The 71,542-nt window shown below is 37.9% G+C and overlaps 5 protein-coding genes and 1 long non-coding RNA gene across 6 annotated transcripts; 4 read left to right on the forward strand and 2 right to left on the reverse strand.

Moving 5' to 3' along the window:
- Positions 1-752: 752 nt before the first annotated feature.
- LOC146459065 (ubiquitin-conjugating enzyme E2 H) lies at positions 753-9,561 on the forward strand. Its single transcript, XM_085090022.1, has 7 exons — positions 753-912; positions 1,073-1,149; positions 3,136-3,210; positions 3,770-3,809; positions 3,910-3,962; positions 4,757-4,885; positions 7,072-9,561. The coding sequence occupies exons 1-7, from the start codon at positions 860-862 to the stop codon at positions 7,188-7,190; spliced, it is 546 nt and encodes a 181-aa protein (XP_084946148.1). The 5' UTR covers positions 753-859; the 3' UTR covers positions 7,191-9,561.
- Positions 9,562-11,959: 2,398 nt separating this feature from the next.
- LOC146459066 (ankyrin repeat and BTB/POZ domain-containing protein 1-like) lies at positions 11,960-24,852 on the reverse strand. The gene is made up of 12 exons (XM_085090008.1): positions 24,734-24,852; positions 22,598-22,660; positions 22,418-22,473; positions 21,523-21,667; positions 20,276-20,435; positions 18,530-18,692; positions 17,697-17,818; positions 17,115-17,163; positions 16,390-16,469; positions 15,581-15,757; positions 14,736-14,936; positions 11,960-14,016 (listed from the first exon to the last, which is right to left on the reverse strand). The coding sequence occupies exons 1-12, from the start codon at positions 24,787-24,789 to the stop codon at positions 13,789-13,791; spliced, it is 1,500 nt and encodes a 499-aa protein (XP_084946134.1). The 5' UTR covers positions 24,790-24,852; the 3' UTR covers positions 11,960-13,788.
- An 86-nt stretch (positions 24,853-24,938) lies between these two features.
- Positions 24,939-25,452, forward strand: LOC146459067 (uncharacterized). Its single transcript, XM_085090024.1, has one exon. The coding sequence runs from the start codon at positions 25,002-25,004 to the stop codon at positions 25,434-25,436; it is 435 nt and encodes a 144-aa protein (XP_084946150.1). The 5' UTR covers positions 24,939-25,001; the 3' UTR covers positions 25,437-25,452.
- A 41-nt stretch (positions 25,453-25,493) lies between these two features.
- Positions 25,494-51,971, forward strand: LOC146459068 (F-box only protein 7-like). Its single transcript, XM_085090007.1, has 11 exons — positions 25,494-25,690; positions 26,535-26,772; positions 31,243-31,500; positions 32,529-32,691; positions 33,932-34,024; positions 35,780-35,869; positions 37,012-37,064; positions 40,639-40,759; positions 41,839-41,876; positions 49,503-49,647; positions 51,009-51,971. The coding sequence occupies exons 1-11, from the start codon at positions 25,581-25,583 to the stop codon at positions 51,221-51,223; spliced, it is 1,524 nt and encodes a 507-aa protein (XP_084946133.1). The 5' UTR covers positions 25,494-25,580; the 3' UTR covers positions 51,224-51,971.
- A 982-nt stretch (positions 51,972-52,953) lies between these two features.
- LOC146459069 (uncharacterized) lies at positions 52,954-54,697 on the forward strand. Its single transcript, XR_014858074.1, has 2 exons — positions 52,954-53,944; positions 53,985-54,697. It is a non-coding gene; the product is annotated as an uncharacterized LOC146459069 (long non-coding RNA).
- A 4,257-nt stretch (positions 54,698-58,954) lies between these two features.
- On the reverse strand, positions 58,955-70,501 carry LOC146459070 (solute carrier family 35 member E3-like). Its single transcript, XM_085090014.1, has 6 exons — positions 69,815-70,501; positions 68,193-68,303; positions 65,745-65,804; positions 64,459-64,557; positions 62,071-62,153; positions 58,955-61,405 (listed from the first exon to the last, which is right to left on the reverse strand). The coding sequence occupies exons 1-6, from the start codon at positions 70,190-70,192 to the stop codon at positions 61,219-61,221; spliced, it is 918 nt and encodes a 305-aa protein (XP_084946140.1). The 5' UTR covers positions 70,193-70,501; the 3' UTR covers positions 58,955-61,218.
- Between the last annotated feature and the right edge of the window lie 1,041 nt (positions 70,502-71,542).

The raw sequence follows: 71,542 nt of genomic DNA on the forward strand, positions 1-71,542 counted from the left end.
TTCTCCTCCGTTATTTTAAGACCCTGAGTGTTGGTCCGGCAGGAGGGTTTGAACCCACGACCTCCCGCACGGGAGCCCGGTGCTCTACCAACTGCACGTACCCTCCCTACTTGTTTTTAAAGCCCTGGTCAAACGGCGCATGATAGTCAATGATAGTTGATGATAGTCGATGATACTTAAAGCGCGCGCGCTCGTTCGACCACCAACTATCATGCGCTAACATCAACTATGTATCATCAACTATCATTCCCTTTGAGCGTGTCCAAATTCTTTATGATAATTGATGATAGTTTTTCCCGTATGACCACGCGCATGATAGTCGATGACAGTTTTTCGGTCAGCTGTTTTCTCCACCAGCGCCCTCTAGATTCATTTTCCGTTAGTTCTTCCAACAACTGAAGGAAAGCGAAGCAGGCTGCCACCCTCTTTCGCCGCGAAAAATTTATCCGTGCGAAGTTTTGTAACTTAACGCGACGCCACTATATCCTGTTTCTTTGAGCCGTTTGACCACCCGCTTGACCGTTGATAACAGTTGATGATAGTTTTGACTATCATCAATTATCATCGAATATCATGTGCCGTTTGACCACGGCTCATGATACAGTTATTTTATTATTTTTTTTTTCTAATTTTGATGTAAAACAGCGCTCGTCTCAGTTTCCACTCTTCTCACGGGACCCCAGGGACTTTCAGAGACTTTGGACCCACTGGTGGGGGCGGAGCGTAGCTATTCACGTGATCAAAATAATAATGTTACGTCAACAAACCAACCAGAAAGTTAAGACTTTGCTGTGTCGTCCATTGTTGCTGCAACGAAGGGAGAAAGAGGGAAGAGATTTGCTTCTGTAGGATCGGCAGGATGTCGTCTCCATCCCCAGGAAAGAGACGAATGGATACCGATGTGATAAAACTGTATCCTTGTTGTTGTTTTTTTGTGTAAATTACTCTTGATGTGTTGTGTTTTCGTCCGCCAAGTAGCAGGCCAAAATGGCGCTCGCCACTGGTTCGATCGTCGCGGACATCGTCTTGTTTTGCCGTGTTCAAGTGTAGTTTCTTAACTTATTGTTGTTAGAATCGAAAGCAAGCATGAAGTGACAATACTTGGTGGATTAAACGAGTTTATCGTCAAGTTCTTTGGGCCAAGTGGAAGTAAGTGCGAACATGTTTTCATGTGTTGTTACTGCTCCAAGTTCGTCTTGTTCCCCACATTGCGTTTCAGGCCTTCATCATTTGCGATGCATGAGCGGCTATTGGGGTTAAAAATCTCTTGAAATAATTAGTGACACAAGATCATTCTGTTAAAATATTGTCGTCCCAAAGCTAACAGAATGTTTTTTTACCTCCACGGGCAATGTTAATTTCGCCATTATAAATTATAAATCGATATCAGCGCTAGATATTTTTTGGAGGAAATTTAGAAAGTGCAATCGAAACCGGTCGGCTTGAATCATCGGCGAGAACTCAATCTGTCTATCGAGTGATATCACTGAGAAGTAATGGTTAAAACTAGTCCTAATATTACGCAGGAAGCATAGATTTTAACTCGGCTATAAGCTTATATGGCCAGGTTGTTTTGTTATTGTCAGAATATGCTGTGTTTGCGTGGAATTTATACTTTGATCGAATTTATTTGCATTCCGTTCACTTTGAGTTAACAGCTGATGCAAAGGCCTAGTAACAGGGTAAAATAATACCCTGGGTTGGTTTTCACCTCTTAATGCAAAATATTGTTTTAATTCTGCCATTTTAGATAATGTGGTTTGTTGCAATGGATGACTTGTGTCAGTTCACATGGGGTATATTTACATATACCTTTAATAGATGCAAAACTGATGCCCATATGTCTTGTCTTTACAATTTTGAATTTGATTATTTTCTCTACAAATAGAAATTTTATGACATCAATTAGGAATAGTGCTTTTAAACTACAGTAACAAAACTGTATAAATTATGGGAGTTTGTCATAAGAATATTAAATACCTACAGTATTCTTATGCACACCAAAAATGCTTGTTCTCACCATTGTGGTATTTTATTTTTGTTTCAGTCCTTGCAGTTGAATGTAAACCTGCAGGACATATACATTCATCATATGGTTTTGTAAAAAACGAGATAATACGGTACACAGTCATGTAATAAATCTTTCGGCCAATTTGTGTTTAAAAATTACACCAATGAAAATGGCCTGAGGCAAAATCAATTTATTTGCCAACTTTTTTCTAGCAAATCATGCATAAAGTGTTCATGAAAAATAGATTAACTGCATAATGATTTTATAGGTGACATAAAGTTGTTATGAAAATTGAACTGCATACTGTTACACTAACATTACCCAGAGTTTTAGACAGAGTTATTTTCTATTGGAAAGAAACTTAGCCTAAAAAGACTGTGATAAGCAGATAAGAAAACTGCATTGACTGGTTATTCCAGGCACTTTCCATTTGACAAAAAATCCAGCTATATTTTCCAATATTTTTGGTGGTGTATGGAACAGAATTTTCGGTCTTACCACAATTAAAAAAAACAACAACAACAACAACAACTTCATGAGGCATTCCCCAATTTTCAAAACTTTCTTCCCAGAAATTCCATTCCACGTGACTTTCTTTGCAGAGTTCCTGGATTTTTCGATTGAATGGTTTTTGTATCCCTGCAACATAACATTTACTAGACAAGTATATCTGACAACATTTGCTGGAAATTGCCATTCTGTTCCGCCACTTTTGGAATTTGCAGTGCCACTGCGCTAATTATATCTTCTTGCAAACAAGAAGAACGACTCCTAATAGGAGCACTCGGATTTCCTTTTTCCAAGTATGCCAACAATAATAAAACCCTCTCATTCATTCACCAGGCTTAAAACATACCATCACTTTTATCCCATTGCGCATATGCCACACATTGACATTCAAATCCTAGCAGTATGCAGGATGTTTGTCCCATAAACCTAGTTTAATGGCCTTAGCTCCCACGAGTCTCCTGTAGCTCAGTGGTAGAGCATCCGAACTAGTAATCGGAAGGTCTTCGGTTCAACTCCTGATAGGAGAACTCAGATTTCCTTTTTTGGGTATGCCAGTGTGTCACTTTGAATAATAAAAACACTCATGACAATAAATTTTACGTTGTCTTCTTCAGGCCTTTATGAAGGTGGTGTTTGGAAGGTGAGAGTAGATTTACCTGAAAAATACCCATTCAAGTCCCCTTCTATAGGTAAGTGTTTCCTATCTTAACCCTTTAAGCCTATAATGTATATTCTCCTCACTGTTGCGTTCAGCTCCATGACCTATGTGTTTGATGTTCGCAGTAATCAGGGTTCTTGTTAAGATTTGTAAAAAGAGGTAATACAGTCAACTTTTGCCTTGCGGACACCTCGCTATTTCAGACGCACTGATAATATGGACAGCAGCTTAATCCCTGGTAAAAATAAATTACAGATGTTTGACTGAAATCAATTCCAGCTATTACAGATTCTCGCTATTAAGGACACTAACCTGCAGTTCCGTGGGTGTCCGCAATAAAGGGAGTTGACTGCAAATTTGCAACAGCAGGTGAGCGCCATTTTGTTAATGTCTCCCAGGGAATGACGGGAGTGAGATGCTGCAGGAAGAATGGAAACCAAACATAGCTTGTTTGTTTTGTTTTTGACAAAAGAACCAACCAAGTGCGATTCTTTACAGGCAATGGATTTCAACATGATTTTATTTTGTGATGTATTGTGACTAGTCTGATGGTCCACCTTAATTGAAAATTTTATTGCTTTTGTTGAAAGGTTTCATAAACAAGATTTTCCACCCAAACATAGATGAGGCGTAAGTATTTTTCTTTTTTTTTTACATTTTATTTTTTTAATGAAAGAATATCCTTGTCAGTATTAATTATGAATTATAAACTATGTGAATTTGTTTACAGTTCTGGTACAGTTTGCCTTGATGTAATAAACCAAGCTTGGACTGCACTTTATGGTAAGCCTCCCAATACCACCCTGCTTGCTTAAACTATTTGGTGTTCCTGTGGCACCCTTGCCTGGCTGTGAAGTAATGATTTGATGACTTCAAACAAATCAGATAAAACAGCAATAAATACAATGCTTAATACCTATACCCTATTTATTCATCATAAATGAATAAGAATATATGTAACACATTTTGAACTGCGGATGAAAGATTAAATGGAAGAAAGATCCTCTAGAGCAGTTACTACACAACTTAAGCAGTTGCAAAAAGAAAGCCTGAAAAAAAATTCAGGCTTGAATGGGATTAGAACCCATGACTTCTGCTACACCAGTGCAGTGCTCTACCAACTGAGCTATCAAGCCAACTGGGAGCTGGTCATATTGTGAATTTGTAATATTCATTCTTCGCGGGTATATTACAAACACCATTATAGTAGTGCCTCAAGGGAGTGTATTGTACATGATAGCTCAAAAATTGATTTTTGTAGTTGTTGTTGTTTCATGATTGTGTTATATGGGTGTGGATCACAGCATTCAATCGCTACACTGCTGATCTTCATCACATTCATAAAAAACAAATAGCATTCATTTTGAGCTATCATTTCAAACCACAATGACTAACACCTTTCATTGACATATGTTGACTGTACATGTACATATTGTATACATAACTTGAAAGTTGTAATACATGTATGTTGCAACCTTTTCATGAGAAAAAGCTCTGAAACTTGTATCCTAAAGGGAAGTACAGACAATATGTAAAGACTGTAAACCAGAGGTTACAATTTGTTCTTCTTTCACTAGATTTGTCAAATATCTTTGAGTCATTTTTGCCTCAATTACTGTCATACCCAAACCCGGTGGATCCCCTCAATGGAGACGCAGCTGCTCTTTACCTTCACAAACCAGAACAATACAAGGCAAAAATTCAAGGTATTTGCTTGAGGTTAAGGTGAACTAATCTTATTTGTGGGTCACATAGAGCTGGGATGGATTAAGCTAATCACGGATTAACGTGAACTTTGATGCGAGTTTAATTAATAATTAATAAAGATTCTCCCAAAAGATTTTTGTCCGTCATTTTTGCCTTAGACTTTTCTTAACCTTTAGCTTGAAATTAGCCTTTTAAACCATTTTAAACGAGGGAGATGAAAACCTCGATTTACGGTTAATCATGGATTAGCGTTAATTGGCTTTTGAACAACCGGGCCCAGAGTGATACAATAAATATTTTGATCACTTGTAATTTTGTGTTTGATTTCTGAAAATATAGGGTTGTCCCAACTGGCTGATGTTGGTTATAATCACATAAACCTACTGACCAATAGTGAATATAAGCACTTTATTCACTTAACAATCATTCACAGGAAACACTTGAGAATCCGCAGGTAGCTTTTATGCTATTCAGGGTGGGCTCAAGGAAGAAAATGATACTGAAATAAAAGAACAAAAAATAGGTAACACTACAAGCAATCAATGGTTAATCAGTTTGACTGTTGTGGTCTTGATGTGTAATGTGTGCACAGGATAATGGCATGGCACCTACAGAACCAAAAGAGAAAAGTGTTGTACTTAAATTTAGACTTCAAGGTTATGATTCAACCTGTGACGTTTTAATTTAGTGATTTTCAGTCTCCAGAATTTCAAAAAGCAATTTATTTAATTTGAGTTTTTTCTTAGTTAAGTACTTTTAGGGAAAGTGGAAGGCTATTCCAGATTTGAACACCAGATCTTGAGGAAGATCGTTGCAGTTCACTTATCTTACTTTGCAGCTGATTATTTCTCATATTTATGAGGGACCATGTATTTTTCGCAAATGTATATGAGTCAAAGTGGCTTTAATTTCATCCAAATTCCAACTTACATGTTTTCACACAAAAGTACTGAAGAGCATGTTGAGGCACAGCAGTCAAGTGGTTGTAGTGCTAATCATAAGATAAGCAAAATGGTGATTTGTGTCCTATTTTTCTACATGGTTTGTGAGCATCACTGTTATGACTTTACAAAAGGAACTTTACAGCAGTGTCTCTGTCCATCTGTCTCGATCGAGCTTTATATTAAATACTTGTCAACTTTTTTAAAGGCTGATTTGTGTGCTACAATCTGTAGATCTGTTTTGTTGGTCAAACAGCACCAGAGTGCTAATGGTGTGTATTTTGAAACCCAATTTTTAACTCGTGAATGTGCACATGCGCAATGAATGAGTTATCACAATGTGGGGAAAATGTCACCTGCTCGTTCCATTGGTCACTTCTTTGGATGTAAACGTTCAGCAAATATGGTGTACTCTCATGGCTCGCTTTAGCTTTTCTCCTCCTTTAATTGAGACATCTGCATTCATGAGTTGGCTCACAGGAGTCTTTGATTGACTGAGTTGTGAAATGTAAGTCAGCCTAATTCGGGACATCTCTTATCTGTTGGATAGTGATTTATCCACTGGATAAAGGTATCCACTCTTTGAACAACTGGGGCTGGTCCTGATAAGCCATGTGGCTTGTTTACTTGGTCCAATAATAATAATAATAATAATAATAATAATAATAATAATAATAATAATAATAATAATAATAATAATAATAAGGTTCTTCTAGAGAGCGCAGCTACATATTCTCAGCGCGCTTTACAAATTTAAAGCTAAAAAGAAAAAAAGATATCACACAATTCTATACAATCAAATGTGGCACTGACTTTACCCTGGTCATTAATTTTATAAAGATTGTTCATCTATGAAATTCAATGCAATTAACAAATCGACGGCAGTTTTCTTTGGTCTATACTCTTATAGACCATAAAATGACGTCAAAAAATGTTCAAAACTTAAGTGCGGCTCGTGGTTTCGCTGCCAAGTTTTGGACATTTCATGGCGTCATTTTATGGTCTATAAGAGTATATAGACCATAGAAAACTGCCGTCAATTTGTTTTTTACAATAACATGGAAAAAGTACGAGCAGAATTGGCTATTTTTTATGTTGAGAAAGCGCGCGTGTTACATCTGACGTCATTTTTATTGTCTGTACTCTTATAGACAATAACTACGAGCCAATCAGCGTGCGGGAATTTGGACAGTTATTGTAAAATCCAATTTCTCATATGGTGTATATAACTTCATTCTCACCAGAATACATAAAAAAATATGCAACAGAGGAGGTACTTAAAGACCAGGAAGAAATGTCTTCATCTAGCGAGAGCTCCATTAGTGACTTTTCAGAAGACGAGGCACAGGACATGGAACTCTGACACAGCAAGAGACACTTTTGTATGTTAGGATAACAAATAATACATAATTATATGGTTATATGAATGATCCATTGGGCTAGGTTTTGGTATCTTCTACATTGTCTGCTTTTTTTATATCCTGTAATGCTGGAGTGGGAACCATAGAGGTCGCACAAGTAGCCTGCACAACTTTTATGCCATGTAGTGCATGGTATGTCTGGGAAGTATGTTTGCAATTTTTATCAATTATTGGTTTCTTTTTTACCTTTTACATCTTACAGCAGTTAAGTATTGGTAAAAGCATCGAATGACAAATTTTCTAATGAAATTATTCTGTTGGAAAACAGCACAAAAACTTTTGGGAAATTGCCTTCTGTTCAGTAGAGTGGAATTTCTTAATTTTTATGGATTTACAACTCAACTGGCTGTGATTGTCTAGTAAATGCTTCTGTAAGGAGTATCTTAATTTTTTTTGTTCCATTTACGTTTGTGTTCTGTAGTACTTAATGATGAAGATACCAGGGCTTAACTGATTAATAACATTGTATTAATATTAATATTGACATTGTATAATATTGAAAGCAGCTCAACCAATGTAAATTAATGCCTCAAAGAATGTATTCATAACTGGCTGCCTTGATATTGATTGATAACTACTAGAAAAGAACCATTTGTTAAGGGGAATTCTAAATCCTCTAGCCTAATGAGTTGTTTACTAAACTTATTTGCGTTATTTTTATTTTATAAAACCTAAGTAAGCTGTCCAATTTGAGTGCAAACAAAAAAAAAAAAGAAAAGAAAAACAAAGCCTAAGTGAGGATAGGTTTACTTCTCCGTTTTTAAAACTTTTAAATTAACTGCAGGTTTTAAAAAAACATGCAAACTATTAAGTTCAAGATTCAAACAACGGTAATGTTTCTCATGGCTGTGAATCATTGTAGTGGACATCTTAGAAGAAGCATAGTAGTCTAGCTTTCTTGAACTGGTTGATAAAGTCGTGTATGTATTCACAAATTTTGACCATCTTGGTAAAAAAAAATTAATGTCAGTCTGTCGGTTTTTGTTGTAATAGTGGTTGACAGCAGGAAAAAAGATAATCATCAGTTGGATTTTGAAGTTCAGAGTTTGCATGCTAATGAAACATGCAGTAATTTACCAAACCACAACCCTTTAAACTTATTTAATATATTTATTTTGCTGTACAGTTAATATATTCTATTAGACCCCTTCTGTAAGTGGTAGTCACACACCCCTTGTAAGTAATACTCATCGGCAGACACCTCTTCTCGTAAAAGGGCAGAAATTGTTGTCCCCAGGGGTACTGGATACATCTGTTGTCTGTTGTCTGGGTTTTGTGGTTCTTGCATAAAATTTGACCATGCTGTTATCTAGAGTTAGTTGTCATTGAGGCTGCCAGTTATGAATCCCATCTATTTTAAGAATGTTAGTGGAGAACTTGTCCACGACTTCTCCATGAATGTTCAGGGATATATTGTAAAAATTTGTACAAAGAGTTTGGGGAGTTTATTATTTGTTGTTTTGGAGGCGATTAGATCATTAAATTAATTGCTCATTCAATTAAATTATATGGCCAAATAATGCACAGTTGGTAAAATAGCAATGATTGGACATGTAGTGGAGTAATTTTTAATTGCATGCTAGTATGAATGATGCAAAGGCTAAATTTCTGTATTTTGATCGCTCTTTATCTTTCTAAAGTGTATAATATCTATTGTTATTGACTCAATATTTTATTAATAACTGGATTGTTAAAAACTAAGTGGTTGGCATGGTAATTGTGGTGAAGGTCAATTTTACTTGCAATATCTTTTAAGGGCAAAATTTTCTCTTCAGTTTTGCGACTTTATAGACTATCCCTAGGGAATACAACACGGGTTCATTTAACCATCCAGACATTGGGGCTATTATTGGGGCTATTGGTATTATTCAGTAAAAATAATACACCAGACTTGTTTACAACTGGTTGCTATTTATTAGATAGTGACACAAAGGAAGCTTGGGCCCCATTCACACCAACAAAACATGTTTAATTAAACCAGGTTTAACAAGTGAAAATTGGTAAAAGAAAGCTGAACCATTGGCTATGACACGGGATTCAAGTAAACTGTAACTAAGTATGCTTTCATTTGTGTTAAATCTGTAGTCGATAAAAATCCGAAATCAGCTTTTATGAAGGAAAGTGTGTCTAACTAAACAGCTTTTAAGCGTGTTTAAGTCTTGGTGTGAATGGGGCATTGGACATGAGAGTGAATTGAGGTCTGCATGGTATCATGGGAAGGGATACCACTTGTTCCTCTTACCACTGTCATCCCATCTTCTTTCACGAGTCTGGGAATACACGGTATGAATAAAACGCACCCTTGACAGTTTTTTTAAAACAGCGTGAAAAAAAAAAAAACTGAAACTAGTGCAAAAAGAAGAAAAGAAACTCGAAGCCCCCCTTAAACATGCGTAAAGTATTGTTGACAACATTATTGTGTTCCTTAATAATGTACCTTGAAAGAAGGGAAAATTTTGCTAGTGACTGCGGGTCTTGTTGTGGCATGTCATTTTTTTTAGTTTAAAGCACAAGTAGAACCATCAAACTGGATTAATCACTTATTGTAGTCCACCTTAAACCTTTTAACTCCTAATATCAAAGAACAAATTCACCTATCTTGTCCCCATACTTTTATTATAAAAGTACTGAGGAGAAGTTATTAAAATATCAAGAAAATTCACCTTGGATGATCGTACCCTTAATTCTCATGACCTCAGGGGTTGAATTAGAATTAATATTACAAGGAGAAACTTGATGCCGATCACTGTTAGGGGTTAAAGGGTTAAGAACCCTTTTTTGTTGCATGTGAAGTGCACGAAAGATCCATTGCATAAACTCTTCCGTGTCAGATTACGAGACGCCATCGCGTGACCATAACATTACGTGACTAACCTTTTGTCACTCTGTAACCTTCAGCAACATCTAGTAGAATTTGAGTTAATTATGGTACAAATGGTGCGTTTGTTTTAGAATGGATTGACTTAATCTGGCATCGAACAACAAAGCCCGTTTTGTGTAAATGGTTTAAATGAACGCGCTTGAACGCTGACAAAAGCTTTAATAAAATGAAAAGTACCAATCTCTTGCTCTTTATTCTAAACCCACGTTCATAAGCCTCTCAATTCCTTCATTGTCCACATGGTTTGTAAACGCACAAGGGCTTGTTTCCCTTGGGACCCTGGTGGAGAGTTGTTGGGCGCTCTCCGTTCAGCCAAAATCTCCAGTTCATTGGGATATACGGAATTTTTTCGGAAAAATGACACTACCTTCGGAGGTACTGTACTTTTATCGGGCGAACCGAATAGAACTGGAATTACCGTTCCATTTGAACATTTCCATGTTCACTTTATTGGCTTGGTGCGTCAGTACGAGCGTTTTTACATCAAACAATCTCAAGATTGCAAGTTGACCCGATTTTTTACGCTGAAAATTTCAGGGGTAACTGATCGGGCTGCTCGACGAACAAGCTGCTCTGTAGGCTGGAATAGAGCTGGCTGGGAGCTGAATACATTAGACGGTTAACTGGCTGGGGTATTCATTTCTTAAAAGTCTTGCTCGCTGGCAGTTTTTCCCAGGAACGTTAAATGACGGTAACCAAGATTGACGTAGGGACACTCAGTGTTTAGTGCAAGACACGATTAAGTTTCTTTTAAGGGTCGTTGGGTACTTACGAAATTTGGCTTAATTGAAAGCACCCCTGCACCGGCTGCCAAGAGTGGAAGGAACACGCATTCTCGAGAGTTTGCCTAGTAAGTTCCTAGGTCCCTCCCTGTCTTTCATCTTGGTCAATCCGTTTCGGGTCATGTTGTCCGGCCGTTCCCCTCGCCGTACATCAAAGAAAAGAATTGATCGTTAGGGCCTGGGGAAAAGCAGTACAGGGACTAGGCAAAGACATGAGCCCATCAACCCATCAAGCAATAAAGTGTTAATGGCTGATGGCCAGCCCACGGAAATTTTCAAGGGATTATTCTGAAGAACATCAAATTTCCAAGAGGCAACTATTTTATTATAGCAATAAGCTTTTATGACCCGAAATTAATGTCCGGTGGAATAAATACAGTCAACTCTCTCTAAGGCGGACACCCTCGGCACCAGATTTACTGTCCGCCTTAGAGATGTGTCCACCTTTAGAGAGAGTTCATGTAAACTGATACCCGAACATCAAAACTGAAACCAGTGCTTTATTACTTTAATCACAGTGTACAATGTAGTCATGACGGGCCGGCTAAGTCTCTTTTATATATTCCTTACGGAATCCAACACAGTTCATACACACTTTAAACATTGAACAATGAGTTGTTGTATAAATGACGGGAAAAGTTACTTTAATATTGTATTAAGATATATTATAAGGTCTGGTACATTTTATTAAAACCACTTATCAGATTGCGCTAATTTTTCGGAATTTTTGACCTGTTATAAAATTTGAAAAACATCCGGTGTCCGCTTTGAGAAGTTTTTTGAACCAACATGTTGGAAAAAAGTGTCCGCTGTCCGCCTTAGAGAGAGTTCAGTTACAGAGAAACAAGTGGAATTCGGCGGGACTAAAAATTTTCTGTCCGCCCTAAAGAGGTGTCCGCGTTAGAGAGGTGTCCCCTTAGAGAGAGTTGACTGTATACGCAAACTTCAAACATTCGCGTTAGTTTAAAGTCGGGTTAAAACAAAAGTGATACTTTTCGCTACCACCTTGGAACATCGAAATGAATGATTGAAATGATTCAAGACAACATAAGTTTCTCAAAACAGATTTATTAAATGATTGACACCATTTCACGAAAATGTGAAAATTAGAAGGTATTAAATACACTGCTAGACTACAATGCCAGTCACAATTTTTCAATCCTTACAAATATTTATACAACCAATACTTTACATCTTTTAAGTTACCGAACTGGCTTTCCATCCAGTGTTTCAGAACTTTTAGTGCGGTCCGGTGCATTTAAACTCGAGAGAAATACTTTAAGCTTTTTCCTCTGATATTTGGTATAGGAAAGAACTGCATGATTTCTTTTGTCTTTTGTCAAACCCAAACAACTCCATGATGCACATATACCTGGTAAGCATTATTTACAAAATAGGAGTTTTAACATAAAGAGAGTGGCGATATCTGTAGCATATCTCAGCCTTCAGAAAACTGATCCGAATTTTACTTGGTGTATCAAAATGTTATAAAAGAGAGTACTGTAAACTCGATTGGTTGATTTTTCATACCACTTTTTTCCCCATACTGCGCCAGCAAACCGCAATGAAACGCGCCGTATGGATTTAGGGCGCGTTTCTTTGGGAAAATCCGAATCCGGATTTTTGATCCAAGATCGCTCGGATCATAGTGCATCAAAGGAACCGACGAATCCTTACCCAGAGTGGATTCGTCGGTTCCTTTGATGTACCATGATCCAAGCGATCTTGGATCAAAAATCCGGATTCGGATTTTCGAAAAAGAAACGCACCTTTACTCTTAAAATTATGCTGGTTACACTGATCGGCGAGGTTACAGGGGTTATAGTTTCAAAAAATATATATATAGATTGTGGTGCTTCGTCGTTGGGTAGTAGACTCGCTCTGACGAAGGGCTAAATAAACGCTCGAGACGTCAGCTCTGGAATTTCTTTACATTGGCCAAATTACCTTATTAACTCTCTTGACAAAACCAAATATTTGTGACTGACGATTAAACTATTTTCCGTTTAATGTCAGTCGGTTATAGGCTTCTTTAAAATTTTTAGCCGTCAGTTGCTTAGGCTGGTTGAGGTCTTACAAGGCAACCGGAATGATACACATCAACAACTGATTATAATTTTCTTCTATAGAAACTAAATATCACGTTTTGAAATTGTTTAGCTATGGCTGCTTTCTTATAGCAAAGTCTAAGCAACAACCGTGGACGATAATTCTGCTGGTATACGTTGGATCAATTGTTGATCTGATCGGCTTAACAAATATAAATGATAAAAGAAGCAGAGACCGATACCACGTAGAATTACGTTTTAAAGGTTACTATATTTCGGCTGGCCAAACCAGCCGTCTTCAGGTACAATGAGAATTTGTCCCAATGCAAATTCTCATTGTACCCGAAGAAGGCTGGTTTGGCCAGCCGAAATATAGTAACCTAGCTTTAAAACGTAATTCTACGTTGTATCGGTCTCTGCTTCTTTGATCATTTCTTATAGCGACTACTAATGCACTGAATGAATCAATTTGATTAAATAATCGCTTATTTAAGTATCCGCTGAGATTAAAGTTCTTTGGCAACAAAGTTTACACCAATCTTGCCCCCGTTGGTCAAAAAGCGAATAACTCTATCCAGCGGATAAATTGGCGCCATCCAGCGCGTAAAATGTATTAGTTAGAGTACACTTTATACACTGTATGGCGATTTATCCATTGGATAAAGTTATCCGCTCTTTGAACAACCAAAACCTGGTGTTTTCTACAGTTCAGTTTTTGACAATTTCTTTAAACCCCTCAGTCTTTCACGAACCAAACCAAGCTGTATAACACTCGATATCAAGATGTCTAACACTTGATACCAAACTGTCCAATTCTCGATACCAAGCTCTAACATTCGATACCAAGATACACTAACAAGTCGTCGAGCATCTGTAGGCTTTTCTCAGAGTCCACAAACTCTTCATCGTCGTCATCTGATACGTTGTAAGGAAAAATACCTCGGAATAAATGACAACGGATATCATCCACAACTGGAATGGAGTCCGTTTCTTGGCGGCCGCGTACTGATGCTGCGTCTTCAAGGATCAGAGAATGAAACTCCTTGTTATCATTTACCTGTGATCACATAAAAAAAAATGCATCACTTTAAGATAAGAATCGGATCTGCAAAACATTTTATATTTCGCTACCACCTTTCCCTGCCTTCCCTACCCTCCCCCCTACCCCCCTACCCCTCTTGCACGGGTTGTAAAGACTAAACGTGGCTGTAAAATTTAGTGTAACATTTACTCCTGAAAAAGTTCCTGCATGAAAATTCACATGCTATTGTATCCCGCGCTGAAATTAGTTAAGGCCACGTGATCACAAACCAGCCAATGATAGTCGGAGTTTTAGCGAATCAGATTAGCTCTGACGAAGGGCTAACGCTGGAAACGTCAGCACTGGAATCTCTTTACGGTGGCTAAATTATCATATCGATTCTGTTGATAAAAGCAAACATTCGTTTCATGTACTGAGTCGAGAAAAACTGAGGTCACGTGGCATGAAATGACGAACAAAATTTAGCTCGGTGATATTTACAGAAGAGTAGTTTTCATACGGTTTTAAATAAAGCAAATTTATTTTTTCACAGCTAGATTTAAAGCTAGAAGATTGTGGCCGCCGTGTACTTCAAACAAATATTTTAAACAAACTGGATTTCAACAGGGGAATACCCCGAAACAAATCCGGCTAGTGGTCAGAGAGTGGACTGGAACCTGGGACCTCCTAGTTACCAGTCCGCGTTTCTAACCACTCGGCCGCCCGCCTCCCGTGCTCTGTCTTCTAGTCCTCACCTTTTCCAAATTTCTGCTGATGAATTCACAGCAGTCGACCTCAAGTTTTGGCAGGTTAAAAAGGCGCGCTGTCCTTAAAACTGTGAACACGTTTTCAATGTCGAGGAGAGAGGTTATAACGCGTGCGCAAAGCCGCTTCAAACCATTCAGTAGATAGACATCAGCAAAACAGAGCACGCTGTAAACATTTTCCTCCGTCAGCTGAGGAAAAAACAGCACAAAAAAGAATAACATAAGCCATGGTTGGGCGACTGTAAAAGATTTGGTTACAAAAAAATGTATAGACATACCATACGGAAAGAGGGAACAAGGCCCGATAAGCGATCCCAGCATCAAAGAGCGTTTTCGATTGAGTGTAACCAAACTTTTGATTTTGCGTTTTCTTTGGTTCTGCTTTATTAACACTATACTTTATTATCACTTGTTTGAAAAAATCTCGTGCCACTTTCTTAACTATTTAGAAGCGAAACCAAAGCCATTCGCCCGCACGCGTTTTCCCGCGCTTGACACCATCTACATGAAATTGCTGTGAGTTCTGATTGGTTTGTTGCGTTGCTTACGTTCGTTTTGATTGGTTAGAGCGATTACTTTGGTTTTAGTTTTACGACACTCAATAGGCCATTTCCGATTTTCTTTTAACCTCATTATGAAAGGGAGGCTTCGTGCATAGTTTTTAATTTGAAAATTAGTTTTCATTCACATGCAAACAAAACTAATTTTCATATAAAAAGCTTTGCACTTAGCCCCGCATTCGTAATGAGGTTTAAAACAACTCGGAAATGGCCTATTAAAAACCGCTTACCAATCACACTAAAAATACAATTATGACAACCGTAAAGCCTCACCAATGCGTCATCTTGGTAGATAAATGTAATAATAGCTGCGAACACATCTGGCGGTACATCATTGAGGTAGATCTCGATAATGGACTCGCTTAACATCTCTTTTCCCGGGGAAATTGACTCCGAACATTTGTATTCTAATAACGCACGAAAGTAATCACTCCGTCCACAGAAAAACAACTGCAAGATACAAAAGAGGTTGATTTAAGTCTGTCATAGATATAAAGTCTTTCTCAAACAACTGTGCCTTCTCAAGTCAGCATGTTTTATCAGTTTCCATAGGCAGGAGGAAAAATAAAAATCAAGAGATTATGATTCTCTCGAATTGAATAAAGGCGATAGTCTGCCAGCAATTCTTTTCTTTTGGGTGAGTTCTTACAGGCATGAGAGTTAATTAATTAAGGAGGTTTCCATATTATCAGCGTTTGTTCAAAATTTATTCAACCAAATGTGGGGCGAGATAGTTTGAACAGGTCGTTCAGCATTGTTGAAAGTATTGACAAATGTTGAAAGCTTGTTGAAGTACTTTAAATCGTTTAAATTTTGGATTCAAAATTTCTTCAACATTTAGTTTTTTCTCGCAAATGATGATTCGTGTTGAGGCTGTTTGAACGCCCTGTGCAACATACGCAGAACAAACCGCGCGCTGTCGGCGAAAACACGGCCCTGGCGACCTGGAGCGATGAAAAGCGATTGCATAAGCGTTTTAATTTTCAACTTATAAAAAGATCGGCTGCAACCATTTCTCTAATAGCTGTCAATTAGCAAAGAAGGTACTTAAGTTGGCAAAAGGAAGAAATGTATGATGTGACCTTGTGACCGTAGAATTTGTAGTTATCCACAATGAAGCATACATCAACAAAGGGAGGTGGCTCCTCAGTGCAAACTGCAGCTGAAAATAAAACACACTGAAATAAGTCAGTGTAAATCTTGCTGATCGCGAGTCGAATTAATCGCCTAATGTGTTGAGTGAATGCAAGAAGAAGAAGAAGAAGAACCTTTATACCGCTCAGGGTAGCCCCTTCAGATGCAACAAGCTGTCTGTTATCGATGGGAGCCCTGAGCATAACAATGCACTAAAACTATAATATACATATGCATTAAACTAATACTGATAACAATGTAGATAGAAAACTATGTACGAATAAAAGATTTAGAAACAAATAAATACGATCATTCTATCTCAAATGGAAATGGAGAATTGCGTTGATCGTGAGTGATACTAACTGTAAACAGCGCTAATATAAAGGCTATAAAATAGTTGCTTTTTTACTGCAGGAAGGAGACGCAAATCCTCGAAAGCGCGAACCCGCGAAGTACAAATCAACAAGAACGTGAACTCGCGAGACTCAAATCGCCGAAAGTGTGAACTCGCGAGGTGCGAGCCGCCGAGAAATCGCGAACTCGCGAGATGCGTTTGAATCGCCGAAGGTGTGGATTCTCGCGCAAGAGCCTTGAGAGGAGTGTGAAAATGGCAGCCTGTACGAAGAAAAAAATCTAAAATACAAAAACATGGAAAAAAAAGTAAACCACCAACCTTCAAAAAGGTCCAATGATATCTCAAATGGAAACTGTCTTGGGAATTGCTGAGAGCACAAAATATAGAAAAGATAAACTCGATGAGGGAGGGAAACGGACGCGTTTTTGAAAGTTTTCGTTTTCATCTTAGACTGATGGTAAAGAGGTTCCTTGTGCGCACTATCGTATTCAAATCAAGAGACTATGAGGTAAGAGAGCGAATCCACATACATGCCCCTCTTCCTATGAAATTTTTTTTCAATCTATTTTTGTTTGCGTTGCTATTTTAATGTCGACATCTTATTGGTCAGTAAGAGTGACGTCATTTAATTTTAAACTCAATGGCGGATTATAATTTCCCAAAATATCATGGCGTGAACTAAAAAAAGATTGAAAATAATCATGGGGCACAGGGATTCGCTCTCTTACCTCATAGTCTCTTAATCGAAATGTATCCAGATCGTTGCACGTGGACGGGGTTCAACAGATTCTCGTCTGAATTATTTAATTGCTATCAAGCTACGTCGAAAGAAAGTGGCCACAAAGTAAAAAGGAAAAATGAACAAAACCAACAGTAAAGCCTTCTGTGCACCGAGCATACCTGGGATGTGAAAGGACTGGGGAGAGCGACTTCGACCAAACGTCCAAACGCATCTTGTAAGCCGGTGGACTGGGACTCGGGCTCAATACTGACCACCGTTATTGATCTTCTTTTGGATGTTCCTGCAATGATTATGAGCCCGCGATAAATGGAGATATGACAGCAGCGCCCAACGAGAACAAAAATACTTTAAGATATGGGAGCGTATCCCTCAATGGGCTAGAAGGCAATGAGGACGGCTGATGCCTACTAATACCGAGGTATTTTTGCGCAGTTTGTGACGACGGAGAAAGCAGATCTTAGCAAGGAATATTTGAATCCAAAAAGAAAATTGCGGGTAACCACGCATTTTTCAGAGATAATAAAGCAACAATGATTTCAAAAAGCGTTAAAATATAAAACAATGTATGGCATTTTTCTTCCAAATTGTTAATTATAATTGATAATTTAAAAAAAATTAATTATCTCTGAAAAATGCGTGGTTACCGCCAATTTTCTTTTTGGATTTCAATAACCCTTGCAAAGATGCTCTTTTCCCACATAGTCATAAACCACGCATGAACACCTTGGAATTAGAAGGCATCTTCCTTAGGAAAATTATAGCCGGGCTCTCGGATCATTCGTAGATGCGCTGAACTTATGCGCAGTAGCAAGAAAGAGGCACTAAACAGACCACAGCTCCTAAAGGACACGATTACCAACTTTTCGGTGTATTTTATCAGGATCTCTGAAGAGGTTATGGGTCTAAACTCGTATAAGCCAAGCGTAGAGAGGCCTGGAGTTCCGAGCTCAACACCTTCCCTGACTCTATAAACATGCCTTCATTGACATACCAAACATTTCAATACTGTTCAATCTCATCTGTAGTTGAGATTTGAGGTATTCCAGTTTACACTGTTGAGCCAGCCGGATACAGTCATCAATGTGATCCATGCCAATGTACAGTCGATCTGTATACAGGTACTGGAGAATAGCCTTGAAAGCCCAGGGTTTTACCTGAGGAATCAACATGGATCACTAATGAACTTCCACTGAAAATGCGACTTTTGTAAAAAAGAAAAATGCTTACTTTTGTGTGTGAGTTTAATTTGCGAAACGTGACCAATTTACAGAATGTTTATGTACATAAGTATTTACTTACGTAACTCCCTAACACAGAGTTTTGCGTCAGAAATAACAATTAGTCCACTATTAAAGTAACTTTGCCTGCACCCAGTCGTTAAAAGAGATAACAATGGATAAAGCGTATCGTTTACCCCGGCAAAAGATATAAAGGAATTTGCTAGTAAAGTCAAACCTCCTGTAAGCGACCACCCAAAATGCCAAGATTTAGTGGTCGCTTACAGGAGGTGGTCACTTACGAGAGTCGAACCAGAGGGGATCTCTTCCAGGAACAGGTCCAACACATCTCCTTATTGAAAGAGAATTTCTCGCATGCATTTTCTTAGTTACAATACGAGCAGTGCAAGGTTGGCACTAAAAGTCACTCGTTAACTCTGAGTAGTGTAGTACATACAGCGAACATGGAGATCAGACCATGTGTTAAGTGGTCGCTCACAAGAGGTTAAAAACAGTGAAAAATTATTATGCTGTCACCTCAAAAAGTGGTCGCGGTCGCTTAAGAGAGGTTCAACTGAACTATAGGGCTTTTTTGACTGGGAAAATTTGGTGTTTAACATAAGTGGTCGTACATGGAGGTTAGACTGTATGCATATGTCGACCGGAGGCTAGAGTTATATTAGCTACAAGTCCTTATATTTTAAAGTATTGCACGAGCGTGCGTTGGACACGAGATGATAGAAAGCCACAGAGACGTGTAAGCCCCGAGTTGGCTATAATCCAGCAAGCGCAAGTGGAATAATTGTTGCATCAAAAACAACCAAAAAATATCGTTATATCAGGATTTCCTTTTCTGGCTGACGCGTACAGTACGTTAACCATATTTATAGGGCATGGTATAATGGCTCATATACCATGGCCGATAAACCAGTAAAAACTTTGGTATATGTATCATTCAATGATCCAGGTTTTATTAATACTGTTTATGGAAGCTAAACCCCGGCGGCCTCAGGAGTTTATCAGTCATTGTTTACAACTATTTCGTAACGTGTAAATGAGTTTTCTGATGATCAATACCCAAGAGTCCTAGTAGGCACAGAATCATTGTTTCGTGAACTGGACTTCGTGTGAAATAGACTATGAACGGTCCCTTATTTTCCATAGCCAATAGTAAAGCGAGCGAGCCACGGAGGGAACGCGAGGGCGAGCCACGGAGGGAACGCGAGGAACCGCGACGCGCGAAAAGAAGCGAAAACTCGCGCGTCGCATTATGTTCTCGCGGGAGGCTTTTTTCGCGCGCGCGTGTGGTTCGCTCACTTTTCAAGGTATCGAGCTCGGCTCGGTCAGGGAGGGGGTGGGGGAGAAAGGGAGGGGGGCCTCCCTTTAACTTAATGACCCACTCAGAAGCCTGTTCACAGGCTAAAGAAAAATAACCTGCTTGTAGTATACATGTTAAATAACACTTCTTTTTCTTTGGGCATGCCAAATCAGGATCCCCTTTCATATGTAGGCGAACTTACCAGCTTGTGTTTGAGTTCAATAATGGACCGATCGCGCCACTTGCTCATGAACATGTGAGAGAAGTATGACGAGCGGGCAGAGAGAATCAGTCGATGAGCATACAGAGGTTCACCGTGTACCAAGAAACAAATATCAGCGTACGAACAGTCCTCCAGACATCTGCAGATGCAGGAACATAAACAAAAACAGGACATGTTCGAGGCTGACCACTGTCATTTTTATTCGGATAAAAAGTAATACTAACAAAATAACGGATTTTTTTGTCAATCTAAGGGAAATTTTGTTCTCAAATCTCCGATTACCGCGATTGTTGCGGTTCTGGAAGCATTATGCTATTCTGCTTCGTGACATAGAACTTAGAGCGCTCGCCTTACGGGCCCGTGTGCAACTTGAAAACTACCCTAACTCATTCTGCTTGACAGTTAAATAAAAATCATTGAGATGTGGAAGACAGCGTTACAACCACAGAACACATAATTTAACGGGCCTCAGAAGGCCAAGGAATCAGCAACCACCTGCAATCAAAGAAATGCCGCACTTCTACTTATCAGCACTCTTTTTTTGCAAGAACTTCTAGAACCTGGAACGCTCTTCCCCTGCAGTTAAGATATGAACATGTAACTCTGAACCAATTTAAATCTCTCCTCTCCTCATACTACAAAGATGCACTCATTTCGCGCTTCGATATTGAGGACCCTAGAACCTGGATATCTGTCTGTTTAAAATGTAATATGCCACGCAACCTTTTAGAGCCTATTTCGTGTTGTTATTAGTTTACTATATTTTACTCTTATTCGAGTGTTTAGAACTTTGTAAATCTTGGGCCCACAGTAATTGGCACTAGCTGTTGTGGTCACCCTGGCAACGACAACGACAACGCCGCAAAAGAATTTAATGAGCAAAAACAATCACTCTGCACGTGTGTTTTAAATTTTGGTCAGTATATTTCTTTTCCGTCTGCAAAACAGCAACGTCAGTGAAATGACCAAATTCAGCAAATTCAAGGTTCTGTGGAGAACGTGAACACACGACGGCGAATTTTTCGTTCTTTTTCTTCACTTAAACGCCACGCCTACCAATTTGGTTCCTGGATAGTTCACTGTTTCTGTAAAAGTTGAACGAGTTGAAATAATCGCGAAGTAGCACACATGAAATTAATTTATATCAGTTTTCAAGTGACATTTTCGTTGCCGTCGTCGCCGCTTAAGCTCCCTATTGTTATTTATATGTATGGCATTCGTAGTACCTCCTTAAGAATTCCCTGTATGAATCCCTTCTCATACAGTCAGATGTGATGGCTTTGTAACTTCTCAAAAGGTTCCTTATCTTGTCTGTTAGCGCCGCATACAAACAGCGTTCGCCATCAAACGTGTTTGGCGCGCAACGTGCTCCTGGCAGAAAGAAAGAGGATGGAATCATAAAAACCCTCAACTCTGATTTGCACGTGCGACACACTCAACACTGCATCTAGATCCAAGCAACAGTACATTAAGCAAAAACCACGGCGCACGTTGCGTAACAAAAGATCAGGAGAATTGCTATATGTTTAGCAATTTTCTTGCCGCTCTTTGAAACTAAACAACAACATTAAATGACCCAAATTTTGCGTTTATGAAGAACACAAGTGTATAGTTATAAATGACGATAATCCGGCTGAGTGCAGTCTTAAGATAGCATTGAATGAGGTGAAATTTACTGCTGGTTTTATGAAGAACGTAAATACACGACAATAAATTTTCCTTCCGAACTTAAGAAATTGTGAAAGTCTTTTTTGGCGTTGCTGCTATGGTTGTCAGCTAAGGTCGCTCTTGATAACGCAAACAAATTGTAACGTTGAACGATGCATATATACAGTTACGATTTGATTCAACCTAAACTATTTGCAGGTTACTAACTGTTCAACGAGAGAATTTATGAAAGGTTATTGCCATCGTCTTTTTAAGGCATGGGTGGATTTTTCCGTAGTGAACTTAAGTAGCCAATCGCTGACAAGCCTGCAAACGGTGCAGGGGTATTGTGTGATTTAAAAAAAAAAGCGAGCCCTCGCGAGAATTCGCTCTCCACGCGACAACCGCACTTCCCGGTCCCTACTCCAACTAATACGCTGTTCAGTTTCCACCAATCAGAGATGACCTTCTCACCGTTTTGTAACAGGTACTCTACCAGCCCTTCATGGCCGCACAGACATGCGTAGTACCTACACGTAAGTAAGAAAACAGAAGACACATTGTTAATCTTAGTATGCCTTAATTTATGCAGTTTGTATGGTGTAAATTATGTACACGTAGACAAGAGCATAACTTATGCTGATCTATGCTTACAATGGTGTGCTGTCCCAGTGATCTCTCAGATTCAATTCGGCCTCACCATTCTCCACAAGGTTTCTGCAAAATGAATCAATACAGGAATAAAATGGTCTTAATGATATTGTTGGAGTGAAATGAAAATGTCCGAGGGTTTTAGTGTAACAGATGGAGGATGGCAGCAACAGAGTATCATGTCAACCAAAGACCCTTCAAAGTGAATTGGAGACAAAAAACTGATTAGCAGATGTTGTCAAAAAATCATTGCTTTACCCCTCCCCCACTTCTTTCTCCACCCGTAAAAGTTCCTTTTATCTCCAAAAAAAAACTGTTAAATCTTCTTGTAACTAATAACATAATTATATAAAAAACGTCCTCAAATTGGTAATTTCACACCAATTCATATGTCCCAGTCACCAATTGTTAAAAAGACAGAAAGTGAACTGGCGTGCATGTGAATAGAGCACGCACAGATAGAGACATTTGAATTTTTGTAAGCATTTTAAGTTTTTTTTTTAACAGCTTTGTTGACCATTACACAAGTTACATACAGCAAATTAAACAGCCAGAAAAAAATGACATATACGTGCAAAGTGATTTAAAGTGATAAGGTCAAAAGGGCAGGTGCGAACGGGACGCAAGGACCCATGCAAGGCACCTTCCATGATACAAATAATAATAACACGATCAACCAAAAGACGCCAAATTTAAAAGATGCTAAAACAAAAAACTAGGGATGGCAGGGGCAGAATCGTACAATTGACCAGGCACAGGGATAGAATATGTCAAAGTGATTCTGCAAAAGGTGAAACATGTGCTCAGTAACAAAGTTGCGGAAGGAAGCAGTAGTTAAAAAACTGGTAGGGGGTGAGAATTTACAGATATAGTTCCAGAGCTTAACAATACAATTAAAGTAAGAGGCCTGAAAGTAAGAGGCCTGAAAAGTGCTAGTTTCTTAGGTAAGTTATGCATACTATTGTCACGTGTGTGAGATGTTTTTAGGTTGAGATGGTTTTTTGGCGATTTTTTTACAAAGTTTAGTGCCAACCACATTACCATTTTAGGGGTTTTTCTTTAGCCAATTACGGTGCTTTCTTTTAGAAGAGTTTTCCGCAACTGCTTGCGAACACTAATGTACCTGACTACCCCCCCCCCACACACACACACACACGCCCCCACCCCCCTCTGCTGTTACTGCTTTGAAAGGTAAAAAAATTATTAGAAAAGACAAAATAATTAAATTTTTGAGGGAAAGTTGAGGAGTCACTGTGTGAATTTTTAGGGCTATATTGGTAACTGGTGACTTACAAAACAATACAGAGATGATTATTATATTTTTGGAAGTTGCAATTAAACATGTTTATGTACATATACAAACTCGTTGGCTTACATTAGATTAGCGCTCTGAGCTCCTAAAGCTTTCAACTGTAGCCCTCTGGATTTCCAAACGTTTTTAAAATAGGGTTTAAGGGTACATTGTAAGAATGCTCTGATTAGAATAAAGGCTATTTTATTAGTGTTGAGCGGTTTAAACAGACGGCGTTTGAAGGTTGTCTGTAGATGTTTGAAGCATGCATGAATGTGGGTTTGCTTTTTACCAGACTATTACATACTTGTTAGCGGCACTTCATATTATGACATAATCTTGTTAGCCCTTCACGCATGCACCTAATCGCTTATCCTTGGCTAAACATGGTGGTAATCCTTTTCTTTAATCTTTTTACTCTGCCAGTATCAACGCAATAACACAGTTTCTAAATGAAACCGTTCTCCACGCCAAGACCTATTTCGAAGTGAAAATGAAATTTTACGGCTTCGTATCTGTGGAATCGTAGGAAGACTTAGCAAATGCACTCGCTCATCAGCTCACTTCTATGGATCGATAAGGAGTTTCTCGTACATGCTTATTCGATACCTTCAGCTGTAGAAATCGATATAGAAGACGTGAATTCGGTTTAAAAACTTTCGTGAGTTGGATTTTAGTCCCTTGAGCGATGCCGTGTGCCGAGTAGGCGGAAAAATAACAAAATTGATTATAATGACAACTTCAAAACACCAGCTGAATTCTGCATCACGTCATATTTAGCTACATCGATATTTCACATTGCTTCGAATTTAAAATCCAAACTACTTGTACAAAAATGTATCCCATACCTCACACGATCGACGTCTCCACTCCGACAACTCTGGAAAAGATCTGCTCTTGACATTTCTGTGTTTGCAAAGTGCAGTTAGTCAGTAAGCTTAGCTTCGCTGGTAACTATACATTTTTCGCTGGGCCGAGTTTGTTTACATCGCGAAGCGCATGACAAGTACAGCCGCTGACCATAAAAAATGCTGCTTCACCTCAACATGTTCAGTTTCCTGTTCTCTACAAACTTAGACCTCCTCTGCCAATATCTCATGAATCGGGGAACATATAATGCCGAAACGTGGTAAGAAAGGACTTCAAGAAACTGACAAAGAAGGAAGACCAACAGAATTGACGTTTGCAAGCTTTCTGACTGGTTCACTAACGACCCAAAGTGCTCAGGTTTCTTTCGAAGAGCAAGGTGCAGCTTGCTCGTGCGAGCTTGGATCAGAAAAAGATCAGGGAGAGACAGCAAACGAAGCGGTTGGATTTTTTGTCAAGCGAACAAAGAAGGGAAAGCTGCCCATTTCATATGAAAATCGCGCCAAAGGAAAGAAAGTGACAGTGATAGGTAATGTTTCGGGTGATCCCGCCATTTTGCTTCATGAACTAAAAAAGAAAATTGGAGCTGGGGGAGTTGTGAGAGGAGAATCTGTGGAGATACAGGGAGATCATCAAGTCGTAGTAGAAAATTTTTTACGAAGTCACAAATCTTGCTTGAAGTGAAGAAGAAATTCCACACTCACCTACCACCCCTAGGGAAACTTGCTATACCCACAGGTCCTTGCGCGCACGGTCACAAACCGAAAAATGGCGGCCATCAACACATTTCGTGAAAATATCCGCGACATTTGCTGAGCTATATTTGATATGAAGCTCAGAGCTGTTTTCAACAGGCGAAGAGAGGTACTTGAATTGTTTGGAGATGCAATTACGCTGGGGTATTGCCGAGAGGCCGTCAGCACAAGGTTTGGTTTGAGGTAAGATGCAACTTAAGCAAAATGTGATGATAAAGCACAATTGGAAATTGAAAATTTGTCCCGGAGGAAGATCTTTATGTTTGAGAATTTTTGTTCATTGAGCCTTAATGTGATTTTTTCTGTAATTTACATGGCGAAAAACTGGTTGTTGATAACAATTCAGGTATAAAAGTGAGTCTTACTACTGAATTTTCAGATTGATCATATTCAGGGGCTCAGGGCTAAATAGCCCATCTTACAGTTGTGTGCTTAGTGACCTGGTCTTGGATTGGAAGGGAGGCTGGGGGTGACCTTGTTTTGATACAAACCTCACTGCTTTTCATATGTAGATATGCTGCTCTTATGCTAACTAGTTTGCATTTACATTTGAAGAACAGTGAGGTTTGTATCAAAACAAGGTCACCCCCAGCCTCGCTTCCAATCCAAGACCAGGTCTCTAAGCACACAACTGTAAAATGGCCTATTATAGAATACAGGGCTACTTATTTACATCTCATTGTATAAAAATAGCGTCTATTGTGTTATGCCTCTTTGTTCAGAACATGCCGACACATGTAAATGAGGTGGACCAAAGTGGCCGGGCTGAATTCTATATTTGCTCCAAATTCAGAATGACAACACCGTTGGACAATTATTGTTAAGCTTACGTTTATGAGTGTTTCTGCTGTCTCAAAATTTATTACTATACACCTGTTAAGCCTGTGGGAGTGGTTAACACTCCCGGAAGTACATGTAAGCATTCTAACAATATAAACTCTCTACAAGGATTTATAAACTTATGGTGTATTTAGAGTAAAACCATCATAACACCTGTTTAACTTGTTTTTCCCCTTTTTTCCTCCAGAACAAACGCTTTTCATCTAAGTCTAAATGGCCAGGATTTCTTGGATGATGACTCTGTACTTCTAACAGACTTGGGAATAGTGAATGGCGACTTGATCTATGTTTTACCCAGCACGGCGCAACAAGAAGATGTCCAAAGAAATCAACCTGCAACATGTAATTCCAGAGATGATTTACCTCCTAATCAGAACCTACCCCATCAGGGCCATGCGTTAGAATGCACCAGTCATCCAGCTGGGGTAAATTTGTTACACTGTTGTCCATTTCCATGCGAAAGTCTCCTCCTGTTTAAGTCTTTAACTGTTAAACTCCTAATATCAAAGAACAAATTGCCCTATCTTGTCCCCATACTTTTCTTATAAAAGTACTGGAGAGAAATTATTAAAATATCAAGGAAGTTCACCTTGGGTGATCATATCCTTAATTCTCATGACCTCAGGGGTTGAATAAGCATTGATATTACAAGGAGAGATTTGATGCTGATCACTGTTAGGGCTTAAAGAGTTAAGTCCCAGTAATGACCAGAGCATAATTTCTTCTCAAAAAATCGTGACTTAATTTATTTTTATTTATTTATTTATTTATTCACCACGACATACAAACATAGAAAGTTACAATGAATAATAGACTAGGATTACAAGTACATAAGTTTAGCCTTATTCCCTTATTCAACCTTACAAGTCATCAAAGATAAAATTTTCTGATTTTTAAACAAATTCTCCTCACCAGTACCATAATAATAATAATAATAATAATAATAACAATAATAATAATAATAATAATAATAATATAATAATAATAACTTTATTAATGGGGACACTTATCAAACCTATTAGTATGGAGATCTAAATCGTAAACTCATATTAAAATAGTATAAGATACTGTACTAATTACATAATAAATTATAGAGCCATAAATCCTTATCATTAATCCTAGTCCTAGATCCAAATCCTGATCTTTGTCGCATCCCATATTAAAACACTAATTGTATAATTAACAAATCGACGGCAGTTTTCTATGGTCTATACTCTTATAGACCATAAAATTACGTCAAAAAATTTTCAAAACTTAAGTGGAACCACGAGCTGCAGGCGAGTGGTTTCACTGCCAAGTTTTGGACATTTTATGGCGTCATTTTATGGTCTATAAGCGTATAGACCATAGAAAACTGCCGTCGATTTGTTTTTTACAATAACATGGAAAAAGTACGAGCGGAATTGGCTATTTTTTTCGTTGAGAAAGCGCGCGCATTACATCTGACATCATTTTTATTGTCTGTACTCTTATAGACAATAGCTACGAGCCAATCAGTGCGCGGAAATTTGGACAGTTATTGTAAAATACATAACTTAAAAATGGTGAATCCTAATCGTGTCCTGAAACAGGCTCACTTAGATAAAATAGTATAAATGGGAAGTATACACTAAAATGTACAGTACCGCTCAAAAGTAAGTTACCACCCTCTCACGAGACGCGATTCTCGTCTTGCGATACGAGATTCTCGTCTCGCGATACGAGATTCTCGTCTCGTGATACGAGATTCTCGTCTCGAGAGACGAGACGCTCGTCTCGCGAGAGGGTGAAAAAACTGTAAGTACATTTACTTAGGCTTGACTTTTCTCACGAGAGTTTCGCGAGAATATCAAGTTGAGTGTCGGTGTTGTTGATACGGCAGGACGCCCTTGTCACGCAGCAAGCTGAATTATGGAGTTCGGTCGCAAGCTTATCGATCGTGAACCAGGTTGCAAACAAAATCGAGCTTGCTTTGTTAAGCGACTTACCGACTGATCGAGGACTTAATGTGTTTGTATATACACTGTACTTTGTGATTTAGACCTCTACAGAGCGATTCAACGATGTAAGCGAACGACGGCTGCAAAGATAACCGAACTGATCAATCTGTCATTGCGCATTTATTCAGAGGTGGCACGTCGGGTTATCGGAGCTAATAAATTTGCAGAACCTAATAAAGCGTCTTCGTGTAGAAGAGATTGTAAATGCTGTGTATGTTTATGTATCTTTTATTCTCTCAGGGATTTAGAAAAAAAAAACCCACAAACACATACACTTTATAGAGCTGGTGATGACCAGTTAGACTGTTGCGGCCTCTGTTGTACGTGCGCTAGAGATTATTTGCGTATTACATAGGCGTGAAACAAATATACGAAAACTTACATGTGATTTGCATTTAAAAAACCTATCTGTTACTTTTCAATAATGGGTTGTGGCCAAGGGTTGTGGCTAAAATGTAAGTGTCAATCGAGCGACGACTTTGCGGTTTTTGAAGGTTGAGATGTAAGCGCGGCGCGGTAACCTTTGACATCTTGGCGTTGTCGATATGCAAATTCGGTGCACGATAAACTGAAATCAATTCTGAACTAGAACTACGCATTTTACGCTAGCTCTTCAACAACGTTTCTGTTTTCGATTTTCTTTATACACAACTTTGTTTTTTCTTGGCAGAAAAAGCCTTTGCAACCGCAAAGAAGTTCGATTCAATAGCGGTTTGCAAAGCACGATACATGTACATGTATGCAAATTCGAACCGCAATGAAATTGAAAAACATTGTAAGTGTCAGGGTTATTGTTTCAAAAAACTGTTTAATAGATACAGGCACAGAACTTGACTTTAATAAGGCTGGGATTTTTTATGTAGGAATTGTGTGTGCGGGAAAGTTTCAATTGCAAATTGATATGTCGGCGAGCTCGCTAAAACGAAACCTTCGAAGTGACGGAAGAAATAAATCATTTCTTACACTGTGCGCGAATCGAAACCTTTGAACTGAATGAAGACAAAATTGTTTCGAATCACATAAGCTCTGATAATGCGAACTTACTTGTCGACGGAATCAACCACCGTTGGCACAGGCCGTTTTAAAAACGGCATACAGTGTAAATAAAAGCAACACAAGACAAGTGCGCGAGAAATTCAGTCATTAGTTCTTCTCGCGAGAAACTCGTCGGTAATATTCCAAAATTTCCGCTTCAGTGATTCTCGCGAGACGAGACTCTCGTCTCTCGAGACGAGACTCTCATCTCTCGATACGAGATTCTCGTCTCGCGAGACGAGAATGAGAAACGAGACGAGACTGGTAACTTACTTTTGAGCGGTACTGTAGCTAATACATGTAGCTGTATAAATGACAGTTTTGACAATCGTTGCTGATTACTTCACTCATAAGAAATGTATCATGAACAGTAAGGAGAATATTTATGTTGATACTGGGGCTTACAGGGTTTTAAAGGGGAAGTATCACGCAAATTTGATGTCATTTCAAAACCCAAAAATGTTTCTCTGTCAGCAGAAACAACGAAAAAATTGTCAACTTTGTTATAAACTATCACCACAGTGCAAAAAAACTGCCGATTAGTGCCCCTGGCCAGAGACAGAGTAGGTTGATATGGATTGAAACTTGAAAAATGTTAGGCTGTTTTTCAAGTTCTCGCAATTTTGTTTCCAAAATGTGCTAGAACAGATCACGAGTTGTTCCTTTCAAGAATTGAGTTGATTTCTTTCCTCTCATCATTCTAGAATTATTTGGTAGTTGATTGAAGGTCTTATTTCATCCTTTTTAACAAAAGATATCAAAATCCCTATGGTACTGCCCCTTTAAGAAAGATGTTCTGGCTCGTGTGACAGAGAGGTTGTGTGATCTTCACCTTCTTTCTGTTTATTTCCCTTGTGTTTTCTCCTTTCGACTTCTTTTTAATATTATTTTAGGTGAAAGCTTTGTAAATAAATAAGTAAATAAATTTGACAGCATGTGAATTATAACAACCCATTGTTTACCCTTCAGCTGCTAAGATTGTCAAATCCAGAAGTGAAAATTTCACAATTATTGTGAAATCTTCAAAGTTATTGTTATTGGTTGTAGCGTAGTGATACTGCCCCATTCTCCAAATGTTCAACAACACTTCATTGACACTTCTGGAAAGAGCATCTTATTATTATTAAATAAAATAAATAAATGGGAATTTCAGTGGATTCCACGGGGTGGCTCTTCAATCCGCTCTTTCCGGGTCGAATTGGAATTTGGAAATGTTAGTTTTTGTGGAGGGAGGAAAACTGGAGTACCCGCACCAGAGAAAAACTCTCAGAGCAGGGACAAGAGCCAACAACAAACTTAACCCATGACACCGAGACTGGGAATTGAACCTGGGCCATATTGATGGGGGGCAAGTGCACTCACCACTGCATCATCCCTGCTCCCCTTATTAGTAAAACGGCCAAGTTTGCTTTTACACTAGTGAAGATGTATAGCTTGGAAGGCATTTGTACAACTTGCCCGTCTCCTTACAAACATCTGCAAAAATTCCTGAAATTAATGAACTACATCTATGTCTTTTTGAAAGGACGAAAATTTTAAACTTTGCTGTGTCAATAATTTTAAGGTGCTCTTTCCAGGAATGTCAATGGTTTTCTGTTGTTTTAATAGATTACCATGATAAAGATCTATGGCTACAGTGTAAAGCCCCTCAGAGCTTGGTTGTTCAAAACAGAATCAAGCTTATCCAGGTTTAGTTTCAACTTTTCATCCATCTTATAGGCGATGAATTAATTAATTTTTTCCCATTACGTTCTTGTGCTTGTCTTGACCCACCTCAACTAGCTTTGTAGCTCTTTGCAGGACAAGCCCCTTATATCTTCTGAATTTGTAAATAAATTGTTGTTGTTGTTGTAATGTTATTTATCTATTCTAATATTGCAGCATAATTCGGCTGCTTCTACAAGTCAATGTGAAGATTCACAGCCCAGCAGGGGAAAAGAATCAGCTAGCAGAAGAGAAGCCCATCATCATACAGCATCTGCTTCATCACTCAGATCTTGCATTCTTCTTTGTCGTGATGGCATTCCAGAAGCTTTGGAAGATTTGTATAGAATATCAGATGTTGGAACAGTTCATGAGGCTGCATGGGTAGTGATTCACTTCCTAATGTTGGAGACTGGATACATCTGTGCATCAGAGGTAGTACACCCAGAAAAAGTTCCTAAATGACCATTTAGGGTCTTGTAAAATCCTACAGGATTTTGTAGTTTCTTTCTATTGCCGGAATCCTAAATGACGATAATCCTACAGGATCAGGAATTATAGAAAGATTCATGAAGATTGTGCTGGATCCTTCAAGATGTGTGCAGCAACCTCAAGGATCTTAGAAAGATACAATGCATGCAAGTTCTTTGAAGATCTTTGAGTGATAGAAGTTAATTAAATTTTTAGAGATTTTCACTGTAGAATTGACAAGTAGAAAATCATCTTTGTTTTCAGTGACGAATCTGGTACTTAGGGCTGTTATTGAGCTTTAGAGTAGTCAGCTCCATATTAAAATATAGCCAGTCATAAGCTAGGCAAAGGGTGTATTTATCAGGGACAATTCTGGCTATGTTTTTTTTCCAGTTCAAGACTAACAGAATAGATAGAATATCACTTCCCAAAAGAACACAATTCCTTTCATTCTCTGAGTAAACTGTTTTCTGTAGCACATTCTGAATTCACTAGCAACAACCTAAAAAGCTGGAAAAAGTGGTCATCTGGACAAAGTGAACTTGTAGAAGACTTACAAGAAGTGTCAAATAAAGTGATTTGACATAAAACAACCACTTGTCTATAATTATTATACTGAATTCTGATGTTGCTAAAGGGATGTGGTTGTCTTGGAAAATAAGTAGCCTCAATTCTCTGTCTGGTTTTAAGCGTAATCTTAAGACCTACCTTTTAACATGTGCTTTTAATTTGTAATATCATTGTCTTAGTGTATGTTTAAGTACCATTTTTTGTTAATTATTGTTTAATACTTTTTATCTTTGTAAAGCGCATTTGATCGTGTTCATGTAGTTTGCGCTATATAAAGTTTAATTACTATTATTGTTATAAGGTTCCACTGCAGAATCTTCTCAAATTTTTCAGCAATGAGTTATTGCAGAATAAGTACTGTAAGTCCGTGTTTGTGTCAAAGGTGGTTTATTTATAGTTGCCTGTAATTTAATGTTTTGTAGGATCCAGTGGAAAGCACAGAAGCTGAAAATTTAGGCAGGGTTGTGCCCGCTGGAAACTGGAAAAAGGGCGGAATTGCAAGAATTAAGTACATGCACACCTCTTGTCCTGGCTTGGTGTGTTCTTTGAGCTGCACCTCTCTGGGGCCCTACATAATGGTTCATGGTATGAAATACATATTTGAACTCTTTTAGCCCTGGTATCAACATGCTTGTTCTCCTCAATCTTTACTATATATATCTTAAGTACGTCAATTATGATAATCCGGATGAGTGTAGTCCTGAGAAGGACTGTTTGTGGTGACTTTGACTGACGTTTCAACAACTTGAGCGGAAGTCATCTTCAGAATCAAGTACTTGACTCTGAAGATGACTTCTGCTCAGGTTGTTGAAACGTCAGTCAAAGTCACCACAAACAGTCCTTCTCAGGACTACACTCACCCGGATGATCATAATTTACGTACTTATGACATGACTCCTGGGTTCAAACCAGTTACAATTATATATATCTTGTTGTACTAGTTTGGAGAATTAATTTGTGCAGTGTTCTTACCAGAATTTTGCCTTGGGGTATCCCAGGGCTCCTACCCTAACTGCCTGAAAAATAGCGGCCCTGCAGGAACTTAAGGGCGTCAAAGTTAATCATGATCCGTGACTGTCTTGGAAAAAATCCTGAAGTCGGTTTTTGTTTTGACAGCCATCCATTGTGGAAAACACAGTCCTTCTTCAGTGAATGTTCAGCTTCTTGATCTTTGCTTGTTCCATCATTTACTTCATTGTCATCTTCAGAATTTCATTCAGCTTCTCTTCTTTCTTTGAGTCTAGGTACTTTACAACTAAAGCAAGAGTCTACCTATTGCTGCTCCAAGTTTTTTTCGAAACTAAAGTAAATAGAACGAGGAACGAATAACTTAAGCCCACAATCCACATGGTCAGTTACATGATCCAAGATGGAGACCATAATCGTACTGAAGGAGCTAGGTTTGACATGTGGAACCGACATAGATTAAACTGGTTGAAGGATTTAAAATGTTTATGACTATGCAGGAAAAGCAGATTTTAGTATTGGGTACTGGAATCCAGAAAGAAAATTGAGGTAGAAGGGCATTTTTTGGAAACAATTATGCAACAATTATTATTCTAAAAAGCAGTAAAATACAAAGCAATGTATGGCTTTATAATCTTTGAAAAATGCATGGTTGCCCCGAATTTTCTTTCTGGATTCCAAGAGCACTTGCTTAGTTCTGCTTTCTCCGCTTAGTTTTAAACCACGCAAAAATATCTTCCTGTATTAGTAGGCACCACCCATAGGAAACCTGAGTTTTCTCTAGATGCACAGTTCTAACGTATGTGCAGTAGCAAAAGTAGGCACTGTCCTTAATGAGATTTTTTTCTTGATATTTTAGGTGTGGCTGATTCAGTATCAAATAGTGAAGTGTATCAATGTCGCTTACAGCCTACTGATTTTGTTAGGGGAAATGTGGATCTTAGAATGAGTGGTGGGTATACTGTGGTTTTTTATTTTATTTCCCTTTGACTCAGATTTATGGAATGTGTCCTGTTCAAGGGAAAATAAAAACTAAAGTGGTTTTGAAAACTTTGAAACCAAACAAAAATATAAACGACAACAGGGACATTTTGAGATTGACAAAAGCATAAGTTGCAACCAATGTTTGGGTTTTGAACTTACATGTTCTAAACCATACTATACATGTGATATAAAGTTTTGAACAGTTTAGCACCCAAGTACTTGACTGGTCAACTTAATCTTTGTCAACCATTTAGGCATCTTTGTTCTAATGCTAATGACAACCTACAACTGCGCACACTAGTGTTTAAGATAAAGAATTATGGTGGTCGCACTTTTTCATCTTGTGCTCCTGTGAATTAGAGCAATCTTCCTATTGATGTGAGGAACGCCCCTTTTGTTGAGTCTTTAAGCTTTTAAAAAACCCTGTTATTTGATTCTGAGTTTTAATGAATCATCTTGAATTATTTCTTTTTGTAATCTGATCTTTTATCATTACATTACTATTCAATATTATAAGAGCCTTGAGATTATTATTATTATTATTATTATTATTATTATTATTATTATTATTATTATTATTATTATTATTATTATTAGCTTGCAGCACACAGTTAGCTACTGCAGGAAAAAGTGTTTTATTTTGGAGTTATTAATTTTAGCTCAGTATTTTTCAGTTAAATTCATGCATTTTAAATTTTGAAGCCATCTTCTCTTTGAGATATTAGCACTTACATGTTTGCACTACTCTTCCATTCAAGTTGAAGAAAAGTTTGTTTGTGATGATGATTACAAGTATAGATCTAGATATAATTTTCAGTCAAGCATTTTTTACACAAGCCTCCTACTCTGGAGTCTGGGCAACCACTCCCTACGTTTTTCATTAAATAAAGTTACTATCACTATGATGATGATGTTGGACACTGCTTTCAAGGGTTCGATTCCCAGACTTGGCATCATATGTGGGTTGAATTTGTTGTTGGTTCTCATCCTTGCTCCAAGAGGTTTTTCCCTCTCCCCACGGACCCCACTCACATATTTTAATGACGGGGAGGGGGGGGGGGGGGGGGGTCCGACAGAGGTTCATATTTTATACCTAAAAAATCCCAATTTCAGAATTTGTCTACCCAAAAAAATCCCTACCTTTTTTTAGCATACCCAAAAAAATCCCTCAGTGTTTTTGCATCAGTAAATTTTATTATTTATCTTCTGGAAAGCTAAAACATGCCAACTTCAACTTTGGTTTTGGTCAAAAACAAAACTATACAAAAACAAATACAAAAAGCTCGCATGACTGTTATGTGAATATTTCTCTCTGGATTAGATGTGCGTGGAGTGCAGGTAATTACTTTTCAAATAGATTACAATCTCAGAAATATCCCGTAATACCACACAAGCAGTAAATTGCGCTTATGTTATTGTTGATTTGAGCTGATGAAAAATACAATACCCAAAAAAATCCCTGTGTTGTTTTCGCGACCCAAAAAATCCCGGCGTATTTCATAGACCCAAAAAAATCGCTTTTGGCCAAACTATTATGTCAGACCCAAACCTGCGTGGGCCCCTGGGCCCCTCTCCTTAAAAAAACCAACATTTGTAAATTTCAATTTGACCTGGAAAGTGTCTCCAATAAGTGCTGTGCACTAAAACATGGACATTTAAATAACATCAAAGTCATGAGAAGTACCACTTGATAATTTTCAACCAAGTCTGACTTCACTTTTAGGAGCTGCTTCAGTGTATTACAATCTTCATCGGCTCGCAAGGCTCATCAAGGATCAAGTTGCATATCCATTATTATCCTTCATGAGAACTGGTAAGGTGATATTCCTTTTTAAGTGCCGAAAAAATATCTTATACATGAAGCTAAAGAACTTGAAAATGAAATAGACAAATAGAAAAAAAAATTTGAGCCCCCAGCAGGAATCAAACCCACGACCTTCCAGTTACTAGTCTGGATGCTGTAACCACTGAGCTATGGGTCACTCATATGGTGAGCAGGTCACAGGCTTGGGGTTATAGGTCTCAGGACTTCACATCTGGCGAGTACACTGGACATTAATCATATAAGGAACACACTAAATTACCTGTATCTTGCAAGCACATTAAATAAGCATTGTGTACACTTGGAGATTTAGCAAACCAGCCAACCACCCAATGCTATCAAAATGAAATACATAATAGGTACACAATGAAAATTCTCGGAAAATATTTTTTCCAAGTATTTTCATCATGTGATTATTATAGCATTGGGTGGTTGGCTGGTTTGCTAAAGAACTTGCCAAAGAAATAAATCTGACATGGCCACAATGCATGTTGTAATCAAATAAATACGGACAGTTCTGTTGGGTTTACATTTTTCAGATGACATTGTAAATATTTGCCAATAGGCCATTTCTGAGTTATTGTGAAGCTCATTATGAAAGGAAGGCTAAGTGGAAAGTTTTTCATATGAAAATTAGTTTTGTTTGCTTATGAATGAAAGCTAATATTCATAATAAAAACTTTTGCACTTGGCCTCGCTTTAATAGTGATATTCAAAGCAACTCAGAAATGGCGTATTTTTGTAACCGAGTTGTTGAAATATGGCACTCCTATAACAAATAAAGGCAAGTCAAAATTTGCCTCTCTGTGACAATTCTAGCTCTTTCAGACTTGATGTCTGGAGTGAGTAACTATATACTGGCAATGACCATCATTGTATCTATAGATGTTTTGGATAAAAAGCTTCCTTCAGCTGTGTTTCACTTTTCTCCTGAATGCCAGAATGGTGAGTTAGTTGGACATGATGTCCTGTCAACAAAAATAGACATGCAGCTCAGCATGTCCGCTGTTTTGTATAGCCTGTATAGCTGGCGGTTTTGTTGGGGTTTGGTAGCCTGCAGCGAAAATGCAACGAAACCATCAGCTACCCGGCTAGCTGTTGTGTTTTTTACTGTTCTTGTATCATTTTTACAGCTCTTGGATTGCCCCAGTTGTGTGGTCTCATGGCTCTTCCTGCAGAAGTTAAGGTATTGTGTGTTCTGTGAAACCCTTGTTAAAATAGGTAAGGAAATATGGAACTTCAGTGAGTTGCAATTTGCCTGTTGCTTCCATGGTACTTGGGTTAATTAATTTTTAATTGCTGAAAAAAAAGTGGCAAAAATGACAATTGCAATAAAAAAAATTCAGCATGTTCACTTTTTGCTTGATTTTGCACAGCATTTGACAGCTAGACATAATTTTCTATAATCCATTATTTTATTGCTAGTTGTATAAGTTAGTAGCGGTAACATTGTGATCAATACAAACAGCTGAAAGAATCAGCAAAATTACCCACGATACATTATTATGTACGGTGAGTGATTTTGTTATTTCTTCCAGTAGATCAGATCCTTGGAAGGCTGCCAGTTCATTGCATATTGAAATATAAAACTTCAATTAATTGCAATTTGCCTGTTGCTTCTTGGATACTTGGGTTAATTAATTTTTAATTACTAAAAAAATAAGTCAAAAATGACAATTGAAATAAAAAAATTTTTTTAGCAGGTTCACTTTTTGTTTGATTTAGCACAGCATTTGACAGCTAGACATAATTTTCTACAATCCACTATTTTATTGCTAGTAGTATAAGTTAGTAGCGGTAACTTTGTGATCAATACAAACAGCTGAAAGAATCAGCAAAATTACCCACTATACATTATTAATGTACGGTGAGTGATTTTGTTATTTCTTCCAGTAGATCAGATCCTTGGAAGGCTGCCAGTTCATTACATATTGAAATATAAAACTTCAGTTAATTGCAATTTGCTTGTTGCCTCTTGGATACTTGGGTTAATTAATTTTTAATTATTAAAAAAATTTGTCAAAAATGACAATTGAAATAAAAATTTTTTTAGCAGGTTCACTTTTTGGTTGATTTAGTACAGCACTTGACAGCTTTAAACATAATCTTCTGGGCCCAGTTGTTCAAAAGAGGGTTAAGTCTTAACCTGGGGTTAAATCGGCCAAACCTTGGGGGTAAATTTTAACCGCACGTTAGTTGCGTTGTTTGACGGAAAGTTAACACTAACCTCAGGTTAGAGAGCGGGTTAAATTTAACCCACCGAGCGAGCAGGGTTAAATAGCTAACCTTGGGTTAAATGAAGAATAAAAATGGTGAACTTGTTGTTTTGCGAGTTAGGCCGGAGGCGACGCGAAAGGAGATTAAGAGCCGGAACTCAGCGCAAAATTGGCGACAGCTACGTGTTCGTTATCGCTTTCGACGACAGTCTATTTTATTTATTACCAATCTTATTGCTGATGATATAAGCGAGCGAGCAGGGTTAAATAGCTAACCTTCGGTTAAATAAAGAATAAAAATGGTGAACTTGGTTTTGCGAGTTAGGCCGGAGGCGACGCGAAAGGAGATTTAGAGCCGGAACTCAGCGCGAAATTGACGACAGCTACGTGTTCGTTATCCCTTTCAACGACAGTCTATTTTATTTATTACCAATCTTATTGCTGATGATATAAGTCGCAACACTCGACGACATTCTCTCTTGGCCTGCGAATGCAAACTTTTCCACTTTTCCCGGACTTCGCTGGTCGTCCTCACTGCAACTTTACGGCATCCGCAATTTTTTTCCAGATGTCATTTTTCTTCTGGTTCGTGATGTTGTTGGTAAGTTTACTTTCAATCACCGAAAGGTTTTCTTCTACTTTTTCCGTCAAAACAGCAATTTTGGACGGGGTAAAATTTTGTTTTCAGGCTTTCAGGGCTGCAAATAACTAACGGGCAGGCGCCGGTCACGTTGTCCGGTCAAACATGTTTTTGCTCGGACACTACCCGTTTTTGGCCTGTCAAATTTTAACAGTGGTACCTCTTGCGATAGTGAACCCAAATTGCACAGTAATCCTTTTATAACTAAAAAACAACTGAATCCAAGTCGGTTTGGCAATAAAAATTACAAGTTAATAGTTTTACTACTCTTTACCGCAGAAGCAGCCTCGCATTCAGTATGTGGAACGGTTATGCAAGATACAACCGCAATTGTTCGTTTTACTTTACATCTGGCAAAATCACTTATAATTAAATACTACACTTTGGCAATCGCCACATCATTTCTACAACTGAACTTTAAGTAAAATGTGCAGAACATATCAAAGCTGAAGGGTTCAATCGATTGACAAAAGAAGCTAACTGAAATGTAAACATAAACAAGAAACACTCAACTTTAACTCATATCGTCTTAGGGTTTCGAAATTCGTCAGCACTGTATGTAATTGTATTAAATGCATGGCGTCTTATTCCATTTAGAATCCCTTTAAGACGACCTTATTCTTCCACTTTTTGTGTTATACGCGCCATTTTTGAGTTGCATCGAGTGATGAAATCACCAGAAAGCTTAGTAACCAAGCATGTTTTGCAAGGTCTGCCGGAAGTAACGTATGGTTTGTTCGCTTTTCGCACTTTGCAACAAAATAATGCTACGTGGAGTATTCTCGGTGCAGCGAGATTATTTTTTTGAGGGTGCTTTCCGATCATTCAATCAATCAAACAATCAATCACTTTTTTTAAGAGTCAATCATGATATCTAGTAGTATCTAGAGGGTGAAACCCTCTACTAATTGGAAACACTTAAAAGTAAATAAAATGACGGAAGACACGATGATTTGCGGTCGTGACAGGACTTGATGACATCGTGGAAATTTGCGACTACCAGGAATTTCTCGACCACTAATTTGTCTAGTTTTATATTTGTTTTGTTTTCTTTCGGAAACATGAACGTTGTCCCTCGTGATTATCAAATAGTTAAAAATTAAAATTTCTCTGAACGAATCGGTAAAGGACCGGACAAGATGTCCGGCAATCCAAGGATTTGTCCAGTCAATACCCAGTTTTGACCGGACATTGTCCGTTGACCGGCCGTTATTTGCAGCCCTGGGCTTTGCGTGAGATATTTGGGGAAGCCATTGTTGCGCATGTTAGCCACGGCTAACACGAGGTTAACTAACCGGCTCATTAACCGTGCTTTGAGCAACGCTATTTTAACTACGAGTTAACAAACCTGCAGTTAAGAAATTTAACCTTCGGTTAGCCCTAACTTGAGGTTAGTTTAACCCATCTTTTGAACAAACGGGCCGTGGAATACATTATCTTATTGCTAGTAGTATAAGTTAGTAGCGGTAACTTTGTTATCAATACAAACAGCTGAAAGAATCAGCAAAATTACCCACTATACATAATTAATAAATTTACCGTGAGTGATTTTGTTATTTCTTCCACTTCCTGATCCCTGGAAGGCTGTCAGTTCATTGCATCTTGAAATATGATACTTCAATTCGTTTCAATTTGCCTGTTGCTTCCTTAGTACTTGGATTAATTAATAATTAATTAATCAAAAATGACAGTTGAAATAAAAAAAATTTAGCAGGTTCACCTTTTGTTTGATTTAGCGCATAATAGTTGACAGCCAGACATAATCCTCTGGAATACATTATTTTATTGTAAGTAGTAGTTAGTAACTTTGTGGTCTCACATCAATACAAACAGCTGAAAGAATCAGCAAAATTAACCGCGATACGTTATTAATTTATCGTGAGTAATTTTGTTATTGCTTCCAGTTGATGATCCTTGGGAGGCTGCCAGTTCATTGCATATTGAACATCGCCTGTACCTGTCGAGAGCTGCGAACTCTTGCAAATGATTCTACACTATGGCAGCATCTTGTATTTAGAGATTTTGGTAAGTTTCAGGTAGACAGTTGAGTTTAAAGCGGCACTGTCACAGAGGATTCCTTGTGTTCCATTGCTCAAATATTCGACAAGGTACCTTTTTTCTAACATCAAAATTACTGCTCTTGGAGCACCAAAACGAAAATATTTTAAAAGTGATTTATCTTAGGAAAAACAGATCATTCTCAGTTTTTAAGTGATTTTTTCCAAAATACCCAGAAAGAACTTGAGAAGTTGCAATTGAATGTTAACGTTTCTGTTTTTGGCTATTCAAAGCGGCATTACAAATAGGTGACAGTGCCCCTTTAAAAGTGCCAGCCAATGTACCAGTTGACTTTCACATTCAAGGAATCAGTAGAGAATTTTATAGGTTTAATAGCATTACCATTTAATTTGCTGAGATATCGAATCAGCCCAGATTTTTAACCTGAGACCCCTCTCTTATTTGGAACACTGCTATAGTGCTGTTAATGCAATCTCCCTTAATTTGCATGTATGGTGTGCACACCACTCTTGCTCACTTTGAACATGGACACCTGAGTATTGCCTCCTGGATGTTGTTCCCTAAGTTGTATTGGCCCCTGAATGTTGTTCCCTGTGTATTATTCCCTCCATATTGTTCCCTGCATATTGTTCCCTGGGTAAGGTTCCCTCTGTATTAACCCCTGTTCCCTGTGTATTGTTTTGTGGGTTTTGATCCCAGGGTATTTTTGCGTATTGTTCCCTAGGTATTGCCCCCAGTGTATTGATCCCTTGGAGTTGTTCTATTGTTCCCTGTGTAATGATCCCTGGGTATTGTTCCCTGGGTACTGTTCCCTGTGCATTAATGTTCCCTGTGTATTGTTCCCTGGGTGTTGTTCTATTGTTCCCTGTGTATTGATCCCTCGGTATTGTTTCCTGGGTATTGCCCCCAGTGTATTGCTTCCTGGGTGTTGTTTTATTGTTCCCTGTGCATTGTTCCCTGTGTATTGATCCCTGGGTATTGGGTAGTGCTAAATACTTTGACACTTTAAATAAAGTTATTTATTTTGTTTATTTATTTATTAATTTATTTTATGTATCCACATTTTTCTATTTGGCTTACTGTAGGTAGAAGAGTGAAGGAACAAAACAGAAGTTGGAAAGTGGTGTGTAATATGAATGCCCCTGTTTGCCTAAATTCTCCTCCCCTACACACTTCTACATTTGAATCTGTTACACTGGAATCCCATCGCAACTGGAAAAAATTTTTTAGGGTAACCATACATTTTTCAGATATAATCGAGGACAGTGCCTCCTAATACAGATGTATTTTTGCAAAGCCTGTGACTATGTATGACTATGCAGGAAACGCAGATCGTAGTATGGGCTACTGGGATCCAGAGAGAAAATTGGGGGTTGCACGGCTTTTTTTTTTTTTTTTCAGAGATAATTATACAACAATTATTCTTAAAAGCAGTAAAATACAAGGTAATGTGTGGCGTTTTTTTTTTCCCAAATTGAAGCTTTTTTATCTCTGAAAAATGCATCGTTACCCCCAATTTCCTTTTTAACTCGTGAATGCGCGCATGCGCAATGAACGAGTTATAGCGATAGCTGACTCTCGACTTGGTCGATCAGTCGATCAGTCGATCAGTCGGTTTTGTCGTTAACTTTCGGGCGTGCGCAGTGAATGAGTTTTAAATTCAATTAGTGGAAAAAAACACGCGAACATTTGTTGTTCACGGCGCATCAGGAAATTCTTATTCAATATGTAGAGAATAATTTGACGATCATTCAGTGCAAGAATGGAGATTTTTCGTTCAATCTGAGCAAAGTTACAAGTTTTTTTTAGTTTTTCAGAAAGTCCGGGGTCGTAAACTCAATTAGTGAAAAAAAAAGTGAAAATTTTTTTTCACGACGCGTCAAAATTCTCTCATTCATTCTGTATAGAATAATTTGACAATCATTTAAGTGTAAGAATTGAGATTTTTCGTTGAATCTGAGCAAAGTTATAGGTTTTTTCGTTTTTTTCTACAAAGTGCGGTTTCTTTTAAGAATTAAAAATAATTTAATTTAGAAATAATTTAATTAAAAAATAATTTAATTTGTCAGTTTTCACGCGAAAGTGGAACGTGCCATGTCACGCATCATTGACGTCGTAAACAAAATTATGCAAATGAACACCTTAAGATCTTGTCAGCTTTCATAGAGGTTTCAAAGGGAAAAAATGTTTCATTTTCGAAATTTACAACTGGTAATTTATGGGAAAGCAAAAGGACGCGGTCGATAAATAATTCTTATTTAGCAAGAGCTTGTCATACTTCATTATTTTTACTTGACGATTGCGTGGACTGAACTCCAAAGGAAAAATTTCACGCATTTATGTCGGGCATGAAATGTAATGCGATACTTTGTTGAACATATTTCCTTTTGTGAGATCGGCTTGCCCTACAGTAATTTTGTAATTTTAATTCCCAAAAAAACTTCACTTGCCGGGCAAGTGATGGTCAGAATCCACTAGCCCGATCGCAAAATCCAGTAGCCCCAGACTATCGGGGACACGAATTTGCATGACGTAGCTGCACACGGCGTGCTTCTATGAACTTTGAAAAAAAAAAAAAAGGCACGTGAAATTTTTTTTTTTTAATCGGCGCATCAAAATAATCTTATTAAATCTGTAGAGAACAGTTTGACAATCATTTTTATAGTACAAGAATGGTTATTTTTCGTTACATAATCGGGCAAAGATATAATTTCTTTTAGCTTTCAAGGAAGTTTCCGTAGCCGTCTAAATTTCAATTACTATGTGTCATCTGCATTCACGAGTTGGCTCACAGGAGCCTTTGATTTCAATTGTAGCTTCTTGGATTTTTTTAAACTTTCCATTGTTGTCATCTGCAGGTTTTCAGAACCTCTTCATAACCCAAGAGACAACGCGTTATATTGTTCAATGTTGTCATCACTTTGTCATCTTTATAAGCGGTATTCTTAAGTCTACTTTCCCCGTGATTTCCCCTATCAAATGCTTATAACAATTCTTGGAAACACCCCATTTCCACAACTCCTATAATTTGTTCCGAAAATTAAAGCGTGTTCAAAACAAAGTCGACACACCGCCCCATACATATCCATTTCCCATTACTTCTAGAAATTAAAAAGTAATTCCAGAGCCATGATTTCTGCACCATTCGTTTGCTCTCAATAAAAAAATAAAAATGCAGTTGTTTTAGCAATAATAGAGAAACAAATGAAATAAAGTGCCCTTTTACTTACATTTGGCTCTTGCTTTCAGCAAATTCTAACAACAAAGAGATAAAAATGCCTTCACTACATCAATACGCAACATGATAGCCGCAACAACAATACATACCCGAATTGCCAAAAAATAAATAAGAGAAATAATTCCAAATCAGTAATTCAGTAAATTAAAACGTTATTAGCGTTTTCTCACTTTTCAATTCCTATTCCTTTGAATTATTCAATATTGAACCCAGTGAATCAAAGGAAATGCGTACCGTATAAGACTTATTTTACTACGCAACAGATCGATCACTCCTGAATTTGGAATTTCAACAAAACCTGTGATTAACAACACTTGTATTTCAGTCATCCTCTTTATAAACGACATTGAGAGTACTTCAGTAATCTTATATCACATTAAACTAGCAGATTTAAAACGCCACAGTCATAAATAGTGTAAATTCACAGAGAACATTGAGAGAAGTCCTTACCTCTTGATGACAAGGGTGCATCAGAAATATCAACCTGTTCTACGAACATTTTGGGCGTTGACACTGATATGTCTCGTTTTCATTGGCTAGATGGTGTTTTGATTGGCACCCATAACACATTTAAGTTCCAAATTTCATTTTCCGATGGGAGGAGTTACTAAAAAACGCATTTTTCGATCGACGGGTGTGAGCTTGATTTCCAACTTAATTCATTTTCCTCCAATTACATATTAAAAGAACGAACTTCCATGTTTACAAAGAGATTTCAATTAGCGGCTATGACCAGAGAATCACACAATCCCCTCTTCTGCCCCTCACCTGGCCCAAAAAACTTACCAGCACTTTCGAAAACTCCACCCCACACACTTCATATCTTATTCTTTTGGCGCAGAAAAAAAATTCCCGGCAACAACGGGAACCTCTTGTCCACTTTCCCTCGGTTAAGTTTATTCTTCAAGCCCCTGTTTCTCAAAAGTACCGGACAACTTTCACCACAAACCCCCAATTTCAGAAGCATGCTTAAGGCGGGGGTAAACCTGAAAGCCGTTTCCATCCCGCTTAAAACTCAAGGGCCAGGGGAGGTGAAATGGGTGAATTTTCACCCCCCTTTTTCTGAGTCCCCTTCTTTCTTTCTTTTTTCTTATCCCTCAAATATTGAAATAATATTTGATTTCCCTGATTGAGGTGGAGAATGTGCATAAGCGATGACTGGTTCTACCAATCAATTTATTTATTTTGAGCTTGTTTAAATGGGGTTGACAGACCTGCACGATTCCCGCTGTGTGCCCATTGTGTTGATAAAAGCCTTTATAGTTTTGCTTTAACAAGCATGTCTTTAAGCGATTTCCTTTTTCTATAAGAGATCAACGGAGGTTCCTTGTATATCTCTCTTAGCAGCGCCTGGTTTTGTACTAAATACCATTTATCCATTAGAATATTTTTCGAACATGGCAGTGATGGTTGAAATTGTGTCACGAAGGGTAGAATTTTCTTGTGCGCTTTTTGTTTTTGTGTAAGTGCGTTCTTCCTTTCTGCGAAGTTAACTTCGGAGAGGATTTTGTCCACCGGGTTACTAGGATAACCTCTTGATACCAGGCGTGTTTTAAAGTTTTGTTTTCCTCAAACACTACTTTAGAAGAGTTTGTCCTCAGAAGTCTAAGAGCTTCTCCTTTAGCGAAGCCTTTTTTGACGCCTGCTGGGTGGCAACTGTTGTAGTTTGTGTACTGAAATGTTTCAGTAGGTTTGTAATGTGTGCGCACGTCGAGAATCGGTTCTTTCTCGAATCTCTCTCCCTTATAGACTGTTATATCCTGAAGCAACAAACTCAACACAAACAAAACGAAGAAACGTATCTTAACGGTACGATTTCTCTTTTAATCTTTCTGGTTTCAATTATTTTCACAATCTCGCACGAAATCAAACTCCTCATTTGCAGCAACTGCCACTTCAACTCCCAATTCTCTTTGCATCTATCTAACATTTTCATACTAAGACGACTCCCACCCAAATTTAAGACTACATTTACACTACAAAAGATTTTTCCGGATTCGTGATCAATACGGGACGTTAATTTTAGTACCGGGTTAGTTTTGCGTTTACACAAAAGTGGTCGAATACGACATAAAACCTTCCCGGTTTACTCGTGTCTCCGGAGATTTCCAATCCGAAATCTAGAGTCGCAACTTTAAATCCGACAACCTTTGAATCCGGAAAGTTTTGTAGTATAAACGATTTTTTCTCCAATCCGGATATTTTTCCGCCTGCGATCTTTTGAGTTTGCGGTAAAACCAAAATGGATGATCTGGTGCTAACATTGCTACACTCTCCGGTTGCCTAAACTTCTGGCAGGTTCAGGCGAAAATTTTATTATGTGTACCGCTCTCCCATTCTAAACCTTCATAATTCTTTTGGGAAGAATATCCACGGACAACTCCTAATACAAGTTCAACTTTGTCAACTGTACAGCTGAAAATTGGTCTCAGTGGCATCTGAATCTACTCTAGCCTTCTTTTTTGGCGACATTTTCACTTTGTCGAACGACGAAACAACACTGAGCTTGGTAACCATTCCATCACGAATGTTCCCGGAGTTGTCCTTGTGTGTTAACGGTAAGAATTCCGAATATCCTTACAGTGTAAACGCTAACAAATCCGAATACTTTACATTCGATGAATCCAGAAACATTGACGAATCCGGACAAATCTCTTCTAGTGTAAACGTAGTCTTAAGACTATTCCTACCAATCTCGGTTGGTTCGTACCCAACTCTCTGCCCGATGTGTACCGTGCAAATATCAAGAAAAGTTACCCTTGAATGATGTTAGCTGTTTGCTTGCTATCATTACTAACCACATTTTTACGATGCAAATCAACTTTTATAACATAGCACCTGCGCATCATAATCTAATTCCTATTAGCATCATCATGGTACATTTCTCAACATACGCTCGGCCGTGCGTCCATACAGTCAGATGAAGGAAAAATTCGCGCGCTATGTTAGAAAAAACTTTTTACAGAAAAACAACACCATAAAAATGTATATCTATAACTGCTTGTCGAACTTAATGAAACGTTAAGATTAAACCGATATGAGAAACCACTTGTACCTTTTTTTTTTGCTCAGAGAATTTTGTAATTAATCAGGAACAAAATCTGTTTTCTAGGAATCGTTTACTTTATTTTCACTATGTTATAAAAGAATTGGTTCATGCTTTTTGCTGTGCATATATCGAGTTATGGATGCACTTTGGAAGTTTGAAGAGCACTCATAACGCAACAGTTGCTCTCGGCTACAACTCGAGCAACTCTTACGCTTCTCTCGTGCTCTCCAAACCTCCCGCATGCATCCATAACTCGATATACCCACGCTAAACATGAACCAATTCTTAATTAGCACGCACAACATAACTTACACGTCATTTTCCTGCTCGTGTAAAAACCCCACAATGTTTTGGTGCCACATAATCAAGATTCATTCAAGCCAATTAGTGGCCTTATTATAGTGAACTTTGCATAAAACAATACTTAACATGAACAACATACTGTTTCATACAAAACAACTTCACAATACGATAGGTACAAAAACCACTACATTGGCTAGATACCAATTCGCCGACTTGTATACAAAATACATAACGACTGATAAGTGTAAGAAAATAATTCCTGAAAACCGCCCCCATACAAAAAAATAGCATATTTTGATCCATTTTTCAACGCAAAAAACAACTGCTTATACCTACTATATCCACTTGCCTTGTGACTTAAATCACAGAAACAACCTTCTTCAAAATTAGACTTCTAAAAATTGAAGAAAAAAAAACCACAGTTCTACCAACCCAAGTGGGCTAATTTGAGCCCTTTCTTCTCTTATTCAAGCCATTTCACATCACCCACGCATCTCAAGCCAACTAAGGTGGCACTGTATATTACACTCAATTCAATTCAATTCTATTTTTCACAGGTACAACGAGATTCAACACATTACATAAAAAACAATAAACATTTATATTACAAAGAAGGATTAAAAATAATTACAAAAAATTTGTTTGCTTTAGTATGAGCAGTGCCCAAAGGAGCATGCTGCTTTCGAGTTGGGCACTGCTTACAATGGAAGAGAAAATTATTGCGGTGTATTTAGATAGGTTTGAAAAGAAAAAGAGCGTGTTCAGCGAACGGATGACGGTGAAGAACTCTACATTACTTTTCGTTTATAAACAAATTTTTCCTGTATTTGGTTTTAAACGAAGAAGCGGAGTTTGATTGCTTAATGTTACAGTCTATTGTTTCCCATATTTGTGATGCTGCAAATTGAACAGTGTGTTTACCGTAGTTAGTACGTATTTTTGGTCTGATAAAATTTTGTCGAGATGAAAATCGGGTATTGTACGAGTGCCGAGAGGATGCTGTGGAAATAGAGTTTGCAAAAACACGACATATTTGATCATTTATTATTTCGAACGTGAAAATGGCAACCTTGAGTTTGAATACATTGTCAATGGTTAGAATTCCCAGTAGATTGAAGTAAACAGTGGCATTTTCTCTTTTGTGAGCGAAGAAAATAGAGGGTGGAGCCGTTTAAAAGAGCATTTTGTAATTGACTGCGCATCTCCAGCAACCTTCTTCACGAACTTAAACAATATAAGCACATAGTACAGTGGTCTTTCACATCTTTTCAACGCCTCCACCCTCTACCTCCCGCCAATACCCACTAATTCTAAAAGGTGGCCAATTTCAACAGCTTCCATTATCAATAAAGCGTCTCGCCATCATCATTTTCGTAATGAACAAACATCTCAACAATAAGACATCTCTCTTGTGCATTAGTCACGTACAACACCAACAACAAAACTTCTCTGATTACCATCCCACCAAGGCTGCTCCATCTTCTCTGTTTTACTAACAAGCGTAAACAAGTAAGCCGAGGTCTTCCACTTCACCTTGACGTCTAAAATAAATAACACAGACGAGGCACAAACTTCTACCTTCATTTCCTTTCTTTTTAAAGTAAATTTGAACCCATTTATTAGAAATTCCAACTATTCTAGACTAAAGAGGTCCTATTTCTTTCACTCGTAACTTCTAGATGATTTACCTATTACCAGTTCGCTAATTTGTTAAACTGCTCGAATACAAGTATCACATCACTTACCACTATCCACTTACACATTCACGAGTTGGCTCACAGGAGCCTTTGATTAAATTCAAGAGCACTTGCAGAGTTCTACTTTCTCCCATAGTTTTAAACTGCGTAAAAATAACCCTGTATTAGTAGGCACCACCCATAGGAAACCCGAGTTTCTCAAGATGCACAGAATGTATGCGCAATTACAAAAGGACGCACTGTCCTTTATTAAGCAACAGCTATAAAATACATAACAATACATGCAATGAAAACTACTGCCTTGGCAGTAATTGTGTCTACCCAATAATGGTCTTACTTACCTACCTACAATCCCAAGTTTTTCAGACCTTTCCAAGATGCACAGAACATGTGCACAGTAACCAAACGAGGCACTGTCAGGAAGGACCATTCAAATTAATTGTTTTGTTTTTTCGTCTTTAGGAGTATGTCACATTATACCAGCAGAAGAAAACCCAAGAAGAAATAAGAAGGCAATGGGTTTTACCTCCCCCTGAACTGTTTCCCCCTGGCCATGGGATTGGTTCACAGCCTTTTAGGGGGGAAACATTCCCTCCTGGGATCATAGGTATGCTGTTTTAAAATACAAAACCTTATTTGCCGCATCTAAGATTTTATGTAGCTAAATGTAATTTAGGCAAAGTTAGGCTCAAGCCAATGCAGTCAGTGGTCTGGTTTGTGGCAGTAGGTGATCTTTGGGGTGGTCAAGTTTTTCCAGTTACATTACATTACCCAGACATCATACAGTATTGTTGACTCTAGATTACTAGAAAGTGCAGTCAATCCCACTCATGGGCTCCTGATCAACACTGATACCATTATTGTAGAGATATACAGAGTCCCAATCCATAACATAATGCAAAATAACATACATTTGTAAAACTTTATTATACGTTTTATTTATTGTATAGTATTTGTTGACAAAAACACCCAAGTTTTTCTTGTCCCAATAGTGCCGGTAATAATGAGATTTGACTGTAATTAATTTTAATAATAACAATCATGTAATGATAATGATGATGATGATGATGATGATGATGATGATGATGATGATGTTTCTAAACCAAGAGGCTCCTCTCACCATGGTGGTTTTCAGGGAGGCCCTGAAGTAAATAAATTATAAATTATAAAATTGTTTTTGTTCAAACAATTTTCCTTCTAATTCTTGCGGAACCACCTCAACAAGAGAAGATATATATTGCAACTTTGTTGTTATTAATAAACTTCCCTCCAGAAATGAAACAACTGTCTTTTCTCATTTTCATTACTTGATAAAACAGACGAGTCAATAGAATAAATAAAATGACCACCAAAGATAAATGCCTTTAAAAATGAGATGTTCTGTGTTTAGCCTGGTGATTAGGATAGATGAATTTTTTAATCAGGGGCAAAGAAAATCCGAGTGCTCCTATCAGGAGTCAAACCTAAGACCATCCAATTACTAGTTCGGATGCTCTACCACTGAGCAACAGGAGACTCGTGGGAGCTAAGGCCATTAAACTAGGTTCATGGGACAAACATCCTGCATACTGCTAGGATTGGAAAGTCAATGTGTGGCATATGCGCAAAGCAATGAATGTGATGGAATATGTTAAGCCTGGTGATTAAATGAGAATTGTGTATTCATCAGTAAATGACACAGGCATACTCGGAAAAAAATCCGAGTGATCCTATCAGGAGTCGAACCTAAGACCTTCCGATTACTAGTTCGGATGCTCTACCACTGAGCTACAGGAGACTCGTGGGAGCTAAGGCCGTTAAGTTAGGTTCATGGGACAAATATCCTGCAAACTGTTAGGACTTTTATTCACCAGGCTAAAAACATAATATTGTGACTATTTGTTTCACATTTTAGTCCATTCGTCGACATTCATTCAAATTTATGAATCAGACTGTTAATTAATTAATTTAATTTTTTTGTTATTTCAGGTGGTCATAGTGATCTGTTTCCAAATTTACCATTCATGCCTGGTGGGTTTAACCCCACCCCTGGTGTACCACCTGGTGTCAGACCTAGTCCACGTTTGCCGCGACCTCGATTTGATCCATTTGGACCTGAACCAGATATAAATCGAATGCCTGGACCCTCTAGACGAGGACGACGCCCTGGACCACCTGGCAACTTTCCTCCTGGCTTCCTGTGATCAAAGATTAAGAACATCGCAAGCTTTAGCCTGCGTGCAGACGTCTCCTATTTCCTTTGTTGCTTCGTGACGGGATTGGGGGGCTGTAACATAGGCTACACCAGCTTTAGCACAAACTGAAAGAGGAATTTCCTTCTCAAGGCTGATGGAACAAACCTGACAGTCACAGAAAGAAAATAGTTTTGGCTCAGAATTTTTCCACTTTAGCTTCATCAAAGGAGGATATTGAAATCTTATTATCTTATGTTACAAATTGGCCATGAACTGGTCAGTGAATTAAGTCTGTTTTAACCAAGGTTTTAATAGCGAGAGGAGAGTAAGGGAGTCCATCCTACAACGCCAAAGGTTTTAAAATTTTATAGATGGTACAAGCTTTCAGGAGTCACAAAATTCAATTTCCAGCTAAGAGACAGGCTTAAGGACGTTGGTTCCTAATACGGAGGTATTTTTGCGCAGTTTATGACTATGTGGGAAAAGCATAACTTAGCAAGGGCTATTGGAATCCAATAAGAAAAATGGGGGTAACAATGCATTTTTCAGAGATAATTAAGCAACAATAATAAATTATAAAAAGCCTTAAAATGCATAACAGTGTATGGAATTTTCTTCCAAATTGAAGCTTAATTTTCTCTGGAAAATTTGTGGTATACTACTGATACACTTAGTGACACACTGTATGCATCTGGAAATGACTTGTTGTTTGCGGTTTAAATTGAAGGGATTAAAATTTACAGTTACAACAAACACACAGATTGTGGCAGAAGACAGTTTTATTCCTGTCTCCGGTGGTTTCCAGCACTTCCTGGCACTTATAATTTGATGGATCATTTAATACTACAACTCTTTATCAGTTGATAATATAATTTGGTCTCAAAGAAATGCTTAATCATTGGAAAACAAGTACATGTAATTGAGAGAATTACTGGCTCTTAATGTCCAATCGGACTCAATTCACGCAATCTATTTGTATGAAATAACATAATTATTTATTAAGTTAATCTTCAGCGAACTATTTCCGACAGTTAATTCTGATCATTTTGAACTTGAAACTGGTGTCATGACGACTCCAAAATGTTGTTCGATTTTATCGTTGATTTTTCCTTAATTATGTTGTCGAATTAAATTTAACGCTTAGGAACCAGTTTTTTGATTTGCATAGGTTACATCACATAGTAGACAGGAGCAATCGAAAAGCAGTTACAATGAGAGAAAGAAAGAGAAATGAGTTGTGAAATACATCTCTCTTATTAGATAGTTTTACATATTAAAATACACACAGATATTTTGCGAGTTGCATACCAGTAATGAGCGAAATGTTGGCGTGTATTACATGCACAACCGTTGAATAAGAGATTTATCATTCCACTTCAAAAACATTTTATTTTGGCTTCTCTTTTCTGGGAAGAGTGTTGAAATACACCCGGCATTATCTGTCCATCAGGGCCGGGTTGTTCGAAAGCCGACTAACGCTAATCCACGAGTAGAAGTTAATCGGCGCTTTCATCGCGCTCATTTAATATGGCTTAAAAGCCTAATTTCGAGCTAACTGGTAAAGAAAAGTCTAAGAAAAAACTGAGGGCCAAATCTTTTCGAAGAATCTTTGTTTATTAGCAATTAAATTCGAGTCAAAGTTTGCGTTAATCCAGGATTAGCTTAATCGGGCTTTGAACAACTGGGCCCAGGATATGGCGCATGCGAATGACGTACACATCACAGAAAGCAAGTGAAATGTCTTTAAGGACGGTGCCTACTAATACCGAAGTATTTTTGTGCGGTTTATGACTATGCGGGAAAAGCAGATCTCAGCAAGGCCTATTGGAATCCAAAAAGAAAATTGGGGGTAACCACGCATTTTTCAGAGATAATTAAGCGGTAATATCTCTAAAAAACGCCAAAATATAAAGCAGTGTATGGGATTTTTTCCTAAATTGAAGCTTAATTATCTCTGAAAAATGCATGGTTACCCCCAATTTTCTTTTGAGATACCAAAAGCATTTGGTAAGTTCTGCTTTCTCCGTATAGTTTTAAACCGCGCAAAAATATTCCTGTATTAGAAGGCACCACCCATAGGAAACCCGAGTATCTCGCGATGCGCAGAAGGTATGCGCAGTAACAATAGTAGGCACCGTCCTTAATTTGATTCCATCTGTATTCGCTCTGTTGTAAACCGGTCAGACCGGATCACTACAGTGTATTACGGTCTTATATTTTGCACGTTCTCTTGACCTTGTTTGGTGACATGACGTAATAGTGGAAAAACGAATTTATTTCCTGCTTGGTGCCAACGCGATGCCATAAACAAACTAAGTATGCTTTGAAGTATTATCTTTGTTTAAACAAATATGAATATGTCTGCAGATTAAAAGACAATAAATCCTTATAATAATCAGCCCAATATTGAGTAGGAATAAATACATACAAACTGCTTTTAAAAACGACAACTTTAAGAAAAAAAAACTACATACTTACAAGTTTTCTCTTATAAATCAAGACTTGCCTTGCCAAAACTAGGGTGTACAGTATTATGGTGGAAACCCTAGGGGGTGTATACTGTGAGGATGAAAGGTAGGCCCACAACGAAAGTGAATAGTATTAATATAAAAACTAGGCCAAAAACTACAGTATAATATAAGGATGAAAACTAGCCCAAAATTCAGTGTATAGTATTGGCATGAAAATTAGACCAAAAACCAGAGTGTATAGTATTGGGATGAAAAACAGGTAAAAAAACCTGAGTGTATAGAATAAGGATGAAAATTAGGTCACAAACCAGGGTGTGTAGTATAAGGATGAAAATTAGGCGGAAAAACAAGACTGCATAGTATTGGGTGGAAAATATGGCCGAAATTCATAGTGTATAGTATTAGGATGAAAATTAGGCCATAAACCAGGATGAAAATAAGGGCGAAATTCATAATTAGGCTAAAAACCAAAGTGTATAGAATTAGGATGAAAATTACGCCAAAACCAGAGTATATAACAAGGATGAAAATAAGACCGACATTCATAGTGTTTAGTATTAGGATGAAAATCAGGTCAAACACCATAGTGTATAGAATTAGGATGAAAATAAGGTCAAAAACAAGGGTGTATAGTAAAGAAAGGAAATTAAACCAAGAACCAGAGTGTATAGTATTCAGATGAAAATTAAGTCGAAAACCAGCGTGTAAAGTATTAGGATGAAAATAGATCAACCTTCATAGTTGTATTAAAATGGAAATTAGGCCAAAAAGCAGAGTGTATAGTACTAGTAGTAATCGACTTAGGCCCTTAGGCACCCCACTGGGTTGCATTAATCATGTTAAGATTACAGGAACCTGTAAGTATAGTTGCAAAACATTAGCTTATTTTCTCGGAACAATTGTCAACAGCCGTTAGAAACGTTTTATGCTACCAGTCCCAGGTGTTTATAGGGCATCCTACCAAGGATGCGGCGAATATTTCAGAAAGAAAAGGATCTTGCCTTGTCTTGTACTTTTCGTTTTGTACTTTTCGTAGCGACCACGAGGAACGGGATGAAACGCACGCGGGACGTTAAGATGCTATTGTGACGTTTTTATAATGAACGGTGAAAGAAAAGTTCCCCGGAGATGCATGACATGACCACACTGAAGAAAAGTCTGTGTTTTTTTAAACCATTTTTGCACTTTTTGATATTTATTTTTATATCAATCATATCCGATATACAACCTTTTCTCGATTTCTCGCGCTTGATAACATGCATGCGCACAGAGGTAGATTCTCAGTACAAAAAGCTGTTTTCTCCACACTGAGCAAGGGTTATTTACCCGAAACGCGCGCGTGCGTGTGTGTGTATGTGTGTTTTCTCAAAACATTATTAATCCTTTATAAATCCATTATTAATCATTATTATATCAATCCCATCCGATATACAATCCTATCCGATATACAACCTCTTTTCTCGATTACTCGCGCTTAGGAACATTTACAGCGGTAGGCTGCTGCCGCTGAACATTTACAGCGGTAGGCACAGGGTACGAAACGCGCTGGGCATGATGGACTGTCATATTCATTATGCTATTGTGACGGTGCCATTTTGCACCGACATATTTTCTCGATTTTTTGCGCTAAGGAACACGCGCGCTGGGCATGATGGACAGTATTGGGACGACTCGATTAGGAAGCGTCTCCTTCGTCGACGCAATTAAGATGAAAATTAGCCCAAAATTCATAGTGTATAGTACTAGGATGAAAATTATCCCAAAATTCATAGTGTATAGTACTGGGATGAAAATTATCCCAAAATTCATAGTGTATAGTACTAGGATGAAAATTAGACCAAAACTCATAGTGTACAGTATAAGGATGAAAATTAGGCCAAAATTCATTATTCATGGGAATTAGCGCCCTTTTTATAGAAAAAATGTTCATTGCAATTAAAAACACTGAGTCGCGTTTTCCTCCTTGGACGAACAGTTCCCTGCAAATCGTCTCGCAACAAAATTTCGACGCAAATTGCACGAACAAAATGCCTAGTAAAACATTTCCTGCAACGATTTTTACTTCGTTTTTTTCGTTACCACAAACTGGTGAAAGACGACTGACATAACAGCGCAATTAAAATTGAGCAAGACCCCTTTTCTCAGAGTACCAAAAGCTGCAGAATCTTTCTCAACAAAACTTCTCGATCTTTTCTCCAAACTGGTCAAACTGTAATTCATTTCCAACCAATTACCCTGAGTCGATTCTCCTCCATGAAAAAAAAAAACAGTTTACGAGCTTCCTCGAGAATATCGGATATGGTGCTATTTCCCGGCATCGAAATGAATCTCATACCCCGTCCAGTGAGTTGACCCACACTGAACAAGTTGACAACACTTTCCTTCCGAGAAATGCCAGCCTATCTCGAATTTTTGTGACCTCGGCTTATACTGGTCAGTAGAGGGCGTTCTTCTGCCTTCCGAAGCAGAGCCACAAGAATGTGTCCCATTCTTTTGTCTTAGGCCCGGTTCAGACGCCGAACTTTTCATGAACCGAACCTAATACCTCAAATTAAGTACATGAAAAGTTCGGCGTCTGAGAACGGCTGTTTCGATTTGGAACGGCTCAGCCGTACTTCCCGCCTGGCTCAGCCGGGAATTTTGGCTTAAGGTGGCTTACTACAGTTTTTCCGAGACTTAGTAGCGCGCGCTATGATAGCCCGCCACACGTCAGTATTTGTCGCGAGTGCAAAAATGACGCAAGTAACCTCAAGAAGTAACAAAAACCACTTCAGCACTTGAAAGGCGTCAAATCTCTTTGGTATATCTAGCGATAGTTTCAAAACTCCGTTCAAACATGTAATCAAGCCTAGGGCCAAAAAAATATGGCAAAAAAGTTTGATAAACATTCAGTAAAAGAGCTCTAATTTACGGTACCTTTCTCGCACGCGATACATGGCGTTACATGAGCGCGCGCTTAAATAAAGGGCATGCGCAATTCAATTCTCGTCCGAGGTTGTAAAAACCTGTCTTTGATCGAGTATTGCTGGAAAACTTACCGTACAACTTATGATGAAATTTTCACGGTTGATTTGTTCGGGTGAATCACTTTTGGAGCCAAAATTTTTGAAAAATCTGTAAGACAGATTTTGAGCTATTTTTGATTTCACATTCTCTTAGTTTGTACAAAAACTGTCTTACAGATTTTTATTTTACTTTGCATGAATGTTAAATCAGACCCAATTTCTTATTCCTGAAATTTTTAGGCGGGGTCATACGGGTAGAATTTGAGAAAAACGTGACTTAACCTGCTAGTGCCCAGTCTCTCATTGGATGCTCGGTCGCTCATTTTGGCTATTTGTTGACGTTTAATTGTTCAAATTTCACATAGAATCGTAAAAGACTTAAGCAAACAGTAAATACTGAAGGGAAAAACAGCTTGGAACCTTTTTTAAAAGAGTTAAAAGTTGTGCCCTTATACTCCATTAAAACTGTAGTAAGCGGCTTTGATTCAGTCGTCGAACTTTTCCGGCATGAGCCGAACCTAACGGCATAAATTATTATAACGTATTTCAAATAAAAAAATGAAAAATAAATAAAAAAAAAAAAAACGCTTACATTTCGATTGGTTTTGCTCCAAGTAAATTAAGTTCGGCATCTGAATCAAAAGGCGGGATTTTCGTGATTTGGGCCGACCTTAATTTGAATTAAGTTCGGCTCATGAAAAGTTCGGCGTCTGAACTGGGCCTTAGCTTCTCGATTAAAATTGTTTTCTTTCCTCCCTGCCCATATTCTTTGATCCCTTTTCTTTTCGTTCACAAAATAAACGGAGGGCGTTAAGATGACCCGGCTATGTTCTATACCCAGCTCCACCAGGAAGGACTCGGGTGAGTGAAACTCTCTTAACAGCGTCGATTTTATAATCTCTAAATTCTGAGTTAAGTGCAGCCTGACAACCGTCCGTCTGAAAAAATACAAATGGGCGCGTCTTACGCAGCTTTAGTTGTTCGGCCGGTTAATTTGGCTGGCGACAGAAGCGCTCAGTCGCCAGGGCGCCAAACAGTTGTTAATTCAGTACCACAAACTAACGGCGGTATACAGCTTCGACAAAGATTGTCCAAAAAAGCGTAAGAGCGTACGCGACAATGACGGAATGTAGTCTGGAAAACACCCAATAAATTTCAACAAAAACTCAGAATCCATATTGCCCGCCATCTCAAGTCTTCGCTATACGGTCGAGGCATTATGGATTCTGAGCTTTTGTTGAAATTTATTGGGTATTTCCCAGACTATCTATCGCTTACGCTTTTATGCTTTTTTTGGACAACCCTCGTCGAAATAGCTGTATATGGGTTATTGGTCAAGCGTGAAGGCAAGATGGCTGGATGCCGTCGGAGTTCTATTTTGCGCAAAGAAAGAACTCGGCCAATATCCAACCGTCTAAACCAAACAAGCTTTAATAAATGATTTGTTATATGGCATCAAGAACACCATTTACTTGCGGGAAACAACTCAATTGTGCCCGGACACGGCGTAAATAAAGTCGGTGGGAATAGATGACGTCCGCTTATTAGGCCTTTATGGCTTTCTTGTTTTACTTTCAAAATAAACAACCGCTTTAGTTGGGAACAAAAATCTTGCTACCCTATGGACGAACTTTTGCTGTCCTGTTTTTTTTAATACAAGTGAATTGATTGTTCCTAAATCGCGACACTCCACTGATTTTGTTGTTTAATTTGCCCAGTCTTTCTCCCGGGGGGGGGGGGGGTACTCCCCCAAAAAAATGGATAGGGGTGTGCGGCCCGCTTCCCAAAACCCTTATCCTATTTATGACCAAAATCTGCGATTTTCCTACCCTATTTATGACCTGACCAAAAATTTGATACCCTATTTATGACCTGGTAGTGTCTGGTCAAATTCAGTTCAAAAGCCCCTGGAGTCCAGCGCGTGACCGGAGCGCATGACAAGCCGTTGCGGCACGTACACAGTTGCTGTAAACATCATGGTGAAGGAATAGCTTCTTCAAAAAGAAAAAAAAAACGAATTCAAGACTAGAGTGCAAAAATTGATACCCTATTTATTACCAAAATGGTTAAAATCGATACCCTATTTATGACCAAAGCGGCTGAAAAACCATACCCTTTGGCGCCACACATACCTATATAGCCCATATAAGGGAGTACCCCCCCCCCCGGGTCTTTCTCTTAGCAGTAGGAAACCTAGAAAGCGATAACTCGCTAAAATGTCCACAAATCAGCAAAAACAGCAAACAGACAATAAGTAATACACGTTAGAAGCAGGGTATGTCATTTTTATTACGAACATTCCAGTATTTTACCTCCTAAACCCGACTGTAAATATTCCCATACAAACTCCCATATTTGCATCGTGACCGCTATCATCGCTCACACCTTGAGATTGGGTTCCCTGCGGTCACTGGGCTGTTATCTTACACTTCAGGGACCACTTGTTCAAAAACCCGATTACGCTAACCCTGGATTAACGCAAACTTTGATTCGAGTTTAATTACTAATCAATGAAGATTCTTCCAAAAGATTTTAGGCCCTCAGGAGCAACTACAGAATACAGGGCCACTTTGGTCCACACACATAAGAACGACACATTAAACACAATAGATGCTATTATCATGTAAATAAGTGGCCCTGTATTCTGTAATTTAGCCATTAAGGCTAATCTACGGTTAAAAGTAAATTGATGTTTTCATCTCGCTCGTTAAAAATGGTTTTAATGGCTAATTTCAGGCTAAAGGTAAAGAAAAGTCTAAGCCTAAACTGAGGGCCGGCTAAATTACAGAATACAGGGCCACTTATTTACACGATAATAGCATCTATTGTAATGTGTCGTTCTATTGTGTTATGTGTCGTTCTTATGTGTGTGGACCAAAGTGGCCCTGTATTCTGTGGTTGCTCCCTCTCTTGTAGTTTTATTAGTCCGGGCCCCTTTATTTTATTTTTTTTTTTTATGAACATTTATAACCTGGAAGTCCCTTATAACTTCAGATTGCAATGTAGACCTGGCCCCGGTTGTTCAAAGAGCGGGTAATTTTATCCACTGGATAGGTCGCTATGCAGCAAAAAAATGTGTGCAAGGATTTCCCTATAGTCCAACAATATTTGTGTATAGAGTAGAAGTGTATTCCTAATTTAAGTATGGGATTGTGTGCAAAACTTGCCAGAAGTGTTGTTTGGAGTAAATTTGAACCGCTGGAGAGTGACTTATCCACTGGATAAAGTTATCCCACTCTTTGAACAACTGGGACCTGGTCTATACGTGGTCCATTCCTAGGAACTGTCCATGCCACCATAGTTAGATTTTTATGCAGCTCGCATTTTTTATCTAACTTCTTTTATATTTTGTATTATTGTAAGTAGATGATTTTTTTCCTTTTGTACTCCCAAGGGTGGGCGCTATGCATAGGTCTAAGTGTCCCGTTTACGCCTTTCCTTTTGGGAATTTCCCACACCCTCTTTCTTTTTTAATTCTCATGGCATATATAGTTTTGTGTGTGTGAGCAGAGGAAAAGTTAAGCTTGAACTTGTGTCAAGAAAATAATTTTCCATATGCTATTTTAGATTTCATTCTCAGATCTTTCCCTTTCTTACTTAAGTCAAAATAATTAGGGTTCAAAATCAATGATCCAATTTCAGATCATAATAGCTTAAAGACAAGACCGTTTCCAGCTGCACATGCCCTCACAAATAAATTAATATTTATTAATAAGCCATTTTTAGTTGCTTTGAACCTCATTATGAAAGCGAGGCTAAGTGCAAAGTTTTTATTAATTGAGAATTAGTTTTCATTCATATGCAAACAAATCTAATTTTTTTATGAATAGCTTTGCACTTAGCCTCGCTTTCATAATGAGGTTCACAGCAACTCGGAAATAGAGTCCTAGAGTGTGACATCACAAATATTTGAATTTTTGAAATTGTGGGATTTGTTAGTATATTCGGAAAGAGCATGATGAAAAATGCCTACTTGCCAAAAATCAGCATCTTATTGCAATAATTATTTGGGGGTGAGATATTAGCTCTGTTATGCCCCGATGACTCCATACAAATCCTTCTAATTTTGTCTCAGTTCCAAACGTTTGGAACTGTCATTTAAGACTCTATGGCCTACTTTATTTGATTAATTAATATACAGTCCTCCCCTCCAATAATAATAATAATAATAATTATAATAACAATAATAATAATAATAATTATTATAATAATACCGGTAATAATAATAATCATCATCATCATCATCTTATGGCATACATAACTTTTTACAACTATCATAATAATAATAATAATAATAATAATAATAATAATATATTCCATGTTTCTTTAGAGATATAAAAGCACCAATAGACAGTACCTGTATTCATATTGTCACTACACGCAGTTTGCGCATGCAGTAGAATCTTTACACAGGTAAATATCTTTTAATAATAAATAATAATATTATATTTCTGCAGAGAACATCCATTGCAAGCCAGATCCAGTTAACTATATGGTCTGTTGCAAAGAATTAATTTTTCACAATTTTCTAAACCTTGTTAACTAAGGGCAGTTTCAAGACATTCTGCTCCGTAAGTTTAAAGTGAGTGTATACTATGATTCCAGACAGTGTCATGGCGACACCCAGCATTTGATTGACACGCAACGGATCATGGAAAATGAAGTAACCCCCCAAGAGGATGATGCAGAATTTTAAATGTCCAACCATATTATATCTGCCCTGTAGTTAAGGAAACTTCCAAACCATTATTAAAATAAAATATATTGTAGCCACCAACAATCAACCATATTCTGATTGAACAACAACTGAAGGAGTGTACAAATTAAGGCCCTACTGTAAGTGACTTTTGATGTAAGGTCAAATTCTCCTTTGGTTTCACAAGCAAATACAAGGCAATTTCGAAGAAGAATACAGCAATTTATCAGAAGGTCACTTAAGGTATTTTTTCCATGCACCCTTTCAATTTCAGAGTTGTTGCAATAATCAAGTTAATAAAACTTATGTGGAGTGCACAGGAAATGTCAACAAATCCTACTGGACTTACAAGAAGAGTACCTGTTAATTCCCCCCCCCCCCCCCTGCCCTCCCACCTGTGCATGGCTGCCCACTTTCCTCCAAAAAATTGAAGAGGAGGGCTTGTGTGTTACTGCTGATAATCATGTCACTTGGAAGGGGAGAAAAGGGAAGTGTCAGTTTCTGTAAGTGTCCTAAGACTTTTGACAAGGATTGAACATTGTCACTGAGCGGACTTTAAAGATTACTCACATTTTCCAGTTTTAGACCAGGAGGTTCTGTGCCCATAAAGTTGTTGTAACTCAAATCACCCATTTTTGGAACAATTACTCAAAAAAAGAATACTGTGATCTGTTTAAAGGATACGTAACGGGGGAGGTGTTTCCAATGATCCAATAGATTGAGAGATTGACACTGAATGCTACAACACCTGATGCCAACACCACCAGCTACAAGAGAATATACCACAAAATATACCATAACATTTATTCCATTGCACATATGCCACACACTGACATTCAGATCCTAGCAGTATGCAGGATATTTGTCCCATGAACCTAGTTTAATGGCCTTAGCTCCCACAAGTCTCCTGTAGCTCAGTGGTAGAGCATCCGAACTACTAAATCAGAAGGTCTTAGGTTTGACTCCTGATAGGAGCAAGTGCTCGGATTTCCTTTTTCTGGGTATGCCTATGTCACTTTGAATAATAAATCATTCTCAAAGTTAAACCTTTCACTCCTGTGATCTGAATGTTAATTCTCCTGACTGACTGACTGACTGCCATACATTTCTTTTAAAGTTAGTTCACAGAATTTGGTGTTACATCATTGAACTATATCATCTAGTTGATGATTGTCTTTATTCTCATCACCTGCATGGTTGACAATGTATTGATTATATCAGGAGAAATTACACATTGATCACTCATAGAAGTGAAAGGGTTAAAAACATTTTCCTCGGTACACCATTTTGTTTGGTAGTGATGATGCTTCTATGAAATCCTAATTGATGCCTGGCTGACAAGACAACATCTTTCTAAAAGATCTGAAAACCTCCCAAAGGCCACAGCCTCACATTAGCAATGAATTCATCGAGATGACAGTTTTCTTTTCCAAGTTCAAGTTCAAGTTATTCAAAAATGTTAATATACAAGTAATATACAGTTAATATACAACACTAACCCGCAAGTAGCTAGAGCTAATCTGAGTGATAAAAATCTGCGAGTCAGCAAGCCATGCGAGCCAAGGTGTGATCCGTGCGAGCCATGCGAGCCGTGCGAGCCATGCGAGCCGTGCGAGCCATGCGAGTCACGCGAGCCATGCGAGTCACGCGAGTCACGTGAGCCACAGTATAAATGTTAAGAATTTTTATTTGTTGTATTTACATTCACATAAGAACAAGAACAAGAGCATCGGAACAAGATGAATAACATCGCAATATTTAATTCTTACAGTGGGACAACGCAAACCATGATACTTTTTGTTACAGTCAACCCAGGTCACGCATGAACGATATTTTTGAAATTTGAACGGAGTTTTGAAATTTACATGTCAGTTTTGAAAGTCGCCAACGAGATTTCAGAGTTCCCGTATAAATTTCCCTAGCTTATTGACGGTATAAAGCTATGAATTTTTCTTTACACTGCAAAATTGAATATTTCAAGAATAACTATTGTTTCCCAAGTATTTTGAATCTTTTTTTTTTTTTTCAGTTAATGCGTCTTTTTCGGAACGATTTCCAGAGAAATGTCCAACATTCCATTCACTTGTCAGACATTACAAAGAGAAATTCGAATGTTCATTTCATGCTTGGAAATACTGTTCACGTGTGACCTGGGTTGACTGTAATTGACACGTCAGGGCTGATTGTCAGTGTCATTCCAAACTTGTAAGGTATGATAAATGAGTACTCAAAGATGAGCGAAGTCAATATTGTCGCACTAAATTCAATTTGAAAAGAAGCAGCGTAACAGAAGCATTTGCCGTCAGCTGGTGGGTCGAATGCTATCTCGAAACCAGCCTCTGCCACTCTAGTGGCGAGTTTTGAAGAAAGACTTGTCTAAGGGAAAGGACATGAAACCACATGCAGCAGTCAGCCAACCGACAGAGTGCTGATAACTCTGATTCTCGACTAAAGACCAAACCTGTTAAAATGGCGCGATTTACTCACCATTCTTGACGCCAACACACGGAGATCGAAGTGCTGTTCTTTTGTTTTTTTTTTTGTTCTTGAATGAAGTTCCACGTGGATATCAATGAATGACATGTATCAATAGATACCTATTCGAGTAGCGGTGCAGCCGTTTGTTTTTCTCAGATTTTTTATCTGAAGTCTTGAACCTTATAAATTTTTGCGTATTGTTTTTATTTTTTTGTGCATCTTGGGCGATTTTGAATAGGCAAAATTCTCTCCAAAATTATAACAAAAACGAAAAAAAAAAAACAAAGAAAAAAATTCGTCCAAAATTTTCTCACGCAAATGTAAATAAAACAAATAAAAATTCTTAACATTTGCACTGTGGCTCGCATGGCTCGCACGGTGGCTCGCATGGCTCGCTGGCTCGCAGACCCGCTAATCTAGGCGGGTAGTGAGAAGACTAATATATAAGAATTAATTACAGTTTACAGAAATCTATATACAACTTGTCAGTGAGCCATACAAACATTGAAAAACAAAAGAAAGAAAACAAAATAAGTGAACATATGATCAAATATCAAAAACATTGCAACAGGTATTATCTTTCCACTCACTCACCACAGAGGACGCAGACCAGGAATCCAGTAAACCTTTCTCAGCCGTGACAGGTTCAAACATGAGAACAGCTATCACTAACATGCCTGCAGAGAGAGGAGCCTAAAGAGAAGAAAGGAAAAAATGATTTGATTATTCTTAATGAATGCATATCCTTGAAGGCCCAGGGGGAGATAGCGATGATGACGAAAGAGTCAAAACAGATGAATTTTTTCCCACCATTTGGACTTTTTCCTTGTCCCCAATATCTGTGCCTGGGTCTCCAAGGATGGAATGCAGAAGGAAGAATAGTCGTATTTTGATGTATAAGTCGAAGTAAGAACTTTATTATAGTGTCGAAGTCGCTAGCATACAATGTACACTAATTGGGGACACCTAACTACAATTACTTGTCTAATAGTTAATAAAACAATCTAATAATCAATAAAATACAAAAATGTACGTCCACACGTAAAATCCTTGGTTATTAGTTGTTACATGAAAAAAACAGTCTTTACCATTGCTGTCTAGCAGGCTTGTGAAATTAACAAGTTTAATACGCTTTTTGAAAGTGCCCAGTGATTCAGACGATCGAATAGATTTATCGAGTTTTGAACCAAGTGGCAGGGCCAAGGTAGATCAGGCTGTGTTTGCCATAAGCAACAATCCGAAATCAAGGTATGACGAAATCATGGTTTCTAAGATGATACTGAGAATTGGTAACAGCAAATAAGTCCGCAATGTAGGGAGGCGCCAGGGCATTTTTGACTTTGTACATTATGATTGCAATGGCTTGCAGTCGCGGCGTATAAAGACTTAGTGTAGGTAGTTTCGCTCTATGCAAGAGTTCCTCGTACGTCGATTTATTGTCACAGTAGTCACAGCGTGTAGTGCTCATTCTTGAATTCATTCCAGTTTCCTGGCATCAGAAGAACAACAAAAGTGCCAGACAGTCCGACAGTATGTAAGATGTGGTGACACAGCGAATTTAACAATAAAAAATTATGTAATTTAGCAGATGTCAGAATGACGTTACGCAATCTTAGAAGAACACCGAACAAACCAAGAAGCAACTTTTAAAAAGAAAACGGGCTATTGAAAGTTACACAATTTCTAGAATGGGGTGTTAAGTGTTGACCTATCTCTAGGACAGGGTATCATTTTGAGAGCAAATTCTTTCTAAAACAGGTTCCAAATTTGAAGACCTCGGCAGCACATACCAACCCAAAAAATACCCAAGTATCCTTCTGCCACCCAGTGTTTTCATTGCACCAGAGATAAGTTTATGTAGTGTAACAGAAATCCTCTACCTGGTAATAGAGAAGCTGCATGGAGTTGACTTGAAATTCTTTTTGCTTTGTTCCAACCCACTGCCAAAAAAAATTCAGTACCATTAATAATCCTTTATCAAGTTATATTATCCTTTCATCTTACATCATTGTAATAAGTAAGGTCTGTAAATTTTATTTATTTTATTCTTATCTATTTATTTTATACAGGGCAATTCTGAAAACCACTTTTGTGAGAACGCACCCTGCTTAAGTGTTATTATTATTATTATTATTATTATTATTATTATTAATTACTATTAATTACTATTATTACTACCATTAATTATATCTATTTCCTCTTCTTTTATGTAAGGTTAAGTTGCTTCTATTTTTTTAGAATTTGTAAATGAATAGTGTTTTGATGAATTAATTGGATTTTCTGTAACAGCAGGTTGATTGTAAATAGGATTTTGATTGAGGTTTTGTAATAAAAATTTTATTATTATTATTATTATTATTACTATTATTGTTATTATTATTATTATTATTATTATTATTATTGTTGTTATTATTATAGCAGTTAAAACGTCTTTAACGCAGCGTAACCCGTGGGCTATAAAGTGAATATTATTATTATTATTATTATTATTATTATTATTATTATTATTATTATTATTATTATTATTATTATTATTATTATCATTATGACAGTCGTAAAACACTTATGTATCCCATAAGATTATACATAGACTGGGGCGTTAAACGTGGCCCAAACTACATGTAAGTGTAGGAATAGCGATTCTCTCTAGACTTTGCACAAAATATACAATAAAAGCTAAATAAATTATTAACACTTAGTGACTAACAATCTCTAAAACTCATGAGTGTGAGTTCCTTAAAATGTAGTCATCATTTCAAAATTTTAATTAAATGGAATAACTTTATTATTTACAAGAACAAAATCTACTAGATACAGTTTGATTCTATTAAAACCTGAGTGATTTCACAGCTTGCTGTCATAAAGTTGTAAAATTTCAAAAGTCATTATTATTATTATGGGCAGTAAAACTACCTGTATGCGCAGTATAAGAAGCATCACAGGGCGCGTAGCACGTTAATATTATTATTATTATTATTATTATTATTATTATTATAAAATAATATTAAATATTATATTATTATTATTATTATTATTATTATTATTATCATTATCATTATAATAATATTTAAAGTTTATTGAAATATTCGGAGCAAAATCGATATTTACAAGTTTAAACTATTAAAACTATTAAAAACCTATTTACAATTCATGCATCATCACTAAAATATATATTTGGAAGTTAAAATACGGTCCAGCTAAAATTGCGAAAATTAAGAAAAGAAAAGATAAAGAAAAAAAAACTGAGATTTATTCATTCTCATCCTAAAATCTAAAATCTAGCCAGGTTTTTATCGATTTCAAAGTCGGTATCTGCAATCTTCAGCGGTGCTCTTCGCGTACAACGTGAGCCTCTCAAGCATAGCAGCGCAGATCTCAGGAGTGCAAATGAGACTTTGGCGCGAATCCATGACATTGTGATGCCGTAATTCTCTCCCTCCTTGGTAGATAAAAGTTCGGCCAGTCTACTATGATATCTCGTGCATTCACCTGCCATGCCTCCGGTGGTAGTAAATACCAGTGGAGTGAAGGATCCTTGTTCCACTTCTAGCACCCTGCTGGCGTACATTCTCTTCTTCTCACTCTCATGCTGGCGGTAGATTTGTTTTGGGGTGAGGCCTCGATAAGACTCTGCGTTCGGGTAACAAACCCTTACATCAAAAAAGGCAGAGCCTTGCCGATCCCAGAAGCCACGAGCGTGAATGTCGATTATTATTATTATTATCATTATTATTATTATTAAGTTACAAAGTCATGTACTCGAGCTTGGGATGAATAAATGTTACATTCATCAACTACAAACAAACAGAATGATACAATTCAAGGTGGAATTTTTTTTACTTTTAATTAATACTTTTTTCTTACTGGGTGTGACCCTTAATTCCCTTACAAAACATTGCCATGAATTTTTTTCACTTTTTTTACACTCCATTTGAAGTAAAAACCCATGAATATGGAAGAATAAAAAGCAAGAAAAAAGATAAAATGATGAGAAATTTTTCCTGAATGAATGAAAGGCCACATGCAAAATATCCAGTGACTAATTGAGAGTTAACCCTTTAACCCCTAATATCAGAGAACAAATTCTCCTATCTTGTCCCCATAGTTTTCTTATAAAAGTATTGGGGAGAAGTCATTAAAATATCAAGAAAATTCTCCTTGGGTGATCACATCCTTAATTCTCATGACCTCAGAAGTTGAATAAGCATTAATATAACAAGGAGAAATTTGATGCTGATCACTGTTAGGGCTTAAAGGGTTAAAACAACAAAAATCACTATAGGTCGGTTATATCCTGAGCACTTCATTAATTTTATAACAAAACTTACAACTTGATAGAGAGAAGTGACAATAACACCCAAACTTGCATAGATTGTACCAAGCCAGTTGAACTTCACATCATAATAAGAATTCAAAAATACACCAAGTATTATTGGAATCTGTAAATATAAAATAAACAACATATAAAAAGAATTAAAAAGTTGACACTGGCTAAAAATATACATACTGGATGTTTCAGCCACTACTGTTGCCTTCTTCAGCAAAGATAAAAATTTTAACATGCCTGGCTACACACCCAACATTTTTAACAACAAATAAATTTCATGACAAAATGAGCAGAAGATTGGAACTGAGTGTAGTGGTCTAACAAATATCTTTCAAGACTTTCGACTAAGACAAATTTCAAGGAGCCTACAAGGGCCAAAAACTGAGAAGTTAGGAGTCCAACATGTAAAGTGTTAGCTAGTGCTGCTGCAAAACATTTCTAAAGGCACCCAGAGCATTCTCTTGGGCGTCCCAGGCTACTGAGCTCCTGTTAGGCATCAAAGGGACTGTATCAGCTGAGGCACATGTACAGTAGTGTCCAGCTGCGACTAATTTGCATTCAACTCGTCATGGGATTTGGTGAGATTTTGTTAGCACCAAGCATTGAGCATAAATAAGCATAATGTGTAAGTCGCTATCTGCAGGCGAGGAGTGTTTGACTAGGGTTCAAAGGTCACAGGATGGAGAACTACAGTGTACAGAGGTACTAGGAGCCCTTGGATCTAGAATGACTATCCAGAGCAATCAGGTACCAAGAGAGTGTGGCCAATGTGCAAGCCAGCGAGCCAAACGTGCGAGCCATGCGAGCCATGTGAACCAAACGTGCGAGGCATGCGAGGCAGACGTGCGAGGCATGAACAAAACATGCGAGGCTTGCGAGGCATGAACAATTCTCAAAATAAATGCTAACGGTTAAGCTAACCGGGGAGCTATTCAAGCTAACCTGAGTGCTATTTAGGCTAACCGGAGTGCTTTTTAAGCTAACCAGAGTGTTTTTTAGGCTAACCTGAGTGCCTCGCACGTCTGCCTCGCATGGCTCGCTGGCTCACTGGCTCGCAGATATTTGGCAAGACCCATACCAAGACCTAGGCATTAAAGATCAGAATTTTAGGTCAAGAAATATGTACCTCTGATGAAGAAATACACCTTATTATTAAAAAATGGATCACTGTATAATGCAATTCAAGGGATTTAATTGACTTAGCAGCCATGATATATCTCGCCATTATACCACGCCTGAGAAATTGAGACCATTTAAGAGTCTTCTGGTTGTTCTTGCAAAGCAAAATCAGCAAGATGAAGCAATATTTCTTGATTGTTTTTAATAAAATTACTCCACTCATCCTTGTTGGATATGAGATGATTATAGCAAACGAGGCATGTCTCATCTCATACAACCTGCGTTCGTGGAATAACTGTTAACACTACATGCACCATGCCCGAGCAATAGGAGGTCTTGAATCGTCTTCTGACAAAACGAAATCATCAAGATCTAGCAACTTAGCAACTTCTTAGTTGCTTGTTGGATACGGAGTGACTTTTTGTGATGGATGGCTTTAACTTCAGGACCAATATTTTCCCATATGGCCCTCCTATTCAGTAAATATACATGTATACGACTTACCAATGTTGACTTGATTTGTGTTGAGTAACTTCTGTTGTAGAAAACAGTATGAATCCCTACTATAACCGGTGTAGTAAGAGCCTTAGCTAGTTGGTATGTACCAACGGTGTTGTTTTGTAGACTGAGATTTGTAAACACCACAAAACCGCAGAATGCCAACGACAGCGGTACCACTTTGAACACAGACAGCTTCTTGGGTTTAAATACACCGAACAGGACACACAAGTGAAGACCGATGAACGTGGTGATGAAATGAATACACGTTAAAGTCATGTTTGGAAAGCCGTGATGGACATACAACCATTTGTTTAGGAAAACGATACAGATTGACGAACATATATTGATCAATAACCCCAGCGTCAGTACAGCTTTATGCATCTTGCCGTTTGATAAAATTTCGAGGATTTAAATCGTCGTTGAATTATTAACTCCGTGAAGACAAAACTGGACTGCTCTTTTGTCGAGCTTCAAAGTGTTGACTCAACCTGTTTTTGTTTGCACGTAGCAGGTTTTCTGTGAGGAAACGTATCCCTTAAGAACGTATTGGATCCTTTCCCAAACTTTTTAACAGAAACAAAAACAAAACGTGTACAGATTAAGGAACAATAATCAATATTGTGGTTGAATGAAAGAGATGAGACCAGACACCATTTTGAAAAGGTCGTTCCTTTCCAGTCTATAATGCACCATAAATTGTCGCGAGGAGACTGGGGGGGATTGATGAACCGCAAACTTTTGGTTTTCTTTTCTTCTAAAAAAAAAAAAAAGAGGAGATTTAAAGATTTAAATGGAAGCTTCTCAGGAGACCTTGATTATTACTCGGGCCGTGAGGCACGAGTTAAGTTCTCAGTCGCGTTCTTTTTTGTTTTTTTTTTCTTTGTGTTGCCATTGTCCAAGAGAAAACGCATAAGACCTCGTATATGACCACATGACGTGTCACATACAGAATGGTCGGATGCAAGACAAATGACTAAAAATAAGACTTTGGCATTCATAGAGAGAAGTATCTCGGAAGTTCTTAATGACTACTTTAAATCATTTCTGTCCAGACTTGTAAATATCCGTGACTTGAACAGTGATGACGGAAAAAGTTTGCGGCGATCACGACAAGATTTGGTAGAATCGAAAGCGTAGAACACTTGAATGTGGCCTTCACGACGTAGCCTGCTTGGCCAACGTAATCGAGGAATTAAGGGGAGGGGAGGGCCCCGAACTCCCTATTTTTTCTCGCTTCCCTCGCTCCCCTCTCCTTTCCCTGATGATTCTGTGAGTCACTGTTCTTTCAAATCAAACGGCGTTGGTTGTTAAGCGATCGCGTACGGTTGCCCTTAGCACAGAGAGAGTTCTGGAGTCGTTAGAACAAAAGGTGATGGCAATGATGGCATGTCGAGTGGCGAAGAAAGTGATCTATATCGCCAGCTGCAATATACAAGCAACAGATCGAGGAATAAACTGTCCTGCGTGACTGTGTGATCACGTAAGCATTCAATGCGTTTCAGTTCATTTTACTCTCGAATCTATTTCTGGGTATTCAGATCGGGTATTCAATCTACAACTGTGATAGAACTTATACCCTTACAAATGAAAGGTGAATAACAAATGCTTTCCCCTGTATTTCATTCATAAATATAAACAGCGGAGCATTGACAAACGTACGAGGATAACGTACGCGTGATGCATAACGTTACTCTTGATCATACCGGAAATTGTGATCTTTTAGCGTCATCA

The sequence above is a fragment of the Pavona decussata genome, unplaced genomic scaffold (assembly GCF_977016875.1).
Source record: "Pavona decussata unplaced genomic scaffold, jaPavDecu1.1 SCAFFOLD_223, whole genome shotgun sequence".
Classification (NCBI taxonomy): Eukaryota; Metazoa; Cnidaria; class Anthozoa; order Scleractinia; family Agariciidae; genus Pavona; species Pavona decussata.

What these genes read in the sequence shown, in the direction of transcription:
- LOC146459070 (XM_085090014.1), bottom strand. Translation starts at nt 70,192, where the DNA reads ATGCATAAAGCTGTACTGACGCTGGGGTTATTGATCAATATATGTTCG. An exon ending in TCACTTCTCTCTATCAAGTT is followed by an intron (nt 65,805 to 68,192) that starts GTAAGTTTTGTT and finishes TTTTTTTGGCAG; the next exon opens with TGGGTTGGAACAAAGCAAAA. An exon ending in TGCAGCTTCTCTATTACCAG is followed by an intron (nt 64,558 to 65,744) that starts GTAGAGGATTTC and finishes TCTTCTCTTTAG; the next exon opens with GCTCCTCTCTCTGCAGGCAT.
- LOC146459067 (XM_085090024.1), top strand. Translation starts at nt 25,002, where the DNA reads ATGCCGAAACGTGGTAAGAAAGGACTTCAAGAAACTGACAAAGAAGGA.
- LOC146459066 (XM_085090008.1), bottom strand. Translation starts at nt 24,789, where the DNA reads ATGTCAAGAGCAGATCTTTTCCAGAGTTGTCGGAGTGGAGACGTCGAT. An exon ending in CACTGGGACAGCACACCATT is followed by an intron (nt 22,474 to 22,597) that starts GTAAGCATAGAT and finishes ACTTACGTGTAG; the next exon opens with GTACTACGCATGTCTGTGCG. An exon ending in TCAGCAGAAATTTGGAAAAG is followed by an intron (nt 14,017 to 14,735) that starts GTGAGGACTAGA and finishes ATGTGATCACAG; the next exon opens with GTAAATGATAACAAGGAGTT.
- LOC146459068 (XM_085090007.1), top strand. Translation starts at nt 25,581, where the DNA reads ATGAAGCTCAGAGCTGTTTTCAACAGGCGAAGAGAGGTACTTGAATTG. An exon ending in GCACCAGTCATCCAGCTGGG is followed by an intron (nt 26,773 to 31,242) that starts GTAAATTTGTTA and finishes CTAATATTGCAG; the next exon opens with CATAATTCGGCTGCTTCTAC. An exon ending in CTCTTCCTGCAGAAGTTAAG is followed by an intron (nt 37,065 to 40,638) that starts GTATTGTGTGTT and finishes TATTGCTTCCAG; the next exon opens with TTGATGATCCTTGGGAGGCT.
- LOC146459065 (XM_085090022.1), top strand. Translation starts at nt 860, where the DNA reads ATGTCGTCTCCATCCCCAGGAAAGAGACGAATGGATACCGATGTGATA. An exon ending in CACCCAAACATAGATGAGGC is followed by an intron (nt 3,810 to 3,909) that starts GTAAGTATTTTT and finishes ATTTGTTTACAG; the next exon opens with TTCTGGTACAGTTTGCCTTG. An exon ending in AGCTTGGACTGCACTTTATG is followed by an intron (nt 3,963 to 4,756) that starts GTAAGCCTCCCA and finishes TTCTTTCACTAG; the next exon opens with ATTTGTCAAATATCTTTGAG.